This window comes from Clytia hemisphaerica, unplaced genomic scaffold, assembly GCF_902728285.1.
Source record: "Clytia hemisphaerica strain Z4C2 unplaced genomic scaffold, Clytia hemisphaerica genome assembly, whole genome shotgun sequence".
Lineage (NCBI taxonomy): Eukaryota > Metazoa > Cnidaria > Hydrozoa > Leptothecata > Clytiidae > Clytia > Clytia hemisphaerica.
Window position 1 is genome coordinate 464,996 of NW_027103621.1, and position 65,775 is coordinate 530,770.

At 36.7% G+C, this 65,775-nt stretch overlaps 6 protein-coding genes and 1 long non-coding RNA gene across 7 annotated transcripts; 5 read left to right on the forward strand and 2 right to left on the reverse strand.

The window, feature by feature from the left end:
- Nucleotides 1-2,666: 2,666 nt before the first annotated feature.
- Nucleotides 2,667-3,986, forward strand: LOC136802282 (repetitive organellar protein-like). Its single transcript, XM_067058996.1, has one exon. The coding sequence runs from the start codon at nucleotides 2,667-2,669 to the stop codon at nucleotides 3,984-3,986; it is 1,320 nt and encodes a 439-aa protein (XP_066915097.1).
- A 5,194-nt stretch (nucleotides 3,987-9,180) lies between these two features.
- On the reverse strand, nucleotides 9,181-28,137 carry LOC136802283 (tonsoku-like protein). Its single transcript, XM_067058997.1, has 20 exons — nucleotides 28,073-28,137; nucleotides 27,233-27,328; nucleotides 26,625-26,788; nucleotides 25,622-25,926; nucleotides 24,796-24,967; nucleotides 24,271-24,388; nucleotides 23,598-23,737; nucleotides 23,145-23,297; nucleotides 21,978-22,103; nucleotides 21,536-21,743; nucleotides 20,626-20,711; nucleotides 19,426-19,515; nucleotides 18,694-18,766; nucleotides 18,176-18,339; nucleotides 17,583-17,840; nucleotides 16,300-16,483; nucleotides 13,413-13,522; nucleotides 11,975-12,733; nucleotides 10,494-10,692; nucleotides 9,181-9,377 (listed from the first exon to the last, which is right to left on the reverse strand). The coding sequence occupies exons 1-20, from the start codon at nucleotides 28,101-28,103 to the stop codon at nucleotides 9,181-9,183; spliced, it is 3,633 nt and encodes a 1,210-aa protein (XP_066915098.1). The 5' UTR covers nucleotides 28,104-28,137.
- Nucleotides 28,138-30,352: 2,215 nt separating this feature from the next.
- Nucleotides 30,353-31,058, forward strand: LOC136802409 (uncharacterized). The gene is made up of 2 exons (XR_010845998.1): nucleotides 30,353-30,835; nucleotides 31,021-31,058. It is a non-coding gene; the product is annotated as an uncharacterized lncRNA (long non-coding RNA).
- A 4,215-nt stretch (nucleotides 31,059-35,273) lies between these two features.
- Nucleotides 35,274-37,127, forward strand: LOC136802284 (uncharacterized). The gene has a single exon (XM_067058998.1). The coding sequence runs from the start codon at nucleotides 35,274-35,276 to the stop codon at nucleotides 37,125-37,127; it is 1,854 nt and encodes a 617-aa protein (XP_066915099.1).
- Nucleotides 37,128-38,161: 1,034 nt separating this feature from the next.
- LOC136802397 (uncharacterized) lies at nucleotides 38,162-39,875 on the forward strand. The gene is made up of 2 exons (XM_067059135.1): nucleotides 38,162-39,652; nucleotides 39,838-39,875. Exon 1 carries the CDS (start codon nucleotides 38,312-38,314, stop codon nucleotides 39,140-39,142), a length of 831 nt encoding a protein of 276 aa, XP_066915236.1. The 5' UTR covers nucleotides 38,162-38,311; the 3' UTR covers nucleotides 39,143-39,652; nucleotides 39,838-39,875.
- Nucleotides 39,876-54,087: 14,212 nt separating this feature from the next.
- LOC136802285 (uncharacterized) lies at nucleotides 54,088-57,762 on the forward strand. Its single transcript, XM_067058999.1, has 5 exons — nucleotides 54,088-54,399; nucleotides 54,819-55,049; nucleotides 55,380-55,611; nucleotides 56,701-56,989; nucleotides 57,679-57,762. The coding sequence occupies exons 1-5, from the start codon at nucleotides 54,108-54,110 to the stop codon at nucleotides 57,760-57,762; spliced, it is 1,128 nt and encodes a 375-aa protein (XP_066915100.1). The 5' UTR covers nucleotides 54,088-54,107.
- A 2,362-nt stretch (nucleotides 57,763-60,124) lies between these two features.
- On the reverse strand, nucleotides 60,125-63,426 carry LOC136802377 (uncharacterized). The gene is made up of 2 exons (XM_067059107.1): nucleotides 61,921-63,426; nucleotides 60,125-61,598 (listed from the first exon to the last, which is right to left on the reverse strand). The coding sequence occupies exons 1-2, from the start codon at nucleotides 63,386-63,388 to the stop codon at nucleotides 60,805-60,807; spliced, it is 2,262 nt and encodes a 753-aa protein (XP_066915208.1). The 5' UTR covers nucleotides 63,389-63,426; the 3' UTR covers nucleotides 60,125-60,804.
- Between the last annotated feature and the right edge of the window lie 2,349 nt (nucleotides 63,427-65,775).

Below are 65,775 nucleotides of genomic sequence, written 5' to 3' on the forward strand. Positions count from 1 at the left end.
ATAACTTTCTTCGTTTTCAATAGGAGGACATTTAAAGGTTTTATTTTTACATAAGTTTTCCCGTTTCATATCAGTCACATATTTCATATCAGGACAGTGTCTGCCTATTGTTTTTATTATGCTGATAGAAGCAAAAAATGTTTTTCTTTTCCTATCCGTGTCAATCCAATGTGAAAAAGCTTGTAAGTTAAAATTGATGAGTAAGCAAACGATATCACGCTTATTAAAAATCAAAACCTTTAACAGCGTCGCGATAGCTTTTCGTGAACTAGAAAGAATAAAAAGGGAGAGAAAAGATGGCCGAAAATCTGCCCATAATACCAACGGAACAGACTGGTACACGGAATTTAACTGTAAAAGGACAATCAATCGTTGACTCATGAGCTGGAGCTCTTGAAATTGAAGACCTCACATGAACAAGAGGCTAAGAAAGTTGTGGTTGATCGTGAAATGGAGAGAGAAATGCTGAAACAACAAAATGAATTCCACTTTGCTAGCGTAGCCGGTCAGAGCATCTTACTAGTATACATAATAATATATAGAGAAATACCATTCCCTTGAGAACGAAACATGTCGGGAAAAATCAAAATATAATAGCCGCATTCTTTTTCACCGTCCATCATAATAATTTTATAATATGAATATTTTTCTAGACTTTGCACATATATACTATATAATATTTCAGCCGAAGAGCCAAATGTAAATTTTGGAGATTTGAAATATACCATTATTATTATTGTTATTATTATTAAAACAAACTACTGAAAAAGACAAGGAAATGGCGGCAAAAAAGACAAAGAACTAGCTGGATTGGAACGTTTTTCTCTCACAAAAAAAACTATATAACAAGAACATAAGGCTTAGATGGCCAAACGTTAAAACAAAGTTAAGAACTTTGGAGACTTTAAAACCCCCGATTTCTTCAGCAAATGGACAAAAGACTAGAAACGGTGTGTGTGAAAATAAGAACATGTTGAGAACCTCTTTAGGCTTTTAAAACTCAAAAAGATAAGAACAACCAAAGGCTTCAAAGATATTGGAAGTTCTTATAAAAAACATGTAGAAAATCTCTCCACACTCATAATTTGCCATTTTTTAATATTTCGTTCTAACTGAGAAAAATACAAAAGCTAGCCTGTCTATGGTCAAATTCACTTGGATCGTCTGTATATTAAATTTAACGAGGCAACGATTGCGCTTGCGCACCACAATGATAACTCACAGCTAAGAGCAAGCCAACCCTGGGTTCACAGTGGTCTAGGAGCATTATTGTTATTAGTGCCGGCATGTAACGAAGGAAAGAGAGTAAAAAGTCTCTCTCTCTCTCAATTCTTGTAAGAACCCCTTGCATTCCTCTTAAAGACATGACACACATGAACAACATTTAGAGAGAATTTGATACCAGAACAAAACAAGACGACTTGAAGTCGAAAATTTCGCCTAAAGTTTAAAGGGGGGGGGGGTTTCATGGTTGGCGGAGGAGCGGAATCGGCCCTTTTTTCGGACGGAGTGGCGGAATTTGGCGAAAATTTAAACGGATTAACGGAAATTGGGTTCTCTGACGCAGACGGAAAATTAGACAATTTTAGTGCGGAAAAAACAGAATTTAGCAAAAAAATTTGCGGAATTTCGGAATTAGTAAAAGATATTCAAAATTTGCGGAATTTTCGACAAAAATATTGAATTTTAAAGGAATTTTAGGTGACGGAATTTTGGTTCAATTTAAGACGGTTTGACGGAAATTGGAGAAAAAATTGACGGAATTGCGGAATCGGGTACCCCCTGAAACCCCCCCTTTAAACTGCATGGGAAAAACAAGAAGTAGGGATGGAAGTCAATCTGAAATCTACATAGTTCACATTGACGAAACATTTTTACAAGAAAAGCGAGGCTCAAAATCGCTAAAAAATAAGACCAATTTAAGAACAATGGTTGTTTAATTCTTAAGAACTAATAACCGAAGGGCCATACCATGCCTATCGTAATACTTTCGCTAGGCTAGACTAGTAAACTAGTTGGTTATTACTTATAACCTTATAATAAAACTGTCAATCAAATAATGTAAACACTAATTAAATATTCAGCGCGCGTGAGAGAAAAGGAAAATAACCGACTAGAAGCTGCTTGAAATTCAGAAAAGAGACGCAACTTCACCCCTTCGATTCTTTTTATTTGGAGCTTGATTTTTTGTATATGGGTCTGTTTTCAACGACTAGTTTACTAGTCTATCGCTAGGCGAAATTAATAAACTCGATGTTGAACAAATATAAATATTCTTTTTAAAATCTTGTTATTACACTGATATAACACTTTTCTTTTTAGGTACGATTATCAAGTACTATCAAAGGATTTGATAAACAAACAAAACATAAAGAAAGTTTCAAGTTTGAGCGAAAAACCGAGATTTCTTTCGAAGTACATGTTATTGCTGGTTATATAGAAACTATAGAAACTCAAAGTTACATTAGCTAAGGTTGAAACGAAAAAATGGATTCTGCAAACTTTGACAATCGCAATTTGGCACACAGTGCTGCTGGCAGGAATGTCACCAACAAAGTTGCCAACAGCGTCGTTGAAATCGCGAAACTTAAAGAAGACCATGACAAGCAGATTCAAAAATTGACATCAAATTTCTTGAATCTGAAAATAACAATCAATTGAAAATCATGCAGCTTGAAAAGGACAATCAATCGTTGAGTCATGAGCTGGAGCTCTTGAAGTTGAAGACCTCACATGAACAAGAAGCTAAGAAAGTCGTGGTTGACCGTGAAATGGAGAAAGAAATGCTGAAACAACAGATTGAATTTCAAAACAAACTTAATGAAAAAGACAAGGAGCTAGCTGGAAAAGACAAGGAACTAGCTGAAAAAGACAAGGATATGGCGGCAAAAGAAAATGAGTTTAAATTGAAATTGGCTGAAGTGGAGAACGCGAATAACCTGAAAATTGCAGAACATGAAAACGTAAACAAATTGAAACTTCTTGAAAAAGAAAAAGAAATGGCAGACAAAGTGAACGAGTTGAATTTGAAAATCAAAGTGTGGGAAACTCTCCATAATAAGACTGAAGTGAATGACGTAGCTTCAGGTGTGAACATCATTCAGAAGAAGCAAGATGGAGCCGAAGCAAGAAATATTACCAGGGCTGATAAGTTGGCTTGGGGAGCTGATAAGTTCTTTGAAAGTAAACCAATTGAGCTCAATTTGTTTGCATCGTATCAAGATTGGTATGAAGAAATCAGTTCGTTGCTACATGGAGAGAAAGAGATTATTTCGAGTAGTGCATCGAAATATGTGTTCATGAAAAGAGACTGTGGAAAATGTTTCGAGACTTTGTATTTGATCGTACACAGAAAGGGACGACCGAGACATAATCATCCTGATTTCTTTTACATTGAAGATGATGAAAAACAATTTTGGAAAAAAACGACATTTATGTTGCTTCACCCGTCTCAGCATAACAAAAATTTGAAAATGGTCGAATCGCGGACAGGAAAACAACATGAACAATGGAAAGTCTCCAATGTTTCAAACGACTTTTATCATGGTAGGGAAAAGTCTGCCATTATGTTTATGACATTTAACAGCGTCGCGATAGCTTTTTGTGAACTAGAAAGAATAAAAAGGGAGAGAAAAAGATGGATAGAAATCTTGCCCATAATACCAACGGAAGCAGACGGGCACACGGAATTTAACTGTAGTGAAATTACAAAGCTTAAAGAAGACCATGCCAGAGAAATCGAAAAGCTGAAGTTCCAGAACAAGATATTGCAGCTTGAAAAGGACAATCAATCGTTAACTCACGAGCTGAACAAGATGCTTAAGAAAGTCGTGGTCGATCGTGAAATCGAGAAAGAAATGCTGAATCAGCAAAATGAATTCCAAAACAAACTTGCTGAGAAAGATAAGGAACTAGCTGGAAACGATAAAGAACTAGTCTACACAATAGACAGCTCCAGGCTTTTAGGCCTTACTCTTGGTCTATAGGCACTGCTATAGGCGGCCACTAGTAACCCCCACCAGGAATTGTTTATTAAAAGGTTTAAACATAATAGACAACTTTCACAAAAGACGTTTATCAATAAAGATTTCAAATAAAAGAATGTTTAAAACAGAGCTGATTGGTTTAGGTTTCGAAACCCTCTATTGTTTCATTAAAACCTCAGTGCGCGTGCGATTTATCCAGAGAATTTCAATATTCAAAACAAGAGCAGTGCTCGTATCCCGAGGAGTAAGAGTTTTACGAAGGAAGATATGACGTAGCCTAATAAAGAACTAGTTGGATGGAACGTTTTTTTTACAACAACAAACTATATAAGAAGATAAGGCTTAGATGGCCAAAACGTTAAGAACAAGTTAAGAACATTTTAAGCCTTTGGAGACTTTGAAACCCCCGATTTCTTCAGAAAATGGACAAAAAACTCAGAAAACGGTGAAAATAAGAACATGTTGAGAACCTCTTTAGGCTTTAAAACTAAAAAAGATAAGAACATCCAAAGGTTTCAAGGATTTTGGAAGTTCTTATAAAAAACATGAGAAAAATCACTCCACACTCATAATTTGCCATTTTTTAATATTTCGTTCTAACTGAGAAAAAGGCAAAAGCTAGCCTGTCTTGGTCAAATTCACTTAGATCGTCTGTATATTAAATTTAACGAGGCAACAATTGCGCTTGCGCACCACAATGATAACTCACAGCTAAGAACAAGCCAGCCCTGGGTTCACAGTGATCTAGGAGCATTATTGTTATTAGTGCCGGCATGCAATGAGGAAAAGAGAGTAATAATCATCTTTCTTGTAAAATGAAGGTAATAAAGATAGATGGAGAGTCAATGCCTTTTGTTCTATTCTGATTTACCATCGGAAGCAAACAGCTGTTTGGTTGCTTTGGAAATAAGATGATTAATTTTGGGTATACTAGTGGGAATATTTAAGATTAATGAAAAGACATTACATTTTTAACCCTTTCCGGACGCATGATTTCACGGCTATATGACGCGAACAAAAATTTGATTTTTGACTGGCTTCACTAAAATTGCAATAGAAAGTGATTGATAAAAGATATCACGATAAGTAATACCTCATTTTTTTCACATGTAATAGGGGTTTTGAAATACCAAAAAAAAAAATTTAAATATGGCTGACACCTGGTCACGTGACCGAAAAATCGGCAGATTTTTTTTCGGAAAGGCAAAATCTTTGACTTTGAATAAAACAAGCAACATGCTGAATGGACCTACCTAATGATTAACATCAGATGAAAATAAGAAAAAAGTGACAATAATTGTACAAAAATTCAGAATGGAAAAATAAAGCTTGTGTGTTGAATAATGTAAAATGGTAAAAAGGAATTTCCCCAAATACGAAAATCACTTAAACCATTCAGGCCCAAAAAACCTTTTAAGCTGTTTTTGGCCCAAATTTGCCCAAAAAAATTTTCCTTAAAAATCTGGCTCCGTCACATTTTGGGCATTGCCATTTTGCATATTGTGCAAAAAATAGAAAAAATTATGGAGGCAACCTTGAGAAAGCTATATTTTTCTTTATTTGGTTAAAGGGAATTTCCCCAAAAGACGAAAAATCCGTCTTTTAAGGCAAATAAGAATTTTCCAGGAAAAACTCTTCAGCCATTCTTTAGGATCTTGCTTCCATCTTGTACAATAAATAGAAAAAAATAATGACAGATTTGCACAAAGTCCAAAAAACCTATTTTAGGTAGTTTGGCCCATTGCCCAATAAATTTTTTCTCAAAAATCGGGCTCAGTCGTTCTGGGCATTGCATTTTGCATCATTGTGCAAAAAATCAGAAAAAACTAACGAGCAATCCTGAGAAAAGCGGTAACAGACAGACGCGCCAGCCGAACGGAGGGTTAATTTATAGACCTCCACCGGGGTACCCGGAGGTAGGTCCTAAATAAGTAAAAGCATTTCTTTACGCCTTACTTTGAATATGATTTAGAGAATTGAATACTGACGGGTAAAAAAAATTTCATGTCAACTTTCCAAGAATCTGAGTAAAGTGCTTTTTGTCCAATTTTTGAGCAATTTCCCTTACATTTAGCCTGTAACTTAAAACCCATTGAAAATTTATCATTCTCGTTGTAAACAAGATATCGAAAAGCAGTTTTTTGCAGGTTACGGGAAATTTATCTCAAAATCATTATTCATTCATTGTATTTTGGCGCGAAAACTGTTAAAATCTTTTACAAAGCTATGGGCCACCCGGTGGCCCGTGCGTCATATAGGAACACGATTCATGGGCCACCCAGTGGCCCGTGCGTCCGGAAAGGGTTAACAAGTATATTGAAATATAATAGCCGTGTCATGAAAAATTGAAAAAAACTTCACATCATAAGCACAATACTCTTCTTCTAGGGGAAGCTGCCCATAAAGCCATCGATAGATTTAAAAAAGAATTACGTGTTACGATTAGGAACCTTGTATCGATCATTTTGTCAGAGTATGAAAATCGCTGCCCACTTAGACGTTAAGATTTCAAGATAAGAAACTTTCAATGATAATGTGATGCGACTCTCAATGTTCACAAAATGCCAGCCCAAAAGTATATCCTTATGAAATTAATATATTCGTTTATCCTTAAATCAGTTGAAACTATTTCGAATCGCATTTTAACTAAGATTTCTCGCAAAATTAGGTTTTTCAAAATCAACGGACTAGCCTCTTTCTGTTCTTATAAAGTTATAAATTTATGTTTCTTGCTTCCAATGATGGTACATCAAAGAAAAGCCGCTTTGAATAGATTTATAAAAGATTTCAACGACTATTTAGGTCATTACCGAGACGTTTTCTCTCCATCTGTATCTTTAATACCTTCATGCTTGTAAGAACCCCTTGCATTCCTCTTAGAGACATGACAAACATGAACAAAATTTTGGGAGAATTTGATACCAAAACAAAACAAACTCGATGTTGAACGAATACAAATATTCTTTTTAAAATCTTGTTATTACTACTGACATAAGACTTTTCTTTGTATGTACGATTGGTGATCAGAGGATTTGATAAGGAAATGGCGGCAAAAGAAAATGAGTTTAAATTGAAATTGGCTGAAGTGGAGAATGCGAATAAGCTGAAAATTGCAGAACATGAAAACGTAAACAAATTGAAACTTCTTGAAAAAGAAAAAGGAATGGCAGACAAAGTGAACGAGTTGAATTTGAAAATCAAAGAGTTGGAAACTCTACACAATAAAACAAAAATGGAAGACGTGGCTTCAGGTGTGAACATCATCCAGAAGAAGCAAGATGGAGCCGAAGCAAGAGATATTACCAGGACTGAGAAGTTGGCTTGGGGAGCTGATATGTTCTTTGAAAATAAACCAGTCGAGCTCAATTTGTTTGCATCGTATCAAGATTGGTATAAAGAAATCAGTTCGTTGCTACATAGAGAGGGAGAGATTGTTTCGAGTGGTGCGTCGAAATATGTGTTCGTGAAAAGAGACTGTGGAGAATATTTCGAGAATTTACGGATGATCACACACAGAAAGGGACGAGCGAGACAGAATCATTCTGATATCTTTTACATTGAAGATGATGAAAAACAATTTTGGAAAAAAACGACATTTATGTTACTCCACCCATTACAGCATAATAAAAGTTTGAAAATGGTTGAATATTATATAGACGAAGATAATGAACAATGGGTAGTCTAAAATGTTTCAAAAAACTTTTATCATGGTAGGAAAAAGTCTGCCATTATGTTTGGAATTTTTGACAGAAACGACGATTAATTTCACGAACAAGATCAAGATCAATCCTCAAGAGGGATTTCGATTGTTAATTTTGACAACATAATAACATAGTCATGAAAAGATATTAATACTGATTCTTTTAATTTTCACACATCTTGTAATTTCTGATACATTTTTTCAGTGTTTTCGCAGGAAAATATACATAAAGAAGACAAAAAAGGCATGGAATCAAAAGTCCCAGAGGTATATTTAACATAATTAGAGGGCTCTTATTAGTTACTTTAAAAGAGCGCAAATATGTTATTCCTGCAGATTCAAAGCTTAACCTTTAATTTTCGTACAGGATAACGCGCTTATCTGATATTCCAATGGCGGATTGGCGGCCGCCCACGATAAAGCTCTAAAGGAGCGGGCCAATTTCCCATCGGAGATAATTGATAGTCGGCCTTTGATGTACCACATCCCTAGTCGGGTTCTACTACCGACCACCGACCTTTATATATCCCTGGACCAAGCTATATCCGCCATCTTTGATCGAAGTGTTTTTTGAATTGGTACCCGTAAAGAAGCCATTGCAGTGTTAAAAATTAACGTCCTAGCGGCGCTACAACATCAAAAGTTTTCGAGGGAAAATAGATCTAGCGCTCTTGATGCATTCACACCGTTATTGAGTAGTGCCGCCATTAGGGTACCACTTTTCATAAAACTCCGATCAAAGATTTTGCTTGGCTGGGATTGAGAAACTTGGTCCAGGGTCATAGATTTATAAAGCCCGAAGGGCTAGATATTGTGCTGAAAAGTGTGCCGAGGTTAGGTAGGAAATCCTATTTAAGTCACGTGACATTACAATAGAATTTTAGCGCTTCACCAATCAGAAGCTTCACGGGTTTTCAAAAACAATAGCAGCAATATTTTTTGCGATATTCACTTTTTTTTGCTTGGAAGAGCTTAAAGCACTCCATCTAGCCCTTCAGGCTTTATAAATCTATGGTCCAGGGCCCGGTTGTTCAAAAGTCGATTAGATTAACTCCCGATTAGCGCTAATCGCGATTAGATTTCGATTAGTTAATCCCGGCGATTAACTTCCGTTGTTCGAACGTCAGATTAACTAATCATGGACATTTTGCTTGTGTTTTCAAAAATCTTAATCTTGACGTCACTTTTCGAATGTTTCCAAAACATTCTAAAATCTTTTTTTGTTCAAATTCCTCACTTCAATGCAGCGACTTCACTTTTTTTGTAGGAAAAAGTCTCTTAATCCTCGTTAATCCTGGGTCAGAGCAGGATTAAAATTTGGCCAATTTAATCGGGATTTAATCCAGATTTAAGCCTAATTTTTTTCGAACAACCGACGGTTCTGCGTCAATCGGCGCTAATCGAGATTTAATCGAGAATTAAGCTAATCGGCCACTAATCCACTTTTGAACAACCGGGCCCAGGGTATATAAAGGTCAGTGGGGACCACACGAATTAAAGAACAGTCAAAATGAAGGGTAACTGCTTACCGATATAACTGTTCGAGACATCAATCGCAGTGATATGAACATTGCACGAGATACAGGGAAATACGGTTTCGATATCTGACGTTGAGATATACATATTATTCAAAGATAAAGAGCGTAATTCTTCCTCCAAAGAGAATACTTCTGTGATTTCATCTAACTGGTCTATAAATAAAGTGAAACATTAAAATCCTGATTAGTATTGAATGTAGAAAATTTATACGCTAATTTTGAATACCATAACAAACGCCCCCTTCGCAACGCCTCCCCTAGGAGGGGCGTTTATTTGAAACAGGCAGCAATAAGGAAGTATGATCGAATAAACACCCTCCTAAAATTAAAAAAAAAATGCCCGGGGCGTTTATTTAAAGTAATATATATAGCTTATATTTTAAGTTTAAAATAAAATTTTGCTAGCATAATTATAAAAAGTTAAAACGATGAAAAGACTTTTTATTAGACACGACTCGACGATTAACAATCAATGGCTACGACCTAAGGTTTAACGAAAAAGATATACGTTACGTTGTTACGTTATTTTGTTATTTTTGCAACTAGCTTATTCATGATATGCAACACTGGAGAGTCTTCTGAGAATTTTCAAAAATTTCCATCTAATACGTCACTTAAACAATGGAAAAAGTGACGTATTGGGTGGAAAATTTCAAAAGTTCTCAAAAATTCTCAAAAGACTCTCCAGTGGTGCATATCATGAATTGTTGTTTGTATTTAAATTTAATTTCAAAATAAAATTTGTCAGATTAAAGAAAAAAATAGTCTTCGTACCATAGGAACGTTTCATTACGTAAATTAAGATTTCAATTTTGCTTGGGGAGTACTTAGGGGATATGTTTGCTTTGAGTGTGCAGACGATCAGGGTTAGTAATTTATTTTGACCTTTCAAATTCACTGTAATGGTTATAGAAGTAACAAAAAGCTAAGAAAAAATTCGGACTGAAGGGTCGAAATTTTTCGTTTTCTGGGAGCCTCGAAGGGTACGAAAACCACGAAAAGTCAAAAAAGAAGTCTCTGTAGAAAGATGGAAAATATTCTCCATCTATCTTGTTTTCTAAAACGATAACTTTATCGCTAAAATTCAGTAGTCGTTCAAAAGTTCGGTTGTCGGAGTTGCGGTTGTATACGACATTCTCCAACCGTACTATCCACGGGCTCGGCGACACTTTAGCAATCACACGCAAGTAAATGATAGAAAATATGCCGTTAAAAGAAAACAGGAAAAAAAGACCACTCCGGTCTTTAGATTACACGTATTAGACATACCTATTCCTTTCTCTTTACATTTGGTAGTATACTGCTCAACCAGAGGAGGAAACTTTAATCCAAGGACCAGACCACAAATTTCTTCATTGTTATCGATAACATTTGTGATGACGTCAGAGGGGTTCAAATGTGCGCCATCTTGTGTTTGAAGTGATATTGTCGTGGCAACACCTGTTAGACTGTAATAACGTTCACTAGCCTGAAAAATTAGAATTATCAAAATTTTCGTGCAAGTGCTAAATACAGAAGGTGTGGGAGAAAGTTTACCGTAAGGGAACTAAATTCCGTGGGAATTAATTTTCGCTATTTTCGTGGTTTTTCAAGCCATGAAAATTAGAACCCGTAAATTATGCTATTTTTCATCAAAAAATTAGAAAAATCCCTAGGAAACATAGAGCAAAATCGCGAAAATTAATTCCCGTGAAATGCAATCTTTTGGAATTATTTTTCCATCGCGAAAATTAGTTCCCTTAACGTAAATCAAAATTCTACAGTAGGAACATTTTTAAAGCGAGGCTGTTTTTCATCAAAAAATTAGAAAAATCCCTAGGAAAATGATAAAAAATGTGATTAAAATGGGTCCAAAATAGAGCAAAACCGCGAAAATTAATTCCCGTGAAATGCGATTTTTGGAATTATTTTTCCACCGCGAAAATTAGTTCCCTTAATGTAAATCAAAATTCTACAGTGGGAACATTTTTAAAGCGAGGAGGGGAATAGACCAGTTCACAATTTTTTTTCAAAGACCCTACCATCGTAAAACTGTAAATTACACGGACGTACTATTCCAATAACGATCATTTATAATTATCAGAAACAAATTTTAGGGAAAATCGGAGTCATTAAACTCAGCTCAAATTGCTCAAATTGCAGATGCAGAAAGATAAACTCGGTATACATTCACTCACCATCTGGATAAGGCTATCACTGTATCTCACTAACATTCTGCCGATTGGTAGTGTGAAGGTTTCGATCACAGACTTTCACCGCGATGGACTGTGTTCGAATCCCAAGCTCTTCCAGGCAGAGTGTTAGGGAAATATGGTGATAGACTCTCTACCTTCACTCACATGTCAGTAAACTCAGATGGTAAATACCAACCTTAGGCTTTATTTACATCACTGATTGATGCCAGAGAATAGCGAGTTTATGTATTTACACTTCTGACCCGAAAAATTGAGGACGGTAAAAGTGCTGATTTACCGTCGTCTTCAGTCAGTCAGGATGTAGACAAATTAGAAGCTTACCGTCTCCGTCGCAAAAAAAGAACACAGATACGTAAACTCGCTAATACCCAGGTGTAACCTCTCAGAGGGGGAACTTCTCAAAACAATACGTCATAAAAAAATCTGACGTTGTGTTTTTCAATTACGTAATCTTACGCGTTCGAAAAACAAACAATGCCAGGGTATTATCTAGCGCTATTACTAAGCATCAATCAAGCTAATAATACGCAGGGAACGAGGTTGTTGGGTAAATACCTGATCAATCAGCCATTTTATTGTTTTCTCATCTGCTTGTTGACATGGTACCAACAGACAATGATTCGATATCCGGACTTTGACCCTAAAAATCGGCCCGGACGGTCTTGTAATCGGTTGCGTGGAGGCAGCCGCCGTAGATTGAATATGATTCGTATTTAATCTGTTATCTACGTTAGCGTCATTCTCATCTTGTATTTCTATAGGATGGTAATTGTCTATATGTCGTTGACGGTGATTGCTTTTCGGACCTTTATTCGCTGTTGTTAAATTCCTACGATTTTGAGTATTAGTGCTATTTCGAGGTCTGTGATTTGTATTAGAATTTGACGTCCCTTGGGGAGCATTGACGGTAAAATCAATCCGACTTTGACGTTGTTTTCCGTTCCCTTTCTTACGTGACGACTCGTCGTCGATTATAAAGTCTTGTAGACGTCGATCACCTTCCGTAAACATGGAAGGACTCGATGACCTCATATTTGTTGCTGGACTGGGAGATCGAGAAAAATTAATTCTAGTCTGTAACCGACGTTGAGCGGATGACGTTTTATGTTGTGTCCTACTATTGGGTCTACCGGCATTTGGTCTATTTTTCGTTCTGGATGTACCAACTTCTAAAGGTCTCTCATCCTCGGAAGCAACAGACGTTGAAGGAATTGCGTCAGGTGTTGTGTCGTTGACAAACACAACAGGTGGACTCATGTCTTCAGCCATACTTTCATAATTACTGTCTTCATCTTCCAGTTTTTCTGAACATTCCTGAGGTAAAGAGACAATAAGAAGTGTTGTTAAATCATATCAACCTGTATTTTTGGCCCCTGAACCGAACTACATCCACCATCTTTGATTGGATACTTTGAAAGTGGTACCATACATTTCTTAAGGGGGGGGGGTGGCACCTTCTGAAAAAAGGAATATGGGGGGCTTACATATATATTGTAGATTATTTTCACGCATTGGGCTCTTCCAGAACAAATCCGTTCATGGGGGTGGAGGATGAATTGTCCAGGGGTATTGAAAAAATGCCAAAAAATTGCAATGTCCAGGGGTAATTTTTTGTGTCCATGGGGTTGATTTGATGTTTGTCCAGGGGTATAACCCGTGTCCATGGGGTTAAAAATCAAAATGTCCAGGGGTAATTCATGAAAAAAATAATATATCCTCCACCCCCCATGAACGGATTTTTTCTGGAAGAGCCCATTGTTATGAAATTTGGTGTTCATGAAAGCAAGTTTTCTGTTAGAGTAGTCTGAGTCAAAAAGAAGAAAGAAGTTAATTATTTCGCTTCCTCTCTCTAAAGATATTTCACATATTTGTTAGCTAATTTGTCCAAAGTCCTTGGAGGATAGGCATTTTTAAAGGTTGGGGGATGTCAAGAAGGGGGATCAGACCCATTTCCACTATGTATACGGTTTTTCCTGGAAAAAGTCCGAATCACCTGTTGTTGAAATAGTTGCATAATTTCATCATCATCATCATCATTCTCAGAATCAGGTTGGTTCGTTGTTGATGACATTCTTGGTACATTCATATCCAAATCATCAGTATCTAAAAATGTTGAAAATCGACAGTGTGAAAGTCATACGAGACATGATATTTATTGGATAAAAGGGCTCTAGTGTTAGTAGGGGCCAAACCTTAGGATCCGTGACAACTTTTCTAGGACGTAACCGCATGAATTTCATTCGCAAGTTGGGTTCATAGTGTAACTTTTCTCCGCAAAAAATCATTTGCTCCTTTGTTACTCTCTTACAGTGCACCATCTCTTCTTGCCGACTGTTGCTTTAAAACGCCTGAAAAACTTAACACTAGGTAATACTCAGTGGATTTTTTTCCAGAAAAAGATCCACCCCACCAATTACGCTTTACGCTAATGTATTGAATTTTGATCAAAACCAGTACCCCAAATAAAAAGTATGAGGTAATGGCTAAAAAATGAATAAACGATTTAGCTTCGATTCGAAGTCCCCAAGCCCGAAGAATTAGAAATTTTGCTTTCTCGAAATTTTTGAATAAAAAAAAAAATGAAATTGTATAGTCTTCGTGTACCGCTTGGCGCCCCTCTCCCTCTGGCAACTTTAATGATGATGAAAATCACGTGAAAGTAAGAACAGTCGAAGCTCACTTTAACAGTTTGTTATAAAAAAGATCGTATATTGTCAGTAAATCATTAAAACACAGGTTGCAAAATTAAAGTCTGAAGACAAATCACGCTTTTACTCGAAATTTTTATGTGCTTGTTTATGGCATTTATTTCTGATTGGTTCGAATTTATTGAAACTAATAAAGTTATCAGCTGTAAGTTGTAAAGTAAGTAAGATGGAATAAAATCACGTTAACTTTGTATATGTAATCACATGTTTTAACTGCATTGGCATAATCTTGCAACCCAATTCAGATCATAACGCAAATTTCTAAAACAAGGTTCAAGAATTTAAGGGAAGAAGGCCAAGAGATCAAAGCATCAGCGATACAAACCAAGGGTTTGCGGTTCGGATTAGACTGCACGCATCCCCTCTGATATGTTTTGATATAGGGGCTGCGTATCGTCAATATTTCTACAAAATTTGGAGTAACTCTCGGACGGGAATTTCATACAAGATACGCATCCCCTATATTAAAACCAATTCTGGGGATGCGTACAGTCTAGGTTCGAATCCCTGCTCCTTCCAATGTTCCGTTCAGTCTACAGATAGCCGATTCGGTTAAAACAATAGAAAGACTGCCTACAAGTGATACTTTTATGGACCTACCTGGTTATGCATTTAACACATATATAATTGATATCTACGTGACGTGACCATTAAACAATCATTCAGAACACAAATAGTGACGATCTATTTGAATTAGTCGTTTGTTTCTTATAAAAAAACGTTTAGAAACCAAAATTTCATGCTCTTGAAATATTCTTTCATATTCAAGACTTCGTGAGCAAAAAAAAAACATCTATCTCATCAAAAAATTCAGTAATTTCAGTGGTCAAAGCCGTTTTTTTCTGTGAGACGGAAAATTTCTTCATAGAGATATTTTGGTATATAATGACACTCACAGGCCCCACGATGGTTGGGGCCGATGGCCAGAAAATTTTCAGATTTTTTACCCCCTAGATTGACTAGAAAGGCACTAAAATTTTTTAATTAAAACAACTCAGAATGTTCTTAAAATCCCTATCGTACAGCGAAAATATACATCTATCAAAGTTCTAATACAAGATTTCTTTTCGATGGAATTATTCTAGAGAATAAAATCACTATTTCTCGCTAAATAACCATTTCTAACTGAGATGGAAAACTTTGACAACAATTTCTGTGAGACGGAAATCCGTCTGAGGCGGAAGAACTTTGATCACTGTAATTTGGCTAAACATTGATATATGTTTATTAATAGTGGTTCTTATAGATAAAGATGCGTTTTTTGAGCCGAAAAATTCTTTTTTTACAAAAATCTGCTTGAGCCATCTTTTACCTACTTTCATGCAAAAAATCAGAAAAAAACAATGATCCAATGATTTCACGAAGTCCAAAAACCCGTTTTTTTAGCCGTTTTTTGGCCCAAATTTGCCCAATAACATTTTGATTTGAAAATCGGACTCCGTCATATTCGAAGGTTTATAGTTATGCATCTTCGTGCAAAATATCATAAAGAATGAAAAATCCAATCTCGAGAAAAGCTAATACATAAGTAATTGATAATGTGCTTATAAAAAATATCGAATTTGGCCAGTTTTTCTATAGGAACACGCCAAGCAACTAAAATTTCCTGTCTTAAACACACATATTCTTCAAAAGTAAGCCTTCATGAGCAAAAAAAACATCTATCTTGTAAAAAAATTGAGTAATTTGACTAAGAACATTGATGTATGCTTATTAATAGTAATTCTTATAGATAAACATGCGTTTTTTGAGCCAACAAATTTTTTTTGCAAAATTCTGTTTGAGCCATCTTTTACCTATGATGGTACCCTACTTTCATACAAAAAATCAAAAAAAATTAATGATCCAATTTTTCACAAAGTCCAAAAAAACCGTTTTTTAGCCGTTTTTTGGCCCAAATTTGCCCAAAAAATTTTTTTTTCGAAAATCGGGCTCCGTCACATTTTGGCAACCACCATTTTGCACCTTTGTACCAAAAATCAAACGATTCCTATGATTCAATCCTGAGAAAAGTTGGTAACAGACGAACGGACGGACGAACAGACGAACGGACGAACGGACGAACAAACACAGGTTAATTTATAGGACCTCCACCGGGGTAGGTCCAAAAAACTTTGATTACTGGGCTATCCTCGTAAAATATCGACTTGATCTAAACGAAAATTTCCCTACCAGTGGGGACGAATGGTTTAGCAATACAAGGGGACTGAGGCGATTCAGGTGAATCCTTCTCCTCGTGCGTTGATTGGTTCAATTGACGTTGAAGAAGGTCGTCTTCAGGATTCAGTTTCTTCTTTTTGAAAGGGATTCCTGGTGACAAATCATCGTCATCGTCCGTTGACTCAACTGCGTTTTCCTATATTTATAATCATAAAGTTACATCTATCCGCAGACACGTGTTTCGTCCTTCTCAGGACTCATCAGTGCGGCTCGGGTAAGCGAGCACAGACTGCTGTTGTCACCAGAGTGCTCCAAACACTAAGTGTTGAGCTTCTCATAAACGCTTGTGGTGAAATTCGAAATTATAAGGTTATAACCACTTGAAAAATAAATTCAGCTACAAGATTTCTTTCATAGTCCTATTAAGCAAGATGAGCTGGAGTTTTTATAAGATGCTTCACTAATTGGTCACATGAAATAATGGACGCGCTCTTTAGAAAAAGTAAAGAAATTGTTTTTATTACATGTTAACGACCAACCAAATCAAATAAGAACTTGTAAAAACTCCAGATTGTCCCTATTAAGCAAAACATTCAAATTTACTGGTTATATTTATTTTCAAAGTCGAAATATCAGTAGTTTAAAACTTCTTTTCTACTAGAAAAAAAATTTAATGTGAGGTACGAAATTTTGCGACCATAATTAGAAATCGTCAAATCTTGGTTGGCTTCAGTATGTTAGTTAGTTTGTAAAAAGATTAGATATCTTGCACAGGGTCATAGTAGGAAGCTCTGATCAAAATTGTTACGTGAGTAACAATGGGTTTTCGGGCTCTAAACATTCGATTTTTTGACGTCATTTTAACTTTCGAAGCTCCTGCAGTAGCAAAAAAATCGAATCTACGTCAAAGCACTTGAAAGGCTTCTATTTTTTGAAAATCTTCAAAGTGGAACTCACTAAGAAACGAGATGAAAAATCCCGGTTTTTAGCGAGGTGCTCGCTATACGAGGCCTTGAATTTTGATCGGCACATTTTCTTAAATATCCATTCTCCCAACTATTTAACACCTCCTTAACCTTGCAGTTTAATTGTCACGTGGTCTTTCCAGGTATAATCCATCATGGACCCCATGAGTCAAGTTTTCCTCGATCAAAATTTCAGTTCTACGTCGGTTTTCGAGTTTTGAAGCCTCCACCGTAATTCCAATGTATTAAAACTTTGAGAATTTTCAAATTTTCAGGTTAATCTGAAAAAAGTTGAGTGAGCCCTGACAAAAAATAAGATAAAAATCATACTTGAAAGCCGGCTCTATCACCCATTGTTTCCGAATCGGGGAAATCTTCAAACATTAGACGATTCCGATTTTCCGCAACGCTCTTATTAGTACCACGTTGTAGCGATTTGCGTTTCTTTTTCGTCATTGCGTCACGTAAAAGAACGGCGACGCGACGACGTAAGGCGAGAAGAGATTCTGAGTTTTGACTGTCACTCGCCGTCAGTTCTTCTTCATCGTTACGTATTGCCGTTTGCACCAATTGTAGCGGCGTGTGGCCCTGAAAACAATGAAAGGGGGTTTCAATTAAAGAAAGTTTTGATGAACTTATAAATTAACATTTGAATTTTTATTTTATACGAGACCCTACCTAATCGAGACTTTCAAGACCCCTTAGCTTGTGACTCATCAAAAAGGGGCGCTGAGTATACATTGAGTTTGAACAAACTAAAACGTCACACCGAAGAAAATAACGACGTTCTACAGTGATAACAAATGTAAAGTGACTCGATCCAAACTACCAAGCAGTTTGTTATAAAGGAAAGAATTCGCAAAAAGTAACGATCAGGTCTATTGATTTATTTCTATAATTCTCATACGAAAATAAAACTTTACCTCTTTGCATTTGACGTAGACATCTGCATTGTATTCCAAAAGAAGTTTAACGACTTTCAAATGACCGTTTTGTGAGGCGTCGTGGAGTGGCGTAATACCGCCACAATGTGCACCGCCCGGATCGTTAACGTCAGAACCGTATTCAAGCAACAGTTTTACGATATCTACAAAATAAAAGGAAAGTCTCCAGACCTTTAAAATTAGCGCAGCTTATAAAGTAAAGGAAAAATTTGAGCTTTCTTTAACACTGTGGCGAAGTTTCTACCTCTTTGTGAAGACAATTAATGTGAATGGAGACTTAATCCACACAACGACTTGATAGAATCTGTTCTCCCTCTGAGTCATCAAAGGCTTTATTTACCATAAAATCTGAAAAACCGACCCGGGATCTGGATTGGAGATAAGTGGCTTCATTTCTCATTCAAGAGATTTCTCTCAAGTATTTCGGCTCAAAGCTTAAAGTCTAAATGACATGAAAGTCAATAGAGAGAAAATCTATTGTTATTAAAAAACTATACCATAAAAGCCATGGTTGGAGGCCTCATGAATAGGCTGCCATCCGCAATAGTCTCTAGCTTTGACGTCTGCACCCTTAAAACATAAGAGAGAATAAATTGAGTTCCGAATTCGATATTAAAATTCATTCCACTGTCGACAGCAGTGAGAAGGACAGTAGATAGGATGCATGTCAAGCAAGGAGTAATGGAAGAGCGAGGGGCATCGATGCCTTATAGCTGAAGTCAAGTATTACATTTATGCAATATCCTCTGCAGAAAGAACTAAGAAACATACGTTGCAGTACTTTAAATGGCAATAGCTTTCAATACAGAGTTTTTTGTTGGTTTTTTTATTGTATTTTGAAATCTAATTTAAATTGTGCGTGCATCGGTTTACAATTTGAAGGAATTCGAAGCAAATTTTTCAGCCTTTCAAAGTAAAAATTTCGATGAAATTTCAGAGGGATAATTTTTGGATTTCTCAAAAGATCTCCAGTAGTGAGAGTGTTAATTAAGTTTATCTCAATGAAGATTGAAGAAGTGCAGAATAACTAATTTCAATAGTTTCTTAAACTATTTTGAGTGCTATGACTGCTTCGTTAGCAAGATGATTGAATCCTTAGAGTCTTCAAGCGTTACTTTTATAAATAAAGTGAACTTCTTATGAGCTCCTCTGTGAATCAATTACCATATCAACATTTTAAAAACGAGGTAAGCGTTGCTCGTGACGTAATTAATGAAAAAATATATTACCAGTTTCAATAGTTCTTCAACTCTGGCGATGTTTCCATTAATTGCTGCAACATGGAGAGGTGTCTCACCACGTTCGTTGACTTTCTTCACCTTAAATGGGAAAGAGAATGGATGTTACAGAAATTCCTAAACAAGCATCCGCCATTCTAGAGAAAAAGTTACATTACGTCATTGACTGGATTCTAATAGCAGGGATCTAACAGCGTCGTGGTTCATGATTATTTGATAACAATTTTAAAAAGGTTCGATCGAGTTGACGTCTGCTCGGAATCGCTCACATAAATGGTATAATTATATTTTCATAGAGATTCAAACATTGACTTAAAGATATTTCATCTATTTCATCTAAGGCTCGAACTGTATGGACGTTGCATTGATATGATCAATACTTTTGCAAATTTTCCGAATAACCCCATTAAATCAAGACCGGTGCTATACTTTAACATTGAGGATTTTGAAGGTCATTTCTAGGTATATTCCTTGGAAGGAGGGAGAGAAATCCATGACAAAATAAAAATGCGACGCAAGGCTGCGCGATGCCTTTGCTTTGGTATCACATATTAAAGAAAGATTTTTTTCATAATACAGTTGAGTTTCTATCTATAACTTGAAGACACACGGAAAGTACCAATTTGTCCGTATTATAAAAATTTCGAGATGTAGATTGAGGTTTATAAGGTATTGTTAACTGAAGAGACGATAGCATAAAACTTGTTCAAGTTAAGGAGATATTTATGGAGCGATGGCCAAATGGTCGCGGTTCAAATGGTCGCGGTTCAAATCTCCGCTTTTCCGTTCAGTTCATAGATAGCCGAGCCGGCTGGCCGTGGACCCCGTGAAAACAAACGAAAGACTGTCTAAAAGTCCTAGATTACTGGGCTATCCACGTAAAATATCGACTCTATCCATCTATTCATGTTCAAGAGGTTCGAAATGAAAAGATTCTACCGGGTGCACCAAAGATTTTTGGTATTTTTATGTGTAAGGAAGGTAAGTGTTAAGAGAAAAGTTTGCTCGCTGTTTTTAATGATTTTTTGAAATTTCGACCTGGAAAAAAAGTCAAAACTACTTTTTCAAATTTAATGTATGATAGCTCAAAATTCAAGTTAAAGCATCCTCTATACAATAAAAAAAGAATGAACAAAAAATCTAAATCCTGAAATCTTGTATACTTTTTTTTTGGCGCACCCGGTACTGTACCTTCTTTTTACTTTCCCGTGAAGTTCTTTGTTTTGTAGATGAAGTTGAAGATAAGTGGTTTTCTTCCTCGTCATTCCCTTCGTCATCTGTAAGAGAGAAAGAGAGAGAAATGAACACTTACAATCTTGCTCGAAATATATTGAGACTTTAGTGTATTTTAACGTTTTCAGAAATTAAAGTTCGGGCGAGAATTGCAGCTTCAGTACTTCCACTTTTTTTTGCATTGAATATTTTGATTTTTGAGGGGTTCGGTGGCTTCTAGGCTATATTTCAAGCCTGATCGAAACAACTTTAAGCTTTTAAATCCTGATTTCTAAGTCTTAAGTCTCATGTTAAAACTTAGAGTTAAAACTCTACTTTCCAACTCCAGTTTAACGCGCTTAAAAATCATTTGTGGTGTTTAAAATCGCCTTTTGTCTCAAATATTTTGTGTGGGATTGTAGAAACGGTTGTGTAAAAGTAGTTCATTCGGCTCGACCAACCGGATCATTCATACTAGGCTCAACTTCTATCTTTCAACGCAAATTTTATGCTCGAATAAAACAAAAAAAATCCCCACAATAAATTCGAATTGAGAAAAACTCTTCCCAAAAAACACCCCCATATATTCACCCAAGGAACAAATGTGCTAAATATTAGTCAAATCCAACCATTTTTGATGTCTCCAGGCTGCCCTAAAGTTTGTGACACACAGACAGACAGATACACACAGACAGACAAACATTGTCAGATTATAGCTCAACTGAAGTTGAAAATTACAAGGCCTTTCTCTCAAACAAAGAGACAAGTTATAATTTAACGCCAAACTTATGCCACCGTATACCTTGATTGGTGCCCAGCCCATTGCCTGTCGTGAATCCCTCTACAATCCACAATAAAACACAAAAGTAAGATAATAATGAGTATTTACCACTTTCCAGCATTTCGACCTCATCGGGCGTCAAATGGACGTCATCTGAACCATCATCGTCCAATGGCGAAGAAACAGCTTCCTGGCTATCATCCCCTTCCGTTTCCATCTCTTGGCGAAGCGTCGCTATTTTTTTCAACACGTTCTCGTGCATGATGGGTCCTTCATTGACTTTCACGACTTCTGCCCAGTCCTTGTACGCTTTCAACTGAAACAAGTGATATACTTATATGGACCTACCTGATTGATCAACAGAAAACATTTAAATAGAAAATAAACAAGAAATCCCGAAAACCCTTGAAAATATAGATACTCAGTGGCGGATCTATAGGCAGTTCAAAATTTACGAAGGAATGTTTCTTTCAGCCATACTCTTTATAACGAAATCAAGACTCTCCGTCATAAATTTTGAATATCTCTTCGATCCGCATCTGATACTTACAATGGTTTTGATATGCCCGCTACTTTGAGCACACTCAATGGCTTTCATGTAGATCTCCTTGATTTCTGGGTAAGGTCTTTCCAAATCTTCTAAACATTTGCCGATAGCACAGTACGTTGAACTTTTCTATAAGATGGAAATTAGAAGTTCCTTGTAAAAAAAATTACACTGACTAAGAAAAGGATTTGTAAGAATATATACACCTTTTCGACCATAGCCGTCAATTGCCGTTTTACCACCCTAAAACCGTCCCTGTTTTTTTTTAAATTCGCACTTAAAGAGAATAGAAAAAAGTGTAAAAACAGGATTGGATCGAGTTTAGGGTGGTAAATTAAATAATAAAGTGGCACGCCCCTGACCGCGTGACTACGGTCGAAAAGGTATATTGATAGGAAAATGATTTTCCAATTTAGAAGCTTGGAGATAAATGATCCAACATCAAATTCAAAAAAAAAAATCCCGTACTAAAACCTAACTTAGTTATGCCTTTGCTTGATACGGAAAATAAATAATTGAGAGAAATGGGCTCTTCCAGAAAAAAAATTTTACATGGGGGGTGGAGGATATAAATTTTTTTAGTGATTTACCCCCCGGACAGGGTGACTTTTGGCCCCCCCGGACAATAGGTTTTACCCCCCCGGACAATCATCTGCTGACCCCCCGGACACACCAAATTACCCCCGGACAGAGTAAATCTACACCTTGGACAAGGCAAATTTTGATGATTTTTTGCTACCCCCGGACAATATATCCTCCACCCCCCCCCCCCATGTAAAAATTTTTTCTGGAAGAGCCCAATAGGCTTTGACCTTCTTCTGCTTTCGGTTCAAAGAGTGGTTAGTAAATTAACAAGGTATCGTTAAAGAAAGGAAGTGTATCCAAAATGCTAGGGATAAGAGCAGCGAAAATTCCAAGCACTTTCCTGTGGCCGTTACAAAATCTAATGAGATTAGTTTGTTTAGCTCACTTTTTGATCATGTGATTGAATCTTAAACCAATCCCAAGAGAAGTGAGTACTTGGCCATTGGCTTGATTTCTAGATCAAAGAACGGCGAGAGGGCAAAGTACTTGGAATTTTGCCTGAAGAGTGACAAAATCCTCAATGTTTAGGGAATGGACACAATGTAATTAATGAGATTAAAAAGTGAGATCATTAATCGTTGTTACCTCCTTCAAATCATTCTTTCTCAATTTAAGTTCTCTTTGATAAAATTCCAACGCCTTTCCATATTCTTTGCACTCAGAGTAAGTGACTGCAATTGATATGTAGATGGGTGCGATCAATTTGTCTTCTATCCTCAACTCTCTCGCGACGTCAAGCTAAAGAAATGTGGGAAGAAGATACAAGTCAAAAATTATTCTACGCCCCGGAAATTCATGAAAATAATAGCTCATTCAGGCTCATTGGAAAGATAATTTCAAGCAGATTTCTTATCACTTAAGGGGAATATAAGCTTAATAATAGACTCAATTTGATAATATCTCTTGTAGGTTATAATGATGTTATTTTTCTATGCTAAATATCTTGTACATCATGTATTATCCATGTCTTGTATAATGTTATGTAATATTATAAAAATTTCTGTTTCATTCTTAATTCTGGAGACTCGATTTATTCACCTGTTTCTGGTAATATTCGATAGCTTTTTCAGGGCACATGACGTCATACGAAAGATCACCAAAATGTTCATATGAAGTCATTCTTTCTTGTTCACTCGTGCAACAATCCAACCGTGTTTGAAGCTTCACACCTTTCATTGCTGAACAAAAATTGATAAAAAATCGAAGGAACGGAATATTCGTCTTGAATTTTTCAATAAAATTTAAGCCCTTTCAATCGAAAATTTTGCGGATGGCACGAAAAATACCACCAGAAAAATTGCAAGAATCAACCCCTTCTTGCTTTTATTTCTCAATTAATTTCAGCTTTTCCTCCCGATCGAGTTGAAATTTCATTCCGGACGAACAAAAATGGAACGAAAGTTGAAACAGGCCCACTAACCTTTTCCAAATCCCAATTGGAAGTTCTATGGATGGTAACACGAAATACAAGAACCCTTACTACAACCCATCCTTGCCTATAATCAAGCAGAGGGCCATCAGAGGTAAGTGTAATACAATCTATTTTTGTAATATTAGCATTATTTGTGGACGAATCCAGGACGAGAAAGGCTGTAATCACTAACCCCGAAGAAAAGAGTTTTTAACAGATCCTGCGGTCTCTTAAGAGACATAAATATCCTGAAATATCCCAAAACAAGATCTTGGGACATTTATGAGCAAAGCTTCTTACCAAATTTGAGGTTCTTGATGATCAGTTCAATGGATTGTGGATTCTCGTTAGCAGATGCTTTGTAAACTTGCTTCAATGCTTGCAGAGCTGAGCTGAATTCACCAAGACGCAAAAGTGTCTAAGATGTTATGAGAGATGATCTTGAGCCAAACTATTCAATATTGCAATTTCAAATTAAAGTGAAAATTTTCTTTCTCTGTTGGCTGGAATTGAAATGGGACAGTAGTTTGTAAACTGCCACCATAAATGGTGCCGGCTCAAAAGATGGGTAAAGGGAGGTTTTTGCATATAATGTAAGGGGTTGAAATAATAAATGGTGGTCTTAGACCCTATAGACACTCTTAGACCCACACAGGCTGTTAAAAATTACAGGAATGAAAAAGGGAGACATACTGAGGTCTGACACATATTGGGAAAATCAAACAATAAGAACCGCATCATTTTTCACTGTTTAACATACAATGAACAGTACATTAAAAAATTTAATGTTGATGAATGACATTATATCATTATAGAAAATTTTACCACTCCTAATTGCATTTGAGCATCTAGTTCCTGTTGTTTACTTTTCATCTCTTTGCCAATCATAACAGCAGATTTTGCACTCTGTAGTGCTTTTTGGTATGATTTGGCATTCAAGTATAGTCCACTCAGCGTGTAATGGCATCTGTAAGTGTTTTCTCTGAGTTTCTGCTCCCTGCAATGGAGTAAAGAAGCTGTTTTTAGTGTGTAAAGGTAATTCTTGATATTCATGATGTAATCTTTTATACAGAAACACACGAAAAACACCGGGCGTTTGCCACCAGTTTAATTGTATGAACTCAAAACTGGTGGCAAACACCCGATGTCTTTTGGGTGTTTCAACATGGATTAACGTTATAGAGGCAGTGAAACTCTGGAATCTTATTAAAAGCAAGGCTTCAGTATCGTAGATTGTTTAGACTAATGATGCACTCTGTTATATTTTAATTTGGGTAAAGAGGAGTCCAAAACCTTTCAAAAAATGTTAAGGTTTTTAATGCTGATGGACCAACTAAGGGATTTTTGACAAGGAATACCATTAGCTCCAGTGGGTATACTTACTTTAAAATCAAGAGAGTTTTAAGAAACTTCAAGTAGAAATTTTTATCTTATACAGTACAGATTAATTATTGTACACATAAATAAAATATGATGGGTAAGTTAGAAATTAATGTCTGATACAGAAGAACTTTGAATAATGGGATGAAAACTTTCCAAATTGAGACTTTGACATTTGTGTAAATATATTGCTGACCAAATCGTACCAAATTGAGATTTTGACATAGTTTTCATAAAATATATTGGCCCTCACATTATGATTTACACTTACTTTGAAATCAGTAGAGCTTTACTGACAAACTTCAAGGCTTCCTTATAATCTTGTTTCCACTCGTAAACCAAACCAAGATTCAAGTAAAGCCTTGATTTCATTTGAAGGAATTCCTTTGGTGTTAGACTAGTGCTAAGCGTATTACACAGCTCTAGACTTTGAAAATAAGCTTTTTCAGATTTCTTTAGACATTGTTTTGTTCCTCCAGGGTCATCATCAAAATCTTCAGCTTGGACAAAATAGGTTCTGCCAAGAGTAGCCAATGCCCTTTGCTGCTCCAAAACATTATCAACTGAACGTGCAAGCTAGAAATATAAGAAGATGTAAAAATTAGTTGACAATGAGTTATTTGCTAACCCTCCTAGGGAAATTGTCTCAGGGGGCAATCGTCCAGATGAGCAACTGTCTGGGTGACAATTGTCCTAGAATTCAAGAAACAATGATTATCTCATGGATGCAGTGTAAACAGCAGTAGCATAGTTGTAGCACATCAGGTTATTAATCACATAGTACCGTTATATATAGGATTGGTAAAATGTCAAGTAAGGGGCAAAATTTTTCGAAACTCAGTCTGCAATAGGTTCGATTTTCAATAACAATACCCATCACCTTACAAACCTAGTACCCCTAGAAAAGATTTCAAGTCCCACAAGCAATCATGTTATTCATCACAATGTCAAAGTAAGATAGAGTCTGTGGTCGGGGGATCTCAAGGTAAACGACCTACCGTACATGTGGCCCTTAAGTTCCCAAAGTGCACTCTAAGAGCCTAAGGGTGAAAACTTGAAAAATCTTTTACCATATTTTGCCTAAAAATGGTCAAAAACTTTCAAGAAACTACATCGTTAGAGTTAATTTTTTGCCCACATTTACTCAAACCCTTCATGCTCAAACTTAGCTAAATTTCTCTGCAATGTAAGGATCCCATTTCAAAAGCCTAATTTTGGGCCAAACCCTAGGGATTGTGTCAGATAAGGAAAATAGTTCTCTTTAAAAAACTAACCTTTAAGTGCTTCTGTTGGTGTTTGATTGCATCATCAAATTGTCTCAGCTCACATAAACATTCACCAACTTTGCGGTTACCCACCGCAACACCAATTACATCATTAATAGCTTCACTCAGATGAACTTCTTCCTTGTGTGCATCTATAGCTTCATCAAAACAACCTGTTGAGATGTTATGTTAAGATGATTCAGACCATGTGAAAATTCCCTTTAACGGTCAAAAAAACTTGATTTTTTACTATCAAAATGTAAGATTGAACTTTTATGTACAATTATTCTTTAATATTTTTATTGTGATTACCCTACCCTATGTAGTGACTATCCTTCTGTTGGACTTAATCAACTTTAGTCCTTCAAAGTCACCCCAAGGGATTGTCAGTGGTCAAAGCAAAAAGGCTTTTATTTCAAAACAGAAAATGGATTTTACACAGAAATTAGCACATATTCTTGAGATTCGGTGAATTATGAGTATTGAGACAGAAAAGCCTTTTTAAAATCCGTCTGAGACAGAAAAACTTTTAACAGTGATTGAAATTGGAAGGAATCCGGACAAAAAAGTTGCGTCACACACACTAACTGTTTTAAAAAGCTGTTTAAAATTCTTACCAAAGCTTGACAACGTTTCTCCAATCACATTACAAATCTTTGCAGCTTCTGTCAAATCTTCTTTTTGCAAAGCTCTCTTTTTCTGGGTTTCCAAAACTAAAAAACAAAAAGAAATTTGCAAAGTATGCAAAGTGATTTATTGACCTATTTCTCTATGTATTGAGGGAAGACAAGGAGAATTTTTTTTTCTTGACAAATCAGCTTTCAGGAAAAAAATCTGTCAAATCAAAAGAGCCAATCAGTCGATACGCTTTAATTTTAGCAAATTTTACATTCTGATCTGCCGAATGCCACCAAGAAAGGTGGCTGAACCAAAGTTTTATGAATCATTTCGAATTGTACATATCTACAACACTGGTCAAAATTTCAAGTCATTCATAGCAAAATGTCATTCTTAAGCGCCCTCCCACCCCGGAAGATAAGAAGATACTCAAAAGGTTAATGTATATTTCAGTCAATACCATTAACTTAATAAAGACTGTCCAGTGAGCCCTTATTGTTGTAAGCTAAGAATTGGGTAGTGTAGTGGCAGATTTAAGGGGCCAGCGTTAACATAGGGCTGGCATAAGAAGGGTTGATAACTTATTGGTTCTAATTTAGGCCTTTGAGTCCCAAAACCCAGGCATCGAAATAAGGGATAGAAAGTACATCGCAAATTTTTGATGATAAGCATGATTTTGCATCCTAAAATGGATCAATTTTCAATTTTTAGCTTGTAAGTAATCCAAAAACGCATCGCGAATTGCGAAATGCGATAGGCTAATTCGATCCCTGAAAACCCCAAACAGGAATGATGGAAAATTTAATACAATTTTTTGAGATAAAAAATGAAATACTTACCTTTGATTTCTCGTTTGCAACGACTATTCATTTCCAAAAATACTTTTTCTCAACAAAGATTTTTAACTAAGGTTAAAAAGAGAAAGTCCTGGATAAGTTTTAATTAAAAATGATTTTCTATGAGGCCAAATGCATTTAGCAAAAAATTGTGCTAATCATCAGCAGGTTTCTATATGAGCAAACTCCAGTTTTTGTTGTCTAACTGTTTGGCTTTAAACCTTGAGACAAAATTTATTACTATTAGGAAAAAGCATATTTTGCTTTGGACTAATCTAGAAATCCAAGCAAAAAGTTTTGGAAAAAATAAAAATAACCTTAGATCAATAAGTCCTAAATTTTCAGGTAAATCAGCTCATTCAAACAACTTTACCACTTTATTGATATTTATGGATCACTTGCAAAAAAATAGAAAAGTGATACTGCTAAACCGCGTCGCGTACGGGAAAAATTTTGAGCAAAATCCAAAAAATTCCCATTAAAGATAATCATCTGGAATTTTTTTTGCTTGTTCCAGCAAAACAACCCCATTACACTAATTTTTGGCCAAAAAAGTTTACTTATCTCACATCAAGCTCAAATAATCTAGAAAAACGTGACATTTTTCAGATTGGAAAAATTGTATTTCTGGTTGTATGATCCAAAAACTGCATATAACCTTATTAACCCCAAGCTTTTTTGCTTTTTGTAGCCCCAGGAATCTTTCACCGACCCTTTATTAGTTTTTATCTAGAAGAACCATGGCCATCCATATTCAATACCTATCACATGTCAAAACTTGAATTGCTTGGATAAGTAGTTCAGAGGTTATCAGCATTTTAAAATTGTAGGTTTTTTAAGCAATTTTAGCTGGGTTACAAAAAATTGGTCTCAAAATCACACAGATAGCTGGACTGAGATCAGATTGTGATTGTTTTCAGCCCACCATGATTGAGCTCTAAAGGGATGAGTGAAAACATAACAATCTGACGAATATGCTATCTCAAAATTGTAAGGACCACACTCATCAAAAAGGACTGGGAATGACAACAAAGTTGCGTGATTGTGTTTGTGAATAGGGTGCCGTATCAGAAAAATGTAGTTTTTGACTTTCTTGCGCACAACAAGATTCTTGTTGTAGAATTTTCTGCGGGAGGAGTATTTTTCTCAGATGGTTAATTTTCAAAGGCCTTCAGAGGTTTACCGCATTGAGTTTAAAGCCCGAAGGGCTAGAGTTCAATCTCTAACCTTATCTGATATTCCGATGGCGTATTGGCCGCCGTCCACGCTAAAGCTCTAAAGGAGCGGGCCAATATCCCGCTGAAAATTTTCCCGATCTTCAGAGCTTTAGCGTGTCGGAAGAAAATTTCTACATCGGGTGCCAGATTATCTCTAACCTTTCTCAGGCAAGAAAAAGTGAAGCCTTAAAAAATGCGCCGCATTTTTAACGACAGATTGAATCTAGCAATTCCTTTGTTTTTACAATTGATATTTTTTTCGAAATTTAGCGGTAAATTTTAGTTTCAATCAGGGGGGGGTCAACATTTATAATACCAACCCATAGCCCAAAAACCTGACTTTTGATCTTTTGAGCTAAGTTAACACCACCACCCCAAAATTGGTATCGATACCAACTTGAAAATCATAATTTTCAAAAAAAGGGGGGACCCACCCCCTTATTTTGGTATTGATACCAGCTTGAAAATCATAATTTTCAGAAAAAGGGGGGACCCACCCCCTTAATTTGGTATCGATACCAACATGACTCTTTGAATTTGACAAAATATCATGGGACCCACTCCCTAATTTAGTACCAATACCAATCTGACAAATTTGAGTTTAAAGCTGTTTAAAGGGGACCCACCCCCTCCCACACAAACAGGGTACTAAGAGAAACTTCAAAAAAACTCATTTTTGAAATACTCTTTCTTCAACACAACACAAAAAATGTCATATGCTAAAATAGAAAATGACTGAAAACTGACAATATAATAAAAACAAACCCAATGAAGCTAGCAAAATCAATCTGAATCAATATTATCTGAATATAATAATTGATGTGCAAAAACTAGGAGAGGCTATTATTAGTACATAATTTTAGAACAAAATAGATTCACTCATTACCAAAATGCTATCACAGAAAAAATGTTTTTGCCTCAGGCTTGATCAAAAATAAAACTTGAAAATATCGAAAAAGTCCAAAATAAACAAACTTCAAAGTCATTTATACTTATTACTCATTTACAGTCATTATACTCAAAAGCTAAAACAAATCCAATTGAAACCTGTTTAGACTGATGATGTAATTTGACCAATATTGAACTTATTGAACTGCAAAATTTACCAATATCTCAAGTTTGATCTCATTTTATCTTGAGTCTCTTCCATTTGTTTTTGTGTCTATTCTGGTTTCTTTTAAGTGCATTTTTCAGTATTTTCAGTGAAAACCAGGTTTTCTGCATAATTTATGATCATTTATTTTGTATTTTCTAGTTTATATCAATTTTAGTTTGATAGCCAACTTGGTTCATCATATTTACATTTCCTAGCTATTTTTCATAATTTTAGTATTTATGGCCAACTTGGTTTAGATTTTCTATAAATATGGCAGCTTGTCCACTTTTCTTAAGAGTTCAGTTGACATGTAGCACTCAGAGAGTCAACACCTCAGGACTTAGTCATTTTCTCAACATAAATTTCAAATAAACATAAGTCAATCAATGATAGTCTTCAAATCATTTTGACATTTTGGATTCTCCTTCACAGTTCTTTCACTCTGGCAAGCTGGTAAGCATTATTTATTATTTACTATTCAATATATTTCCTCTTGTTTACTTTAATGTATCCTCTCTTGTATGTATGATACCCTAGTCTCATATACTCTAGACTTTGTTTGATATAGACTTAGTCTTAGAATTTATTCATTTTTGTTTTTTCATATAAACTAATTTTGGATCTTTGTATCTATTTAGTTTGAATCCTTGATTACAAATATACGTCAGTACGAGAATCCTCAGTGGTGAACTCCATGCAACATTCAAACAGCAAGAGATCACGCAAGAGAATTGATTACAGATTACTCCATCATACCGGGCAGGTACGTGAAAAGACACAACTTATCAATGATCATGTAAGTGACAGTTATTCATCCCCTGATACTACCGCCCAAGTCAAACAACCTATAGTCGCTCCACATAATCAATCGGACGTCTGCTACAACGTCACGGGGAATCGTACCACTTCAAATTCCGAACTTAACGCAAACTCACAATACAATTTGATCTTTCAAAATCTTCCGATGGATGATCAATCTTCAGAGTCAGAGGATTCAAAGATGGATGCTCTGTTACTCAGGCAAGCCTCCAATTTAGGACATGACCCTCATGAACAAGCATTCCATTATGAACCCCCACCTCAAGATAGCGTTTCATCATCTCATCATAACCTTTCGTCGCCTCAACATGACATTCTGTTGTTTAACCATGATGTTCCATCGTTTGAACATGATGCTCTGCTACTTGAACATGACGCTCCGCCGCCTGAACATGATGCTCCGCCGCCTGAACATGACGCTCCGCCGCCTGAACATGACGCTCAACCGCCTGAACATGACGCTCCGCCGCCTGAACATGACGCTCCGCCGCCTGAACATGACGCCTCGCCGCCTGAACAAGACGCTCCGCTGCCTGAACAAGACATTTCTACGTCTCATCATGGCGCTTCAACGTCTCATCATGGCGCTTCAACGTCTTATCATGGCGCTTCAACGTCTCATCATGGCGCTTCAACGTCTCATCATGGCGCTTCAACATTTCACCATGGCGCTTCAACGTCTCATCATGGCGCTTCAACATTTCAACATGGCGCTTCAACGTCTCATCATGGCGCTTCAACATTTCAACATGGTGCTTCAACGTCTCAACATGGCGCTTCAATGTCTCATCATGGCGCTTCAATGTCTCAACAAGGTGATCCAACGTTTCATCATGACTCTCCTACATCTCAACAAGGCGCTCCTACGTCTCATCAAGGCGCTCCTTCGTTTCATCAAGGTGCTCCTACGTCTCATCAAGGTGCTCCAACATATCATCAAGGTGCTCCTATGTATCATCAAGGCGCTCCAACATATCATCAAGGTGCTCCTACATCTCATCATGGCGCTCCTACATCTCATCATGGCGCTCCTACGTCTCATCATGGCGCTCCTACGTCTCATCATGGCGCTCCTACGTCTCATCATGGCACTCCTACGTATCATCAAGGTGCTCCAATGTTTCATCAAGGTGCTCCAATGTTTCATCAAGGTGCTCCAACATATCATCAAGGCGCTCCAACATATCATCAAGGTGCTCCTATGTATCATCAAGGCGCTCCAACATATCATCATGGTGCTCCAATGTTTCATCGTGGCGCTCCTATGTCTCATCAAGGCGCTCCTATGTCTTATCATAGCGCTCCTGCGTATCACCAAGGAGCTCCCATGTTGTATCAAAGCAATCCATGGTCCCATCATGGTTGGTCACACACCTACCCTTTGACCTCACAATTCAACGCTCCAACGTCACACATCAATGGTCAGACTTCACACATCAATGGTCAGACTTCACCCATCAATGGTCAGACTTCACCCATCAATGGTCAGACTTCACCCATCAATGGTCAGACTTCACCCATCAATGGTCAGACTTCACCCATCAATGGTCAGACTTCACCCATCAATGGTCAGACTTCACCCATCAATGGTCAGACTTCACCCATCAATGGTCAGACTTCACGTATCAATGGTCAGACTTCACGTATCAATGGTCAGACTTCACGTATCAATGGTCAGACTTCACGTATCAATGGTCAGACTTCACCCATCAATGGTCAGACTTCACACATCAATGGTCAGACTTCACACATCAATGGTCAGACTTCACACATCACTCCTATTCTGGTTAATCAATCATCAGGATTTCATGGTCACACTCCAATCAATTCCACCAACCATCACAGAACCAAACTTATCAACCAGACTTCTTCTACACCAATCACCAGAATTTCTACTCCAACCCTCAACAAAAGAACACCAGTCGAAATGGAAAGGGTAAAGCAATTGAACATAGAGCAGTGTGTTATTGCAAACGATCTTGAAGACATGGTTGTGGAAAGTGACATTGAGGAACTTACTCTTACAGAGGCTGAATTATTGACATCCAAAACTGAATCACTTCGTACTCGATTTCGCACAATCCATACAGAATTGCAGCTAACACTTGGAGATAACAACTACCTTGAAATCTTCTCAACAAGGTTTAACGAAACTTCAGATTCATTCAGAGAAATCATACAAAAGATCAAGATTCATATGAGAATTCTGCGACGCGACAAAGAAGTAGAAGATTGTGAATTACAGAAGATCCAGTTGGATTCCCACAAGTTCCTGATGACTGAAATCAAAACTTCCATCCATCCCAACATTACGCACCATCTTCAGCCAAGATCCGACCAACTTCAGCTACGATGAATTGGTCAATGCAAAATCAAACTTGAACCACTACACAAAGAAGCTGGATCACATGGCCCTCCAAGTCAAAGAAATGTTGGTCAACTCACACAAAGCAGACCACAGTGAAGTTGATGGAATCATCCAATCATATCATGAAGTCTGTGCACTCAAGAACAAATACGTTACAACCATTGAGCATGAAGCATCAACCAATGAAGTACTCAAGCAACAGAAATTTCAATCATCGAAATTGAATATCAAGCTTCAAAAGTTCAAAGGGTATGAATCTGATATTGATATTTACACCTTCCAAAGCGACTTTGAGAAACTACACAAGAAGAATACACCATCATCAGTTCTCCCAGATCTTCTCACAAACAACTACCTTGACGGTCCAGCCTTGAGTCTTGTCAAAGGAATTGATAAGATAGATGAAATATGGACACGTCTCAAATCCTCGTATGGAGATGCCAAATTACTCCTTTCAAAGAAGTTGGCTCATCTCACTCAGTCAAATCGGATGTGGAGGACTCGTGATCCTGAGAAGTTGATCGAGTCAATCAGTAAAATCCTCAACATCATCAAAGACGTTATCAAGTTGGCAAAGCAACACAACATTGAAAGTAATCTCTACTACGGCAACGCCATCAAAGACATCTATGCGTTACTCGATGACAAACGGCAAACAAAATGGTTTGAATCTATTGATGGAAGACATCTTGACGATGCTGACATCTGGAAAGAATTCATCACCTTCCTCGAGAAAGAGTTATCAATTCAACAAATGAAGTTGCTTCACTGCACCAATGATTCTAAATCAGTCCCTCCTCGAAATCCTTCCTCATCACACCACTCTGGTAGACAAGATGATCAAACTCAAAGTCCTGGCAACAACAAAGATGCATGTTTCATTTGTGGTGAAGAAGGACATAACAAGACAAATGGCCCTAAAGGTTCAAAGATCATTCAGTACTACTCATGTCGAGTATTCGTGGAGATGACACCATCACAACGATTTAACGCCCTAAAGAAGAAAGGATATTGCTGGCAATGCTTGTATCCTGGTGCACTTCGATCAAATGAGAAACACAAAGAAGGTCGATGTCAAAATCACTTCATCTGCAAAACATCAATCACATGATAACTTCCCTACAAAGAAGCATGTCCTCGTATGTCAAGATCATGCATCCAACAGTCAGAATGAAGATACTCTTCAAACGTACAAGGACAGATACATCAATCGACAATCAAATGTATCACCCTTCTCGAAGGACATAAAGCTGGTCTTCTTCACCACATTCAACTCGCTGAAGAACCTTAATCCTGATCCAGAAGTTGACAACAATGCCATTTACATTTTGCAGACAATTGAAGTTGACGGTCAAAGGTATACAATATTCTTCGATCTAGGATGTAGCGATATGGTCATCACTGAAAAAGCTGTCAAGAAAACTGGGCAAACGTGCCTCATTAGAGTTCAATGGCAAAATCCCAATTGGAGGAGTTGGAAAGATTTCAACAATCAGCTCTGGAGGTTACAAAATCCTTCTACCACTCTTCAATGGTCAGGACGCCACCATCAGAGGCCTTTGTCTCAAACAAATAACTTCCAAATTCCCAGTTCACTCACTCAAAGAAGTTAAGCATGACATATCAAAGGCTTACAAGGAAGATGGATTTGACCCAACCAACCTACCATCTTTGCCTGCCTCAATTGGGGGAGAGGTAGACATAATGCTTGGCATCAAATACAAGAGATATCATCCCAAGGAAATCTATCAATTACCATCTGGACTTACAATCTTTGAGTCCTTGTTCAAGAGTGCAGATGGTGGAAGAGGAGTTGTTGGTGGACCACATCGAGCTTTCAACAAGATCAACAACAGTCACATTGCCAATCAAGAGATGACTTCATTCATTGTAGACCGTCATCAGATCCTACGCTCAAACATCAATCCTGACACTGATCTCCTTCATATGAAAGTTCCCAAAGACCATTATCAAAATCTAATGTTGGACACACCCAACTATTCAAATGCACTTGTTTCACGCAACCAAAAGATCTTTGAGCAAGCAGAGAACGCTGGTAGTGAAATCACCTACCGATGTATCAACTGCCGAGATTGCAAAGACTGCAAAAATAATGCATCAACAGAATCGATCAGCATCAGAGAGGAAATTGAGCAACAAATCATCAACCGATCCGTCACCATTGACATTGCCAACAGAACCTCATATGCTCATCTGCCATTGCTCCACAAACCAGAAGTCAAACTTTCAAACAACAAACACAAAGCATTGAAAGTTTATTATCAGCAACTGAAGAAGCTTGACAACAATCCAAGTGACAAGGCTGATGTTCTCTTATCAGAAAAGAAGATGCATACATTGGGTTTCGTAGATTACGTTGAAAATATGACGCCCTCCCAACAGAATTTATTGAATGACAGTGAAATTGTGAACTACATCCCATGGCGAGCAGTTTGGAAACCAAATTCTTTATCCACGCCTTGTCGTGTGGTATTTGATGCCTCCCAACCAACCAATAGCGGATACAGCCTTAATGACATCTTAGCAAAGGGTACAAACAATATGAATTCACTCATTGAGTTATTGATCAGATGGACATCACACCAAACTGTATTTCATACTGATGTCCGCAAGATGTACAACTCTGTCAAGTTAGTCGAGAGTCATTGGTGCCTGCAAAGATACATTTGGGAAGAGAATTTGGACAGAACAAGAATCCCAAAGGAAAAGATCATCAAAACTCTAATTTATGGAGTCAAATCCTCTGGTAACCAATCAGAACGTGCCCTCAGGGAGACAGCACGTTTATCAAAAGACGAGTATCCTGATGCTTACGAAGTCATAACCAAAGATGTGTATGTTGACGATTGTTTATCAGGTGCTGAATCAATGTCAGCAGCAATCAAATTGGCAGATGGCCTGGAAGTTGTAGTCAATAGAGGTGGTTTTGCATTGAAGGGAGTCACTTTTTCCAAACAAACACCTGACAAGGATCTCTCTGCCGATGGTGAAAGCATCAGTGTGGCTGGTATGAAATGGTTCCCACTACAAGATGAAGTGTCCTTGGATGTCAGTGAACTTAACTTTGCAACAAAAGTTAGGGGGAAGAAACCAATGTCAATCAAGGATATCCCAAAGAACCTAACTAGAAGACAATGTGTATCAAAGGTGGCAGAATTGTATGACATCACAGGAAAGATAACACCCATCACAGCAGGTATGAAACTGGACCTACACAACCTTGTGGATAGAGGTCTTGGATGGGATGACAGAATTCCAGATGATTTCAAACCAATTTGGGAGTCCCATTTCGCTATGATGGAAGAAATTTCAAATGTGAGGTACAGAAGAGCTTGCATTCCAGAAGATGCTGCAAGCCTTGAACTAGATACAATCGACACTGGTGATGCATCCAAGCATATTGCATGTGTTGCAATATATGCACGATTCAAAAGAAAGTCTGGTGGATATTCAAGTCAACTGGTTTTTTCTCGAGATCAAGGCTCGTACCAGATGGCACCACCCAACCTCGAGCTGAACTATATGCTGCAACTCTGAACGCCCATACTGGTGAAGTTGTGAGAAGAGCATTTCAAAAGCATCATCAATCTTCATTAAAGCTAACAGACAGCCAAATTGTGCTTTTCTGGCTTCATAGTGACAAACAATTGAAACCCTATGTCCGCAACCGTGTCAACGAAGTTCATCGCTTCACAAATCCTGATGACTGGAGGTTTGTCAAAAGTCAAGACATGATTGCTGATATCGGGACAAGAAAAGGTGTATCCTTGAATGAAATTTGTCAAGATTCAAAATGGTTCAATGGTTTTCCATGGATGAAAGAATCAGTGGAAACCTTCCCAACCAAGACTGTTAATCAAATCAAGCTCAATCAGGATGAAGTCAAGGATATTGAGAAAGAGCAAATTATATCAACAATCAGTCCACAGAGCATGTTGTCAATGTCATACTTGTCAGAAGCTCAAACTTGCCATTTGTCATCATCAGCACAATCAATATCTGATCGATACAGTTTTTCAAAGTACATCATTGATCCTAACAAATATGGTTGGAAGAAAGCCACTTCAACTCTTGCTCTTGTGATCAAATTCCTGAAACTCAAGTCGTGTCTACCACAATCATCTTCAAAGGATAACAACGCGTTGGCACAGGAATATTTCTTTATGAAAGCAACCCATGAAGTGAAGAAATTTACACCATCAAAGAGATTGGCAAACATTTCATCTGAGAAAAATGGAATTCTTTACTACAACGAACGTATCCTTCCAATCGAAAAAATCACATCAACTGGAAAGCTCACCAATGCAATGTTTGACTTGTCCTCGTCAACCTTCATTGTCCCAGTTGTCGACAGATATTCGCCAATCGCTTACAGTATTGTTAACTTCATTCACTGGCACCACCCGGTGGCTAAACACAAAGGAGTGGAAACAGTGTATCGCTACGTTCTACAGATCGCATATATCATCGATGGACGAGATCTAATTCGTACTATCAGAAGGAATTGTCAAAGATGCCGCTACCTGGCCAAGAAAGCAATCAACGTTGAAATGGGTCCAGTATCTCAGCACAGTCTCAATATTGCACCACCATTTTATTCAACTCAAGTGGATCTATGTGGTCCATTCAGTGCATATTCAAGTTTCAATAAGCGAAAGAGTATAAAGATTTGGTTGGTGGTTTTTTGTTGTACAACAACATCAGCAACAAAAATACATGTTATGGATGACTACAGTACACCATCATTCATCCTATCAGTTATCAGATTTTCAAGCAACGTTGGCTATCCCAAGTATTTGTTGCCAGATGAAGGCAGTCAATTAGTCAAAGGATGTGATTCTCTCCGACTCAACTTTAAGGATCTTCAAAACCAACTTCATCGCGACACAATGATCGAATTTGAAGTATGTCCAGTTTCAGGTCATTTCATGCACGGAAAGGTAGAAAGGAAGATTCAAGAAATAAAGAAATCAATCGAGATGAATTTCCACAACCATAAGCTTTCCTTAATGCAATGGGAAACTGTTGCAGCACAAGTTGGAAATACAATCAATGACATGCCACTTGCTCTTGCTGGACAGACTGATTACGAGATATCTGATGTCTTAACACCAAATCGTCTGCTACTGGGCAGAAATAACGAGAGAAGTCCAACCTTTCCTGTTGATGTTAGCACAAAACCTGATAAATTCATCAGGTTGAATCAAGAGATATTTCAAGCGTGGTTCGAAACATGGCTCGTTGTCCATGTGCCACGGCTAATGCATCGACCAAAATGGTTCAAGAACGAATACGACATCAAAACCGGAGACATCGTCCTATTTGCAAAGCGTGAGAATGCACTCTCAAGCACATACCAATATGGAATGGTGAAAAGTGTCGAGAAAAGTACAGATGGAAAGATTCGAAAGGTATTGGTGAAGTATCGAAATCATAGCGAAAATGTTGATCGTGAAACGTTTCGTGCAACTCGTGGCTTGATCATGATTCACCCGTATGATGAATTGAGTATAAGTGAAGAATTGGCATTTGCTGGTTGTATTAATGAATAAATTTTGCATCGTGTCTTTGGGCAGTGTAATTTGACCAATATTGAACTTATTGAACTGCAAAATTTACCAATATCTCAAGTTTGATCTCATTTTATCTTGAGTCTCTTCCATTTGTTTTTGTGTCTATTCTGGTTTCTTTTAAGTGCATTTTTCAGTATTTTCAGTGAAAACCAGGTTTTCTGCATAATTTATGATCATTTATTTTGTATTTTCTAGTTTATATCAATTTTAGTTTGATAGCCAACTTGGTTCATCATATTTACATTTCCTAGCTATTTTTCATAATTTTAGTATTTATGGCCAACTTGGTTTAGATTTTCTATAAATATGGCAGCTTGTCCACTTTTCTTAAGAGTTCAGTTGACATGTAGCACTCAGAGAGTCAACACCTCAGGACTTAGTCATTTTCTCAACATAAATTTCAAATAAACATAAGTCAATCAATGATAGTCTTCAAATCATTTTGACATTTTGGATTCTCCTTCACAGTTCTTTCACTCTGGCAAGCTGGTAAGCATTATTTATTATTTACTATTCAATATATTTCCTCTTGTTTACTTTAATGTATCCTCTCTTGTATGTATGATACCCTAGTCTCATATACTCTAGACTTTGTTTGATATAGACTTAGTCTTAGAATTTATTCATTTTTGTTTTTTCATATAAACTAATTTTGGATCTTTGTATCTATTTAGTTTGAATCCTTGATTACAAATATACGTCAGTACGAGAATCCTCAGTGGTGAACTCCATGCAACAGATGAACCCCGGGGTATTTTCCAGCTATAAGGGCAAAAATTAGGAAAGTTTTGCTGTCATTTTGATATGGATACCAACTTTCTGAATCATATTATTTAAAAAAAGGGGTACCCACCCCCTATTTTGGTATCAATACCAACTGAGGATAACTCTTTTTTTCTAAAAAAAGGGGGACCCACCCCCATCAATAGCAACTTGACTTTTCAGACTTTTAAAGGAAAAAAAGACACCACCACCCGGCTATGGGTCTGGTATCTGGATGTTGACCCCCCCCCTGTTTCAATCTGTCATTTGTGTAAAACCAGGCGAGCCGCTCAAGGCCGCGCAACTTTGGTAGGATTTGTTGGCTTCAAATCTTACCAAGGAGATTGACTTCTAGCCCTTAGGGCTTATACTTCATTGGTTTACCGTGCTCGTAAGAAAATTATGAAGAAAAAAATGTTAGAAATTTCAAACCCCTGTCTTTGAAATTTCTAACATTTTTTCATGACGTCATTTACTAAAAATAGATACGAAAATCTTGTGGCAGAAAAATAACAGCAACCAGATGCCAGATAGGGTTACTGTAGATTTTGTAGAGAAGAGAGAGAAAGCTGAGTGAAAATTCCAAGTCAATCGAACCACCCAATCCTAAGATTTTTCCCCCACAAGATCGAATAACCCCCGGTTTTACTGTTTTGCGTAAACTTGCTTTAAAACTATTTATTGCTGTTAAAAGAGGAAAATAAGCTTTCAATATGGGACTTTGGTTCTGGGAACACAAACTGCGAACGCGAACTACCGATGTCTAAACTTTTCAATATATCTCCAGAACTAGTAGTTCATTTGTTTTGAAATTTTGCTGCTTTGATTGGTTATTCATTGGACGGTTCAAGTTGTTTCTAGTCCGTTGCCCCCCTGTGGACGACATATGGATTTTAAGTAACAATTTACTTTTGAAAAACTTCAGGATTTCCGTAACATTTAATTTTTTTTATGGGAAAATCTTGGATTTTTCCGATACTTGGCAAGAAAATAGAGCAAATTGTATGAATTTTCCAATACTTGGCAAGAAAATAGAGCAAATTTTATGGATTTTTCGATAGATATGACTAACTAAGTAATGAGGAAAAAACCTAGATTTTTATGAAACCTTTTTCAATTTTTTTAGGATTTCCAAATGAATAAAAAATCCAAAAAACCCTGGCGTCCACAGGGGGTAATGTTTTTTTTTCTGGAACTGCCCATTTGATGGCTATGCAGCAACAAGTTTCCCTCCAGTGATGCAAGTACCCGACTTGAGCATAGACCTTTTTTCAAAGAGGACGTCCTGTTGAATAATTATGTAGTCCAGCCATAAAAACAATGATAGAGTCATGCATAATTACTGTATCATGCATATTGTTATAATTATGCATGGTTTTATCATTGTTTTTCTGCTGGACTACATAATTATTCAACAGGGTGGCCTCTTTGAAAAAAGGTCTATACAAAACGCAGTTGTCTAATTTATTTAGGGCAAAGACTGATATGTCCTCTCATGTTACTGTTCCACTCACTCACACCAGGCCAGGACCTCATAAAACCTTGACACCTCAAAAAAAAAGAAATCTATGTAAAAACTTCTGTTGATAAAAATACTAGAATAAAATTAAAAAGATGTCCAGCCTAACATTTTGTACTTGAATAATGTAATGAATGATTGCTGTCTAAATAGTCCTAAAAGGTAAAAACGAAGTTTTACCAGTCAAAATATGTATATGATATGGAAATTTGTGCTTCTCGTGTTTATATAAAATAAAAACATGGTCGACCAAGTCCAGTCGAATTCATCTGAAGAACACTGCTTTATATGTGAATCATATAATACTACGACTTAGCAAAAACCTGGTGTAACCTAATATACAATGACTTTAAGGATTGCGTTATATTTTTCAAACAAACCCGACTGATTTTCCAGAGCACTTTCGATTTCTAAAAAACGCGGTAAAAATAGCTGGGTGGCTCTGAGCGAGGGCGAATTTGCACCGCCCATTTATTGGAGAGGTGGAGAGGCTGGAGCAGCAAGAGCAAGTCAATTTCTTTTTTTTCTGGTGGCATTCGGCTGGACCCTTGGACGTAACTATAACAAACAGAAGCAGCCAACGACCTAAAATTTGCAAATATCTGTTCTGATTTGCCAGCTGGAGAGATTTCCACGAAATTAAGAACAGTTCCTCGTTTCCAGAGGAGAAATTTTTACTTCAGAACATTTATATTTTTCCAGGACAGGTACAAAATTACCAGGCGATTGAGTTTACGCGAGTTAACGTTCTTATCAATCAGGGCTGACAAAATCTTATAAGAACAGATCGCTAAATTCCAGCTTGACATTGAAGGACTTTAAAGAACAGAAACTTAATTTCTAGCTAGCATAACAGTTCGAGAATTTTCAGCTGTCACTCCAGGCAACCACATTCAGAAGAAAAAGAACAAATCTCAAAGACTTTTTGACTTTTTTGAAGTTTCCCTCAGAACAGATAGGAAATTCTTAGATACCTTATTTTTTTAATATCAGCTATTTTTTCATAAGAGCAGATCATATTTTTCCAGCTGGTCCCAATCTTCAGTAGAACAGATCATATTTTCCCAGTTTTCCAGCTGGTCCCAATCTTCAGTAGAACGAGACCATTTTTATCCAGCTGGTCCCAATCTACAGTAGAACAGACCACTTTTTCCAGCAGACTTTTTTCTTTTTAGTTTGCTAAGAACAGACCGCCATATCCGGCTGGAACGTGCCTTCAGAACAGATTTGAAGTCCCCCTACGGTGGATGCTTTCGCTACAAGAAACCTGAGTGCCGAATTTCAGTCACAAAAATATTCCACATCACCCCTTTACTTAGTGGGGGCGTAAGGTATTTCAGAATTGCGGAAATCGACCCTTTTTTCTTCGGAATTTCGGAAATCGGGCAAAATTCCTTCGGTATTTCGGAATGCTGAAATTGTTTCGGTCGAGTTCGGTATCGGAAATCCATGAATTTTTGCTTCGGAATTTCGGTATTATTAAGTTTTTATTCCCCTTTTTCGGAATTCATACATGAAAAATTAGTCAAAACGAGGGAAATACCCAAAAAGTCGGTATCGGAATTGCAAGTATTTTATTACGGAATCTCAGAAATTTTAGCAAAATTGTTCGGTATTTCGGAAATTGCAAACCCCGTACGACCCCCTACTTACACACGAAGGACGACATTAATACAATGACTTACTAAGTAAGTGGATATTAAGCTTCTTCTTGACTTACAGGGTAAGTACACGTTTTCTTTATTAGAACACCTAGAATTTGGCTGAGCCTAGATGTGCTTATTTTTTTAGGAATTTTCAGCCTAAAATGTTCTTAAAAAATGCGTTCTTAATTTTTCAGACTACTCTATAATCGACAATATCATGCAAAATAAAGAGCACTTAAAATCGGTAAAATTTGGACAATATTTGGCTCTCGATTTTAGAAAATCCATCTCCAAGTTCGGTTACTCAGGTGAGTTAAGGCAAGTCTCAAACATATTTTGCGTCACGCGCACCGCTTCCTATTGTTCGTTAACTTTCGTATATAGCTCAAAAGAAGCTTATTAACGAGAGGATTTCGGAAAGTGCTTGGCCCAAAATTTAAATCAAGCCAATCTCAAGATATCGGCCAAAAACTGATTTTGACGTTATGAAATACATCGAAAAAACACGTCATAAGTAAGATTCAAATGACGTCATTATTGAAAACAGCGACAACTTCAAGTCTATTAATGCAATCAACACCAAAGTTTGACTGGAAAAAATTCACCACGGTAAAAAATTCCTTACTGGGCAATTTTTCCGTCCTTTTTTGCCGACGAATTTTCTACCAATAAGCTATGAACCCTTTTCCCGTATAATTGATTCACAAAGATGAAATCATCATCGACAAAACAAAATTATTTGATGTTTATTCAATAAAAAAATCGATTCCTAATTTGTACTTATGGGGTAAAAAATTTTAGTGATTTTAAATTGTCATATGAACTTCTTTTTAAATGTCTACTACTAGCATTAAAGAAGCGCTATTAATGCGTTTTTCAACAAACAAACAAATTAAGTCCCAGTGAAATCTTAAAAGTTTTGCAGATGAGCTCAACCACGAAATTTAATCCCCGTGAAAAGTTATCCCGTTAAAACGAGTTTCTAAAAAGAAAATTAGGCAATATATCATCATAAAAATGACCACTTTTATTTCGTGTTAATTTATATAAATTCTACTCCAATTATTTCATACACCTCTTACACGGTCTTTGCTGCTAGACGTCAGATACACTCGAATGAAAATAAGTTCATTTTTTCAAGCCCAAAAACTGTTTGAAACGGGTACTTAGCGATCTTTTTACTGCTTTGAAATTCAACACTTGATTGTCTTCAACAACAAGAACATTCGAACGTAGACTTATCGAATTGTCGGGTTCAACTAAGAACTTAAGCTTAGTCTCATGACAGCAAAAACCATTCGGAAAATCCACACTAAATTTATTTTCAACGTCTTTAACTGACACATCTGAGAGGGCGATAGAAAATGTCTTTTGAAAAGGTTCGGGTGACTGGCAATCGTCGCAACGTTGTATTTGAACATTAACATTTCTGAAAACCTGCAAAAAGAAAGATCCGATGCATTTCCGTTCCAATTCGTAAATATACATTTCGTCTTTTGGTAAGTTGAAGTCCTGATCATTAAAAAATATATTTTTCTCTTGTAGCTGTGCTTTATATAATTCTTGATAAGTTTCAACTGGTGGATATACGGTAAATTGTATTTTAGTAGTCTCTAATAAAGCTTTTTCAACGTCCATTAAAGTTGCAGTTTCCTTTATACGAATAGTTTGTGGAACACCTAACCTTTGGGTATGTGAGCTGTCATAAGGACATTCAAGATCTATATTAATAAAATTCGGTTCTTTTGATATCAGATTCAGAATTAAGCATCTGTTGAGCTTCTCTTCAGAAGTACCATGATCCAGAAATAGATCAACAAACATTGAAATATTTTGGATTTCTTGACCATGATGCATATAAACTTGTAAGTGCTTTGGGATCTTCCAATCTCTATCAATGAAGTCTTGCAAAATATGAAAAAATTTATAATCCGACATCTTCAACTTCTCCACTCTGGTCAAAGATTTCAAAACTAACGTTTCAACTTTTAATATTGAGAAATAAAAATCTTTTCTCTTTTCCTCATCAAGGCAACCACCCACAAGAGATAGTTCTAAATAAACAATTTCTTTAAATTCCTCTATGTTTGACGAAAAAAACAAGTCTTCAAGACGGGAAAAAGACTTCAGTGGCCGCCTTGTAGAAGTGCTGTTACCCGATTTATTCAAGTTCACAATATCGTCCACTAACTTCAAGGTGTATTTTGACGAAATTAATCCATAGTTACGATACATCAAACTTTGAACACATTTTAACCAGTGTCTTTGCCCATTAATGGATGATAAATCAAGAATATTTTCAATAAGAATAGCTTTAGAACGGTCTTCAATAATCTTGACACACCGTGCTTGCATCAGGTCAAATTTCTTAGCTAATTTGTCAATAACAATTTGATCACCACCGTTACAATAGTTTCTCAATGCAATCTTGACAACTGCTGGTCTATTGGACACCAAAATCTCCTCATCATGCCAACGATTATCTTGGATACCAATTTTATAGCTTAAGCTTTGATCACCAAGATAGAGGATTAGAAAATTAAAAGGAATACCAAGATCTTCTCTTAGAAATATCAAAAGATTTATAGGTGTAATTATATCATTGGTTTTGGGTGGTGGATACCATTTACAAAGTGTTTTACCAGACGTGTTTTGGATAGTGACATAAAATAATTCTTCGTTGTCATTGGATGTTGAAACAGGGTTTTGACAAGGAAACATCACTGTTTTCTTCTTCTATTCTTCTGCAAAGGGTGCTTGCGACCATTACCGGCGTGAAATGCAAATTATTACAACTCCTTTATTCCAAGAATCCTCATGAGAATCTAGGTAATCCTTCGAGGGATTTGAATGAGGATCTCTATCATCATCTTATTCTATTCTTCAAAGGGATGGAACACAAACTGACGGCGGTGATCGATGCATTCGCTAAGCTGGTCGAATCTTTCTTTTATTTTCATGTATTTTTCTTATTAGTTAACTCTGGAAACAAACAAAAGAAAAACAGTTGACAAACTCGCATCCAGTCTTAGACGATGTTATCGTCCGTCAAGATTAGCGCGCAGGAAAATAAGGTGTGGGAGGTTAAAACCGTTACTAGTATGGCTGTAGAGGAGAAATGCCGCGGAAGTGATGAATTATACGACATTATTATACGACAACAGCTACCCCGACAGTAGATATTTTGTGATTTCATATCTTGTCCATTATACTATATTTTTTATAACGACATCCAAAATTTTTGAAACCTTCGGATGTCTTAAAATAAGCCTTAAAATGTTCTTAACATGTTCTTAACATTTTAGTCCTCGAAGCCTTATGTTCTTATATAGTTTTTTCTTATAAAAAATGTGTATTGCAGCAATTGAAGAAAAGAGCCAAAGCTAGGTAGAACAATCCAGGAAGAAAACAGTGGCGTCTTCTCCTACTGTTGAGTAGATAACTATCGAGAGAGACATTTTTTGCCGCTTCTAGCAGTCGCATAGGGCAAGACTTATTAATTTACTCTCCTACAAAGAGTTTTGCCGGGGAAGGCACTCATACTACTAACTTTTATATACACTGGGCAAAGTTTCTCGATCCCGACCAAGCAACATATTTTGACCAGAGTCTTTTGAAAGTGGTACCATAATGGTAGCATTACTTAATGTGGGTGAAAAGAATTTCATACGGAAAATTTGATTGAATATAAATCGACCAACATTAGTGTACCACTTTAAAAAAAACTTCGATCAAAGATTACAGATATAGTTTAGTCCAGGGTATATAAAGGTTAGTGATCCATGCAAGCATACAGAGATGCATAGCTAAGTAGTATCCTCTTTTTTTTCAACCTGAACCAGTAAGCCACCAACAGCGCCCCCCCCCTTAGGTCGTCAAGGTCGATGCCCCTAGAAGAGCCTTCCAATAAAATAGGAGACTTTACCCTGAGTATCAGAGGCCCAGAGAATACCAACAAAATTTGGTCCCCGGTGGGAAAGTACCCTAGAATTTCAGCCTCACTGGGAAATTGACTTTTTGATTTCATCCCCAACTCGAAAATCAATGTTTAGAAATTTCACTCGAAAACTCACTGGATTTTTTAACCTTAGAACAATAAAATTTCTATCCCGATTAGGATTTTTATCCCCACTGAAGAAAAAAGTTCTACCGGGGCTGTGAGACAGGGGTGTCGTTGACAGGGGGATATAAATGATTCTTCCAGTTTTACAACACTGGCCTTTTAACGTCGCAAAATCGTTTAATGGCCCTGGCACGCGCGGGTTCACAAAAAGCCATTTCTTACAATGCAATATAGTCGAACGTGCGCAACGCACTGGGCTCAACTTCAGTGGCTTCAAATTATTCATAGGCCCAATTGTAGACCCCCAGATATTTACCCAATGAACAAGTGTGCCAAATTTCAACCAAATCCGACCATTTTGGAGGCCTGTAGGCTGCTTCAAAGCTTTAGCCTCGTTTTGGCAAAAAACTCGTCCCCAGGCCCCAAAAATCTAAATTTTTGAAAAATGCAAAAAGCACCCCCAGATATTCACCCAAGGAACAAGTGTGCAAAATTTTAGCCAAATCGAACAATTTTTGAAGTCTCCAGGCTGCCCCAAAGTTTTAGCCTCGTTTTGGCGAAAAACTCGTCCCCAGGCCCCAAAAATCAAAATTTTCAAAAAATGAAAAAAAACACCATCAGATATTCACCCAAGGAACAAGTGTGCAAAATTTCAGCCAGATCGAACAATTTTTGAAGTCTCCAGGCTGCCCCAAAATTTTAGCCTCGTTTTGGCGAAAAACTCGTCCCCAGGCCCCAAAAATCAAAATTTTTGAAAAATGAAAAAATCACCCCCAGATATTCACCCAAGGAACAAGTGTGCAAAAGTTCAGCCAGATCGAACAATTTTTGAAGTCTCCAGGCTGCCCCAAAGTTTTAGCCTCGTTTTGGCGAAAACTCGTCCCCAGGCCCCAAAAATCAAAAATTTTGAAAAATGAAAAAACACCCCCAGATATTCACCCAAGGAACAAGTGTGCCAAATTTCAGCCAAATCGAACAATTTTTGAAGTCTCCAGGCTGCCCCAAAGTTTTGGGACATACACACACACACACGGACAGACAGACACACACACACACACATTCTCAGATTCTAGCTCAACTGAAGTTGAGAATTCCAGTTCCACTAATGTTAAAGTTTTCTTACGATCCACTTCTCCTGGCTTCCATCTTTTTAACTGTTTATCTTCTTGAAACCTTGCTAAAAATAGAGAATTCGACATCGAAAAGCTCACACACACAAGACTTTTTATATATATATAAAATACAGATTAGAATCAGGTTGATCGAATTTCAAAACAAATACATGCATACATAACATTGCATCAAAAAAACTGATTTTACAGTAAAGATATATCATTCAACTCAAAAGTTTAATCATACTACATACACGCTTTTTTTTTATAAGAATGGTGTAAATCCATTTCATCATGGATATTCTTAACTTTTTTGGGAAAATCATCTTACAGCATTCTTAGGTTAGGATCCTAATTCAGACTAGATTTAACATTTAGTACATACGTCTCAAAATTCCTTGATGGTGATATTCTTACCATATTCTAAATTTTTTGGTCATTTTCATCATGGACATTCTTATAAAGTGTATTCTTATAAAAAAAAGCGTGTATATCTATCAAAATGAACATTCCTCTACTAACTTCAATATGTTTTGATTACATCAGCATGGCGAATGGAAAAACATCTTTTTAAATGACTTGAATTAACGTCTGCTAAGTACACTTTTTTTATAAGAACAAACTAGTTTGAGTAAAGAAAACGATTTAAGTTAATTTCATACTCAAAGTTTCCATTCAATCTTCAGTGAAAAAATGAACAAACTATATACAAGCCCTATTTAGAACGTGCGGCTTCGATGGCCAAAATGTTAAGAACAAAGTTAAGAACATTTTAACTCAAAAACACCTTATTTTTTAGGAAAATTGTCAAAAATATTCACAAAATGGGGAAAATAAGAACATTTTTAGGCCTAAAACTAAAAAAATTAAGAACATTCAAAGGCTCCAAAAGTTTTAGATGTTCTAATAAAATAAATCGTGTACATCAGCATGACAAGAAAAAACATTCTATAATGACGATTGTTCAGGATTTTGATAGTAGTACGAGTAACGTAAATCAAACTGATAGTCGTTTTATACGAACAAACTAAGAACATTTGGGGATTCTAAAACATCAGATTTCTTAGGAAAATGGACAAAAATATCACAAAATGGGGGAAAATAAGAATATTTAAAAAAATTTCTTATAAAAAAACGTGCACTATGGACATTTATCCCAAAATGAGGTTTAAAGTGAACTAAAATCAGTCTTTCATTAAATACAACTCTGTGTCACAGACCACAAAAATTTAGCCAAAACTTCGCCCCCGGTAGAAAAAAACCCCACATTTTCAGCCCCACTAGGAGTTGGAATTTGATTTCATCCCCATTCGAAATTCTCTGTAAAAAAATACACAAGGGATAAGGGTAAATATTCTAATCTTAAACCTTCGAGCATCTAAGGGGGGGGGGGGCTTAATTGGCTACCTGATGATGTCATCATTCTTTAAAAATACCGAAAATAGGACCCTCCTTCTAACTTTAGCATCGTCTAAGAGGCATTTGATTCTGTAGTCAATATAGATTTAATCTCCGAGAAGATTCTGATTACTTCGTGCATGGCAAGTATGCACTGTAAAAATCTGGCTCCGTTTGGGAATCTACACTGTTTGATGGACCACTTTGATCTTTTTCATTGCACCAAAACAAAACTTCAATCATAAACATCAATCATTGATTTTTTGGCCTAGATAAGCAGGTCAGATCGTTTCACTGGCCACATCTCTTTAGAGCAGAGTGTGGTGTGCGTAGAATGGATATTCTGGTTTGAGATTAATATAGATAGTACGTCCACTGACCTTTATATATCCGCCGTCTGTGATCGAAGTTTTTTTGAATTGGTACCCGTAAGGAAGCCATTGCAGTGTTAAAAATTAACGTCGAACGGCGCTACATCATCAAAAGTTTTCGAGATCATCAAAAGTTTTCGAGGGAAAGTAGATCTAACGCTCTCGATGCATTTACACCAATATTGAGTAGTGCCGCCATTAGGGTACTACTTTTTTCAAAAAACTCCGATCAAAGATCTTGCTTGGACGGGATTGAGAAGCTTGGATATATAAAGGTCAGTGGGTACGTCTTAAAAAATTCTTTAGGAATAAGCTGAAATGGCATCACTTCGAAAACAAGCTGATGTGTTGAATAAGAGAGGGGTTTATCCATTAAATCGTTATAAAACTATAAAAGGTAGACGAATGGTAAACTCATTCAATACCCTTCTATGGGGCCTACATTTAATATACTTTTACAATACTCTGATGATCAAGATTTTATATTCATAAGAAATAAAGGATCTGCAGGACACGGGAAGTGTGTCGGATATCACTCTCTTTCACTGAATAATTTAAGTTGGTAGTCTAGAAGACTCTATCTAAATGGCCTATATGTTATGCTACGTTTTTATTAGAGGAGAGCTTACTAACATTGGTATAATAAACTTATGTGTATAAATGTGTGAACGATTAGTTGTTTCTGGACTGATTAACAGATTTTTCTTGGAGTTTAGACCGGAAAGTTTAATAGGCAGTATACAGTCAAAACTACGTTAGTATGGGTCATTTGGGGTAATTAGAAAGTAATATGAGAATTGTATTGTTTGGGTTTTAAGACAGTTACGAAGAATGGTTCAAATAATGATCTGAAAATGAGAAGATAAAAGCCGTAGCGTGGTGACTTGGCACACACTGGGGAGGCAAAATAGGGAAATTGGCAATTTAGCGCCTCTTTAGGAAAAATTGACAATAGTGCGAAAATCTTTCGACATTTCTCAATTTCTAGGGCTAAAAAATTGCCAATTGTGAGGTAAAAAGGGGAAGGTGCTCCGAAATCAATGTTTTGAAGAGCCTTTTTGCACCCCTTCATTTTCAGCGCCCCCTTAAAAAATCCACTGCTGGGGGGGGGCACCACCCCCTGCCACCACGCTACTGATAAAATCGATAAACCTGGGGAGAGTGCTATTCCTGGGGATGTGTTCAAAAAGTGGATCCTATGATACGTTGGGCTGGCCAAAGCTTGTGGAAAAAGCCATCCTGTAGAAGCCTCTCCCTTAAAAAGAGTGATTAATACACCTCCTTCTCACAGACTCTGACTCTCTGGGACCTCTCCCACTGGAAAAAAATTGGCCAACATATCAGCTCCACTGGAAAATTATACTGTAGTTTGAATATAATCAGATTAGCAGATCCTCACCCAGCTGGCACACAACGTTGTTTCAACGTTCGTCTAACGTTATATGGACGTTGTGAACGTTAGATGGACGTTGAAAAAACGTTGAAACAACGTTGTGTGCCAGCTGGGCACTGCAAAATATTGTGTTTTCCATCCCCATTGAATTTTCTGGCTCAAAAACAATGGAATTCAAATCCCAAGCCATAAAAAATGGGAATACCAATCCCAATCAACGTTTTGGTCCGTTATCTTTACCCTCACTGGCTTAAGAAATCCTACCGGGTCTGTTAGAAAGGGGGTGTATTAATATTTCAGGATTTTCCTTCCAAAGACCACTTTTGGCGGTCAATAATTTGGCGAAAATTTCGCAGAGGAAAGAGGCAAAATCCTAATTTCCTCAATTCACCTCCCAAATCTTGATCATTCAACAACAGTCTACAGACATCGATACAATATGTTCTGTGTTTTACTAAAATTTTATGATTTTGTCTGTTCAAAAGGTAACATAAATCTGCTAAATGGAACTTTCTCTGTTGAAACAACCATATAAAAGATGTGAAAATATTGACATATATTTGTGGGTTGACAAATGACAACAATTTTATTCACTGCACTGATAGATTATTACAGCATATAAATTTATCATATTTGAAACTTGAAGGAAATACTATTTATTAACAAAGCATTAATGTTGTTTGTAAATCCAAAGATTGGAGCGATTTTTGGTTGATTCTGATGGGGTTAATTCTCGCAAATTCTAACTTCTATAATTCGAATTTCTTTTAAGTATTTGTCAAAGAGAAAACCCTCCAGGGTTCAAGCAATCAAGCAATGGTTTTCCCTGAGTGTCCCTGAGTTTTAGCACAAAATAAGGCTTATTTTCTCTGGATATGACTGAAATTTTGCTTTTTTTCCGCCTGAGTTAACTCGTAACTGATATTAAAATTGAACCACCTTTACATTAGACATTATAGAGGCTTCTAAATCACTTGATCTATCTGAGGAGTTACCATGGTTGGCCCCGAGGGGAGAAATTTTTGAAAATCAATCTTTAAACAAGGCCCTATGCGCGGACTTGCCTAGATCATACCCTGAGTATCAGTGGCTGAGTTTTCAAAGAAAATATTAACCTCTGACGACCAAGTAAAGAAGTTTTATCGCGCATGTGTCAATCTAATCACTGTAGAAAGAATTGAAGATTAATAGCGAATTAATCTTAATCTAAACTAAACTTAATCTCAGAACTTAATCAAAGATCTTGGATTGTCGACATGGTTACTTTTCTCTATATTGATTGTTACGCGCTGAAAATAATTGCTATTCGTCCTTACAGGCCAGAATATGATTTTCACGGTACCTAGTTTGATGGATATGTGCGTGCTCGGTGGTAAACTTCAAATAGATTCACTAGAGGATGATTTCGCTGACAACAAAAGGTTTTTAAAATTTGGCCAGTTCAATTTTGATCGAAAAATGGAGACGTTATAATAGGGCGAATCCGCCCTCCTTAACACTCTATATAATAAGAATAAAAATCTGTCATCAGCCTTGAAAGGGTTAAACAAGAAGTTAATATGATTTCAAATTTCTGATAAGATCAAAAGACCTTAGTACCCCATCTGGTTACAAAAAGTCTCAAATTTTCCCTTTTCATTATTGGTTCAAATTAGACCTTTCAATTTTTACTTTACTTTTTCTATTAAGAAATGAAAAGTCAAAGTTAACAATATGTTACGACAGAGCTATAGTGAGAGAAGTTTCAATCTTTATTTTATCACTGTTGCGATAGACTAGAGAGTTCAAATATAGCGACAATTAACATAAATTTCACAAAAAAAAAGAATTTCTACGAGAGGTTGTAGTTTAGTGAGACATTTTGTATCATATGGTAAAGACTTAAGTGACAGGGTCATGGCAAATTTTTAATATTAAATCGGCATGAAAAGTTGGTTTCGGCAAAACGCTAGATAAGACAAGGGGACTGTGTTTGAATTAATTAGGGTGCTGGATGTTTGACTTGGAAGGGGCAAAACGTTAGGATCTATGCTATCTTCTAGGACTTAATCATATGAAGTTCTTGGCGCCCGTACTTTGCCTCTACATAAACATACTATCTTTTAGGATATAATTACATGGAGTTTTTGGTCCCCGCCGTACTTAATCATTAGATTTTGGCGTGCTCACCGAAACCTTACAGAAATTTGATGTTATTAAACTCTGGTTAACTCGAATTCAATCCCCTGGTGGCGTTGGTTGATACCGTTGTTTGGGGGGGGGTAAGATCTCACTTCCCAGACTTAGATCCAACTGCTACTTTTCCAACGGGTAGAGACCATCCGGGTAGTTGAAAGTTAGGCAATTTTTATAGTTAACACAATATTCCGTAAAAATAACTAAAATCTTAGCCCGGGAAATTATATCTTACCATAAACGACGTAGATTAATGGGAATATCAAATTTTCAGACGAGATGGAGTTTTTATAAGATACTTTAATAATTGGTCATTTGAAGTAATAAAAGTGACGTGTTCTTTAGAAAAAGTTACAAAATTGTTTAATTACTGGTTGACGACCAACCAAATCAAATAAGAGCTTGTAAAAACTCTCGTGCCTGAATTTTAAGATAACCTCATAAGAATTTTTAACCAATAAGAATTTTCTTCATATACTAGTAAATCAAATTATAGGATCCGAAAATGGAGATCCCAAACGGATATTCAATGCCGGACCAAAAACGCGTATCAAGCGACAATTCAATATGTTCATTTTCCAAAGAGCCTGAAGTGTCATCCTCGAAACCAAGACAACCTGTTCTACGTCATGTTTTGCGACCCATCTTAGTCACTATGAAGATATTTGGCTTATATTATAACGATTCTTCTGGACTTAAAGAAATGGGTGTTAATAAATGGTCGATTGTATTTTGGAAATATTATGCATTTTTAATTAATTTGATCATCGTAGGACTATTGACCAGGACGATTACAGGTAAGTTTAACTCAACCAATGCATGTATCTTTGAAGGAAGAGGGAAAGTTTGAGAGAGGGATAGATGGAGAGAGGGGGAGATGGAAGAGGGAGAGAGGGGGAGGGATTGATGGAGAGAGGGGAAGAGGGAAGAGGGATAATGGAGGGATGGAGAGAAGGAGAGATGGAGAGAGGGGAAGAGGGAGAGTGAGATAGAGAGAGGAAGAGACAGAAAAGGAGAGGGAGAGAGGGAAAGATGGAGAGAGAAGAAGATAGGGAGAGAGGTGTAGAGAGAGGAAGAGAGGGAATGGGAAGATGGAGAGAGGGAGAGGAATAGAAAGGGAGAGGGAAAGTGACTTTGATACATCCACAAGGTAAAGCATTATATTATACATATAATATCTTTGATAATATAAACTCATCTTTATCTTTCACTGAAGGTCTTTGGTACGTGGGAAATAGTAATGGTTACTACATGATCGGAGTCTTCATCGTATTCACTTTGAAATCAACTGGACAAGCTCTATACATTCTCTACCTCTGTCATCGAGAGATCTTGTGGAATTTCATCACCGATTTAGAGGATTTTTTGAACAAGATTACAACATGTCAATGTCCGATAGTTGAAAGCCATTTTGTCCGAAAAATGAGGATCTGGTTATCAGCCTTTGGTGAGTGTTTTAAGGGAGATTTTACATTGGCTCCATAGTTCAAAGCTCTCAAATTCTAACCACCTGAGAAAACAGAATTTGGAACCCGGTCAGTTGCAAAGACCCTGCTTTTGATAATATACTTTTCAAAATTCAGTGAGTTTGCGAGCCCGTCAAACATTAAGCCTAAAAAGGAGCCCTGACGATGACGGCACGTAGCTGTACCCCATTTCACCTGAGTGACCATGCGGTCATGGTCCCACCACTGCAATTAAAAGAGAAACAAATGAATATTGAAAGAAATAACCTCAGAAATAACTCAAATATATACCATTCCCTTTCAAAAACCAGGTGTTGTCATTCTACTTTGCACAGTCACCAATGTTATTGTTATGTTTTACCCGAATAACGAACTTCAAGATTTCCGAGAGATGTCCATTCTACCCATTACATCCACAGAACCTATTTATTACGCCTTGAAAGTCATCACAGACCTCATATTACTCGGTGGATGGTTTTTACCGTGTGCGCTAGCGGGTACGCTAATACAAACACTGCACTATACATTCAATGAATATTACAGGTAAACCTAATTTCTCTGCAATTAACCAATTTTTCAATATAAGACTCTTCTCTATCCCACCCCTAATTCATCTGGGTATTACAAATTTTTTTTAAAGAACAACGAGACTCAAAAAAATAAGTGTAATTAAAGAACAAAAATGAGCCTGGGTCAAATTAGTATAAATATATATATTAGTATTAAAACCAGATGTTTGCTCACCTAGGAATAGGGCAGGATAAGAGCAATTTCAGGCTCAAAGTGCCAAAAGATTTAAGAGAAGTCGAGCCTTTTCAAAAATCTACTGGTTCTTGTTGGTTTTTGTTGGATAAAGACTACGGTTAGTCTACAGAGGGGGTTTATCTAAAGAATCCTGCATTTACAAAATTCGACAAAAAGAACGACAAATTTAATACAAAACGACAAATGTCGTTATCCACAACCCCGACCGAAAGTTTCTTACTGGCGATTGACTCAGAAAAATTCAAAAAATTCAAACACTCGTAATGTAGAAAAACTTCTAAGAGGGCTCATTTTCGACTGGACATGAACTTTTGACTGTAGAGGCTTTTACAATAAAACTGATGTTATTCACTATATCCCTGTCTCACAGGGGGGGGCGTACGAGTTTGACGGTGTGACGGTATTAACCCTTTTTTCTGTCGGTGTTTCGGTGTTTGAAGAAAAAAGTGACGGTATCTCGGTGTCAAACATGCCATGCGGTGACAAAATAAGGATTTTTGTATTTTTTTGCTATCGGTGTTGACGGTAATCCAAGAAATATGCGTCGGTATTTCGGTGTCTGCGACCCCCGTACGCCCCCCTCTCACAGCCCAGTGAGAATTTTCCCCAGTGGGGATAAAAATTTCTATCAAAATCTCAATAGGGATAGAAATTGTATTGTTTATTGCTTTGAAGTGTATTTGTGACTTGAATTTCAAATGGGGATAAATCTAAATCAATTTTTTAGTGGGGTTGAAATCTAGGGTAATTTTCCCACCGGGGACAAAGTTTTAGGCAAATTTTGCGGTGAGGCTTGGGCACCAATGGGTTTATGAAACGGGGGTATTTTAGTAATCTAATACAAGACAACGATTGGTTCCATTTCAGATATTTGGAGATCCAAAGCAAAAAAGGAATATGCGTCAAAGCTCACGTCAAAGACATCCGTAAAAAGTTTCTCGACTTATCATCATTGTGCTCAAAACTCGATAGCATAGTCAGTGTATTACTAATGATCTCTTACCTAGGCGATCTCTGCCTGGTCTGTGTTATATTACGTCTTGGTGTATATACATTTCATGGATTGTATGGAAAACTGTGTATCTTTTCGTGGATTATTGCACCAGCTTTTACACTCTTGTTTCTCTCCAGTAAAGCTTCACAGCTATACGACAAGGTAGGTGTTTTTTGTAAAGATTCTAGGACAATTGAACCCCGGATAATTGCCCCCCTTGGACAATTTCCCGCCTAAAAAAATGAATTCCCAAACAATCCCAGACAATTAAACAATTGTCCTGTCACCTTTGTTAAGTAGCAAACTTATTAGCTAACTTGTGAAGAAAGCCAAAATAATTAGGCTAAACCCACTAAACCAAGGTGTATTACTTATGAAGCAAATCTGTAAACAGCAGGGACCTTTACCTCTAAAATTCACCCTTATCTCCAACCACAAATACAATATCAAGCTTAACGTTATCTTCACACCATATCATTCATTCATTAACTAAACTAAATATTACAATACCCACGATTTGCATTTAAAGCAACTGCCTTAGTACTTACTGAGACTAAGTGCTAAATATTGGGTCTTCCAGAAAATTATTGTACATGGGGGTGGAGGATGTATTAGATATTTTGTCCGGGGGTACTGAAAAATCTGCAAGGTTTTCCTTGTTTTAGGAGCAAACTTGCTCTGATTAAGGGTGATTTTGAATGTCCGTGGGTCAACTGAGGATTGTCCGGGGGTGAGATCCGTTGTCCGGGGGGGGTCAATGTTATTATCCTCCACCCCCATATTCAATTTTTTTCCGGAAAGGCCCATCAGAAGATTTAGTTTAAATATATTTTCCATCGACAACTCTGCAGGGTCAAGAGATGTATGCAATTGTTCAATTCTTCAACACAGATGCTGCAACATTGCCTATCAAGATGGAGGTAGGGAACAACTGAGAATTACAGTGTATCCCAAAAAAAGCCGACAAATCAGGATAAAAAAGTAAAATACGTATGATTCAAATACAAATTTCGATGCCTTTTAAATATTTAATATTTCAATCTCAAAAACCTAGATTTGATCATCTTGGAGAGTTGAATATCTATTGATTGAACAGAGAATCTAATTATTAATTTCAATTATTCTAAACCCAGTTTACATACGAATTTTGTAGATTCTACTTTATATGAAAATTTGCGCGCTTTTTTTGGGACACACTCAACATAAAGAGGATATTTTCTTCGGTCACTCGAATTTTTAACATTGCTACTGTATCCAAAACTTAGCTATGCATAAATGACCATAAATGAATTTGATACATCAAAACACAAGGATATCATGAGAAAAAAGCGGTTTGACACTCGCGTTTCTTAAGTCATACCATAAACCCAAAGAGCACGATTATTGATTTCAAAGCCTCAAAGGGGCTAGATGTGAAACTCTTGAAGCTTTGAAGAAAAATCTGGGCGTAGTTTTCACACAAACGCTGGATTGAAAGTAAAACCCATTACCAGATTCAAAAAATATGCCGCTTAAAAACAAAGAAAAGGCTACATTCAATCTGTCATTCTAAATCCGGTGCAAATTCTAAGGCTTTACTTTTTCTTGCTTGAGAAGGGTTAAAGATTTCTCTCTAGCCCCTTTAGGGCTTTTAACTCAATGATCACGATGCTTCTGGTTTAAAAATAATTAGCTCAATATTTTTTCCACATTATCTTACAGTTTGACATGCTATTATTTCATATGAATACTGAACCGGTTGTCATGACAATATGGAAAATGATTCCACTATATCGATCTATCATCATTTCTGTAAGTACAACAAATAAAATGAATGTACCCTTTCTCTATTAATAGTCGAACGTTTGCAACACTGGGCTCAAGCTCAGTATTTTTCTAAGTAACTCAAAGCCCGATTGTACATGTTCAAATAAGGGTGGTAGAACTCGCATGAAACCTTTCAAAATAAAATTTCAGCCAAATCCAACCCTTTTTGAGATCACCAGGCTGCCCCAAAGTCTATTCACCCAAAGAACACGTATGCGAAATTTTAGCCAAATCTGACCATTTAATGAAGTCTCCAGGCCAGACTGCCCTAAAATCTTTTGACAGACAGACAGACAGACATTGTCAGATTCTAGCGTAATTGATCTTTAACAGCCTAAAACCTTTTCTTTCCATAATCGAAAATAAAATGAAATCGTTAGTCCAATAATATTAAACCGCAGCAACTTATTTTTCACTCTTTAAAAACGTCTTTAACTTTGAAATCTTTCATTCTCAACCCCGTTTCTACCCTAATTCATGATTCTGCACCATTGCAATGTCTTCTGACCTTACATCACGGGTCCAATAGCTGATTGGTTGTAAGGGACGTAGAATCTGTCAATATGTACCTCACTTTCAACCAATCAGCAGTTGAGTCCGCGGAAGACATTGCAATGGTGCATATCATGAATATGTCCACTCGGTGAAAAATTAATAAATGCTGTTCTGTCTTCGTTTTAGATATTCGCCAGCATTGTTACCTACTTTGCAATCATAATATCGTTGTAAACACGAAAAATGAATGGATCGACATCATTTTTTTGAAAGTACAGTGTGTCTGGAAAAATAAGGAACAGATATACCTTATGGAAAGAAATTTTGACGGGAATTTGATTAAGCGGATGGCTGAAAAAGTTTTTCATAGGAAATTTATTTTGGCGGATCAGGGAAAAAGCTAACTTTGGCGGGAATTTAATTCGACGGATGACGGATATTTTGATCTAAAATCAGGGTGAAAACATTGAAATCGCATTCTTTTAGGGGGTAAATTGTAAAAAATCGGACATAAAATGCGAAAAAATAAATTTGGCGGGAATTTAATTTTGCGTATGGCCGAAAAAAAATAAATTTGGCGGGAATTTAAGTCCATCAAATTTTCTTTTCGCCAAAATTTCTTCCCTTAACGAAAAATGTTTGGTTTAAACTTTGTAGTAGTGTTCTAAGACAGGACATTTTTCATGTATAAAACTAGTTACTCTTAGGTTCCAAATAAACGAGCCCCCCCGCTTGTTAATTTTTCGAAAATTTTCCAACCCCCCCGGACCTTATTAGGACCCCCCCCCCCGTTTATTAATCTCTAAGAATATTTTCAGCTGTCAAAGAGAAGGACCCTTATTTTGCTCTAAATAGCCTGATTTTAGGACATTTTTACCTTATTTTTGGGTTTCAGAAGTACAATTTCCAACCCCCCGGCAATTAGGCCCCCCCCCCCCCGTTTATTAAAATCTAGAAAATTTTCCAACCTCCCCCCCCCCCCGTTTATTTGGAACCTAAGAGTAATCTGGTGAGAGTAAATATATGTCCATAAATTAATTTCAAATTATTTTTTCAAACCTTGTAAACTCATATGAATGTATTGTATATAGAAATATAAACTGAAAACCCAAATGGTCATTAAGTATTAGTGTAAAAGTCAAAAAGAAATTAACCAAAATTAAAGTACAAACTATTTACACATTTATGTCCTAATAAGAATCTGTATATTACGCATGTACGATACAAAGTCCTTGATATTAATAAGTAAGTGACCCAAATGTACTTTTTCCATAACTATCTACCTACTATCTACCTTCTTTTATTTGCTGAGCATCAAGCAGAGAGGCATCAAGTACCATTTTGAGAATCTTTGGTATGACCCGGCTGGGGTTGAACGCACAACCTTGCGAACCGTAGCCTGATGCTCTACCACTGCACTACTATTGCTATTGATATTGGTACTTTGGGAAAGAGAAGCGAAAAAGGGTTGCGATTTCAAGCTAATTTCAAATAAGGCTGACATTCTGCAAATAATGAGAAGAGGTTTCTAGTATGGGTTTTCATGCAAAAGTTGAACTTCGTCAGCTGATTTTTTAAACTGTTCAGGCAGGCTACAAAAAAAACTTACAAAATATGGATTGAAAAACTGCTAAAAATCAAATTACTGTTAAAAATCTTAAACAAAATTATAATCTTCAAACATGTGTTCGCAAATGTCTCTGTAAATTACTACTGCTATTAAACGCTTTCCTGCAAATCATACATTTATATGGTTTTTCACCCGTGTGCGTTCGAAAATGTTTCTGCAAATCACTCGATTGATTAAAACCTCGATTGCAAAGTCGACATTTGAAGGGTTTTTCCCCTGTATGAGTTCGAACGTGATGTTGACGATTACCAACTTGGGAAAACCCTTTTCCACAATATTTACATTTGTAGGGTTTTTCCCCTGTATGAACACGACGGTGATTACGTAGATTTCCAGACTGGTTAAAACCTTTACCGCAAATATCACATTTGTAGGGTTTTGAACCAGTGTGTAGACGCATGTGTGTTTTCACTGAACTAGCCTGGTGGAAGCCTTTACCACATATTCCACAAGCGAATCTCTTTGTTGGGTCAAATTCAAACATTCGGTTAGGTGTTGAAATATTCTGTTGCATTTGTTGGTATAAAGGGACGAATCCGGAACCACTATTACTATAAATCATACCACTAAACGGAACATCATTATGATCCATACGGGTGACAATAGGGGCGTCGTAAGGGGCGGTTTCTATTTTAGATGGCGTACCAGTTGGTGCTGAAGAAGAGTTGGTAAATGTTTCCGAAATCATATTTTGGTTGGCGTTGGGTGAAATAGCGGCGCTTTCAGATGTGCTGCTACTACTCGGGCGAGGTAATATTTGGCGATACTGAACTGGTTGTGGTTGGGCATGTTCGATTTGAGTAGTGATTGGTGCCTGGTACTGGTGCAAAACTTGTTGGCCTATGAAATAAGTGAATATTTGTATCGATAGTCAAACTACGATAAGTCGATTAAAAGAAACTGAAAATTTTTCAAAATTAACGCCCATATCGAAAATAAAATATTTCATGACATGAAATTTATTTTCCTTGACCAAAAAAATATTTTTTTTAACATGTGGGCCTGAAACGCTGAAATAGCAAAAACAATTGGCATATTCAATTTGTAAAAGTTGGATGTGGAAATCACATAGGAATTTAAATGTCATGATAATAAAGAAAAATAATTAAATTTGAGTTCAAATCTGGGTCTCAAATAAAAATTCTATAAAAAGGGATCTCACCATTAGCAGCAACCATCATTGTATTTTGGAAGTGAAAATTAATCGGAGATTCCCCAGATCCACTTGGCCATGTTAGCGATTCCCCTAGCTTGTTTGACTTTAGTGTTGATGATGACTCCTTGACTTTGAGTGACCAAGTAGGAAATTCCTCAAATTTTTTCTTTTGTCTTTTCTTATGTTTCCCTTTGTTGTCTTTAGTGTCAATTGTTACATTTTGGTTTTGAGCGTTTCCAGGAACCACCACATCCTCGTAAAATTGAAGTTCAATAATAGTATCATCATCTATATTTTTAAGAATTTCTTGTAAAGATATTCCTTCTACAGGAGAATGTAGTAATTCTCGTTCAGCGGACAGTGATTGGATTGGAACTGAATTCGACATGTTTTTGTCGTCTTGATTATCATTGTTGTAGGAGGCTGATTCATTTAAAACATCGTCATCGCCATCAGGTTTACCAGCAACGTCGGTAAACCCATTTAAATTCTCTTTACTTTGACGTGTAGAGCTCGGCAAACTTTCAATTCTAACCATCTCCATTTGAGAAGTCTCCATGTCTGTGGAAAGGTTTTCATTTTCATTCATAACATACACACCACCAGCGTTTGTTAATATTCTCTCTTGATTATTCTTCATATCTTCTGACTCGGAGACGTCTGTGTTTTGCCCAAGAAATAAAATTTGGTCCATTCTTTTAGTGATATTTCCTTTATTATCTGATTCACAATCACTTTCACTATTTATTGGGAATAATGAATCTAACGTTTGCTTTTTTTGGTGGATATCTACTTTCTCTTCTTCAGCAGGGCTTGGAAACAAATCATCCAATGTTTTAGCAGTCTTTATGCTATCATCCTTTATTCGTTGAAAATTATAAGTGTTCGTTCGTCTTCCTTTAGGCAAGCTTGTTTCGTTGCCATTGGTTACGTTACTCGTTGTTGAGTCACTGGATATCATTACATTCGACGACATTGGAGAAGAATCTAAGTTCTCTTGGTGATCCTCCAGAATTATAATCATTTCATCATTATCACCATTGTTGTCATCAAATTCATTTTCGGCAACATCACCAGCTCCTTCAAACTCAGCATTTGCAGCTGGTGAATTTTCTTCAAACGCAGCATTTGCAGCTTGAGAATTTTCCTCAAGCGACATAGCATCCTTCATATCAATACACTGTGCTGGTAACACGAAACCATTCTTAGATAGCAGATTCTCCTTTGCTAATATCATTTTAGTATCATCATCAAGGATCTTTTCATCACTTGATTTACCAATAGTTCCAGTAAACTGCAAAAGTGATACTGTCTTTTTTACCGTCAACTCATTATCCTTAAGCGCTGGTGTTTCTTTCTCTGGCGTTTTCTGTTCCATGTCTTTCTCTTTATTTTCATCAACATAATCTCCCATACTATGGTTTCGTTCCAAATCCTCACTCATTTCTCCAGTATTTACATCAATGTCCATCATGAGTTAGTAATTAATAGGTTATTATTGAACTACAATACAAAAAATCGATAAATTGTAAATAAATACTTAAAATTTGCCGTGTCCCACCCTGACCTTAATTGACAATCAAGGTAGAAAGATATGATGTTTAGATAGATAGGGAAAAAAACTGAAGGAAAATTGTCGTTTAGCTAACAGAGTTTGGTCCTCTCAAAATAGGCTAAGGCTTGGCATTTGCTTCTGGCATAACCGAAAAAGAATGAGTTAGCAAAGAATCACTTTGGACCCGTTAATCATAAAAGGTTTTTTTCAATGCCAGTAGGGATAAGAGTCTGGGGTAGTTTTCCAATGTGGATGGGTTTCAGAGTACTTATGTACTGTTCTCAGCAGCGGAGACAATTTCTCCAGAGGGTAAAAAGGCCCTAAAGGGTATAAGGTAAGGGCCTCAAATGGGTTTTATGACAAGGGGGTTGTGTTTTTTTCAAGGATACATGAAAGTCAACGAATAACATTACTATCTTCATTAGGATGAAAGGGTTGTTCTGTTGAAAAGTAAAGTTACAAAAGTTTTGACCTTAGCTACACATTTTTTTAAAAGAACATCTAAAATTTTAAGTTTTTAAGCCTAAAAATGTTCTTAACATTTTCTTATTTTCAACATTTTTCAGCATTTTTGTCCATTTTACTAAAAAAATGAGTATTTTAGAGTACCCAAAGTCTTAAAATGTTCTTAACTTGCTCTTAACATTTTGGCCATCGTATGTTCTTATAGATAGTTTTTCCTTATAATAAAAAACATGTATTTGCCAGAAAATTGGACACAACAGCGAGTTTATGTATGTGTTTTTTTCTGCGACGGAGATGGTTGACTTCTAACTTTTCCAGATCCTGATCAACTAAGGACGACGTTACACAAGCACTTTTACCGTCCTCGATTTTGCGAGTCAAAACTGCGAGTTATTCCAAATCGCTTCAGTCACTCCGCGGTTTTCAAAAGAGCAAATACATAAACTCGCTAATTACTAATCACAGAATAAAAGTGGAGAGAGGCTCCCTAGGAATGAAAAGGACGAAAACCAAACTGGCACACAACGTTGTATGAACGTTCATCTAACGTTGTACGGAAGTCATGAATGTTAGAAATACGTTATAACGACGTTGGACACCAACTTCGTATCACAAAAGTCCACCAAGAAAATGCCAGCAAAAAAGATGCATCAAGAGCATTTTAAAAAACAGAGAGAGAAAGAGAGAAACGTCAAAGGGATGATGCTAAAAAAATTGATTCAAAAAATTTTTGTGTCATTATCTCAATGACAAAAGACTGGGAGAGAGAGCGAATTGCAAATGCAATGAAAAGCAATCAAAAAAGATTGACATACTAAAACAAGCTTCTTATACCAATCAAAGAAAAGGAATCTTTTGTTCAACGAGACATAATTAATGGAGTTGCTGGGTTATTTGTTGTTCTTTATATAAGAAATTTTATAAAAGACAATGAGGTTCAAAAATGCCAAAGATAAGAATAATGTAAGAACAATGCTGAGACTTTCTTGAAAGGCTGAACTTTAGACAAATAAAGGGTTAAATTAGTAAATTAGGGTATAAAGCGTTATAAAGCTATTAATTTAATACCAATTTTAGGCTCGATGTGTCTAGATTATAAGAACAACCGTTCCCTATCAATGTTCTTATAAAAAAGGGCAGCGTAGGAAAAAGATTGTAATGGAAGTAATTAAAAAGTTGACAGAAGGAGAGAGCAATGGAAAATGTAATAGAGTCATAAAAACAGATTTATGGACTTTTTTATAAGGATATTAGTAGGGGGGGGGGACCTTAGGACCCGTGACAAATTTTCTAGGACGCTAACCACACGAATTTCATTCGAAAGTTGAATGTATTTGAAGACATTTTCACGAGGGGGGTCCGCTGCTAAGGCCTGGCAAAACTTTTTATTGGCCAAAGAATGAGTGATATAAGAAATGTATGGGAAATATATGCCCATCATCCCCATACATAGGCCACATGGGAACGTCTTTGGACGATCTACAAAATACTTAACACCCTCGTGTCACAGACCCTATTGAGAAAACGTTAGGAAAATCAGCTATGTGAAAAATACCCTAGAATACCATCTCTTTCTCATTGAAATAGAATAAATAATTTAAAACATTTTCTTCCAGACACTTCTTAGAGCTGTTTTTACAACGTCTGAATTTTGAAAGAAACTTTACCCTCATACCCTCCCCTTGAACGAAAGGGTTCCAAGGCACTCAGATTTGGAGTGCCACGTGTCTTTGAGAATGTTCATTACAGTTGACTCTCTCTAATTCGATATTCAAGTGACCAAGAATTTTTTTCGAATTAGAGAAAGATTCGGATTATAGAGAGTAATTTATACCACTACC

Excerpts from the sequence above, each read along its gene's own strand:
- LOC136802282 (XM_067058996.1), top strand. The coding sequence starts at position 2,667 with ATGCAGCTTGAAAAGGACAATCAATCGTTGAGTCATGAGCTGGAGCTC.
- LOC136802283 (XM_067058997.1), bottom strand. The coding sequence starts at position 28,103 with ATGAATAGTCGTTGCAAACGAGAAATCAAAG. Across the intron at positions 18,767-19,425 it reads TTGAAGAACTATTGAAACTG|GGTGCAGACGTCAAAGCTAG; the intron begins GTAATATATTTT and ends TTATGTTTTAAG. Across the intron at positions 9,378-10,493 it reads ATGTAAAGAGAAAGGAATAG|ACCAGTTAGATGAAATCACA; the intron begins GTATGTCTAATA and ends CTTTATTTATAG.
- LOC136802284 (XM_067058998.1), top strand. The coding sequence starts at position 35,274 with ATGCTTGGCATCAAATACAAGAGATATCATCCCAAGGAAATCTATCAA.
- LOC136802397 (XM_067059135.1), top strand. The coding sequence starts at position 38,312 with ATGGATGACTACAGTACACCATCATTCATCCTATCAGTTATCAGATTT.
- LOC136802285 (XM_067058999.1), top strand. The coding sequence starts at position 54,108 with ATGGAGATCCCAAACGGATATTCAATGCCGGACCAAAAACGCGTATCA. Across the intron at positions 55,050-55,379 it reads GATCTGGTTATCAGCCTTTG|GTGTTGTCATTCTACTTTGC; the intron begins GTGAGTGTTTTA and ends TTCAAAAACCAG. Across the intron at positions 55,612-56,700 it reads ACATTCAATGAATATTACAG|ATATTTGGAGATCCAAAGCA; the intron begins GTAAACCTAATT and ends GTTCCATTTCAG.
- LOC136802377 (XM_067059107.1), bottom strand. The coding sequence starts at position 63,388 with ATGATGGACATTGATGTAAATACTGGAGAAATGAGTGAGGATTTGGAA. Across the intron at positions 61,599-61,920 it reads AATGATGGTTGCTGCTAATG|GCCAACAAGTTTTGCACCAG; the intron begins GTGAGATCCCTT and ends CTTATTTCATAG.